This window comes from Tarenaya hassleriana, unplaced genomic scaffold (genome assembly GCF_000463585.1).
Source record: "Tarenaya hassleriana unplaced genomic scaffold, ASM46358v1 Cleome27, whole genome shotgun sequence".
In the NCBI taxonomy this organism is placed as follows: Eukaryota; Viridiplantae; Streptophyta; class Magnoliopsida; order Brassicales; family Cleomaceae; genus Tarenaya; species Tarenaya hassleriana.
This window is the reverse complement of record NW_010965946.1, coordinates 1556871-1619691: the sequence shown is the minus strand read 5'-3', so window position 1 is coordinate 1619691 and position 62821 is coordinate 1556871. Positions and strand designations below refer to the sequence as shown.

Sequence of the window (62821 nt, the reverse complement as noted above, 5' to 3'; positions counted from 1 at the left end):
CCTACACGAGATTCAACTATCTGACAAGAAACAATCAACAGATAGCGAAGTCAGATGCCAAAAACCACTGCTTGCTTCATAACTATATAGTATAACATACATACATACATACATATATATGTGTGGATGTAGCTGTAGCCACGCCAACGGCCCACGCCAGACCAGATTGGAAGTTCAGGGTCCATCGGAGACATGAGGAGGTGGAATCTCATAATTTAAGGCACGAACGAATTGCCCTCTTACACGTGGACGCTGCTCTGCTAATTTCTTCCTGCTCTGATATCGAACCTGTAAAAAAGAAAAACACATCATCATCATCATCATCATCATCATTCCAAAATGTTTTTTTTTCTTCTCATGTAAAGATATGCATTGGGGATCTTTACCCTTTTCTCAAAGCATCGATCTTTCCTCTTCATCCGGAACTTCGAGAGAGCTGCTTCTCTTTGTCTCCATCTTTGCTGTTCCATTGTCCCTCTTAGCCCATCATCCTCTGCAGCACTTTGTTCTTCCTTCGACTTCTCTGTACTGCAACTTTGACAGCCAAGCTCCAGTTCCTGGCCAGCTTTCATTGTTTCCTCGGATCCGACCAATGTTTCTCGAGAAAAGGGGGAATCTTTTTGTGGGTTCGCCTGAAGAACTTGGTTTAGGTAGCTGAAGTCAGACTGTCCGTATTGCCCACTTATGCACGATCCCATATTCTCTTGGTTGTTGCTGCTTGTTGTGACGCTTTGTATATCAGAGCTCACCATTTTGAACTGTTCATGCGATTCAGTCGACGTTTTGGGCTCAGATGAACTACTTGTAGCAGCAGCAACAACGACTGGCTTTCCATTGTCATATCTGAAAATGGGAAAATGAAATTGATATTAGATGATCAAAAGCAAATGCCCATTTGAGAGATATGATATCTGAGATACCAAGCAGCTTACCGTGAGAAGGCAGAGTTGTTGGATTGGCAAAGCATTTGTCTTTCACTTTCATATTGGTCCTTGGAGGTTCTGGGGCTGAATCTTTTCAGAGAAAGTTCGAGTTCCGGACAGACATTCTCGGTATAACAATCGACTCCATTAAGGCAATTGGGCTGCTCGTCAAATGCACCTATCAAATCCATCGTCATACCAGACGATTCAGACATTTTCTCCCTCCAGACAGAGTTAACTACATGTCTGCCAAGATCTGCTGTTCCATCTCTTCCACCCAACAGCATGTTTCCTCCTCCAGTTCCAGCCTTAGCAAGCTTTTCTGAAACTGATAGCTCGTCAAAACGCCTATACATACAATTACATACTTTTTACAATCAAATTAAACAAAAGGCAGCACATCAAATTCTACCTTCTATTTGATTCAAAGGAGTAGCTAATTCTTTCACTGATTTGGCATTCTCCCTAAGCATGGTTGGAATGCCACCATCAGCTTGCTTTGCCCTCGAGATGCCATGAGATGAGCAAGAGCTCTGCAGAACAATGCATTCGCTACGTAAAAAACCTCGTGGAGGTAAAGTGGAAAAGAAAAAGAGGAGATTCCCTCATTGACAGCCATAGACATAGACCAGCCTCTTATCTGGCTGCCCCATCAAATACATCCATGACCATCACACCAAGGCAACATGCTGATGGTAAACTATATAACAAACATATCGACACAATATCCACCATGGCAATTAACTTACCTGAACATCAAATCCTTTTCTGTTCGTATTTTTGCAGGTAGTAGAAGTCAAGTAATCTCTGGATTCTGTGCTGTTTTCAGCTGTAGCTTCGAGCTTAGGCTCTGAAGCCGGTAAGCCATGATGAACAGGCGGAGCGGACAACTGAATCATAGGGACATGGCATTAGTCTTTTGTCAGCAAAATTCATCAGAGGAAGGTATCATAATTCTGAAAGAAACATCAAGAAGAACCATAAGAAAGTGACTCACTGCATGCCTTCTCCAGACATGCTGCCATAGATTCCTCAGCTCATTCTTCCTGACAGGTTTGATAAGATAATCAGCCGCTCCCTTCAACAGGCACTTCAAGACCATACCAAACGAATCTTGCGAGGACATCACTACACATTCCATCAAACAAAACATAACTATCAAGACGACCGTAACAGATCAAATCCATGGAAGAGAGAAAGTTATGCTGAAACATCAAAATAGAACTCCAAGATCATCGGCCTACTTATGACTGGAATGTTCTTGCAAGTTTCATGCTCCATGACCAGCGTAAGAAGCGCAAAACCAGATATCAACGGCAAATCCAGCTCGGTTAGGACAAGGTCTATGCTCTGTGGCCGCCCTTTCAGAGTCTCCCACGCCGTTAAACCATCCGGAACAGCAGAAACTGCAAAATTTCATTGATAAATCAAGTTAAGTTTCCAAGAACAGAACCCGAAAACATTAGGAGACTAGAAAGTTCATTCTACATCATGAAATCCAAACTTGTTGGTACATCACACAAACTCAGATTATGTCCCACGCATATTTTATCAGACCACCATCTGAGATAACAGAAGTATGAACATTGACATACATAAAAAGAGACATATACAAGCACATACGTACAGAGACCAACATGCCAGCAATGGTCAGGTTGGAAAAGGAAATGGAGGGAAACAAATCTTTAAGGTTAATGGAGAGTTCGACCTCTGTAATTGCATTTGCGGAGAAGATCGGAGATGACATGGCGAGTGGAGTCATCGGCTTCGACGAGCAAAACCCTAAGCACTATTTTCGGCATGTATTTTTCCCACAGGACAACTCCCGACGACTGTCCTCCGCCGTCGATCGTCTTCCTCCCCTCCTCCGCCTCCATGCCGTCGTCGCTACTCACAACCACCACCTCAACCATCGGAGACCCACAAAGCAGAATCAGAGAAAATTCCTAATCTTTCGAAAAACCGAGAAAAAAAACAGGACACCAGAACAGGACAAAGCTACGGAATCACTGGGAAAATGATTTCCGATCAAGGAAGAGGAGAAAGAAGAAAATATCTGACAATCTAGCGAGGGAGAGAAGCAACGACTGGCCTTGGAATCTAGCAATCAACTTTCGATCTCAACCACTAATATCAAAGGAAAATATCTTCCCCCAAATACGAGTCCCCGAAAGAAAAATATTACATTTGTAGAAAAACTCTCAGAATCCAGCAACCTCAAAGCTCAACTCTGATGCTAATACATTAATTAATCCAAAATGAAATTTAATCCAGAACTAATCTAATCCTATAAACTATAAAGTATAATTTTAATTTATTTAACAAAGAATTTCCGATTGGAAATTTTTTTTATTTCAAAATTCTGATTCTTGATTTCTTTTAAATCAAATGGCATATCAAAAGGAGGGCCGACATTCAGTTGCGGTGGGGTGGGGCTGACGTGGCGGAACTAGGGCTTCTGTTTTTGATATTTTGGAATGCAATGGTTGATTTTCGGGGCAGATCCGCATGACACGTGTCGAGCTGCTAGTGTTTCGGTAGTGGAGACTTTTGTCGCCAGAGCTGCCACGCAAGCAACGAGGATCTCGTGGTCATATGGACGACACGTGGACTTCTAATTTTTTTGGACATTGATTTAAATTAGTTTTTATATTGTTTCATTCCATACTCATACTGGATGTGTTTTTTTTTTCTTTGGAAAGGATAAACGGGACGTGACGAATATTATTTTCTTTATTCGGAATAAAAAAAAAACGGTCCACTAATTTTATGTTAGCGTAAAGATTTAAATATGCCACTATCAATAAACAAACCGATCATTTCTTTTATCGGACCGGGCAGCCATTCTAACACAGAGGCCCATCTAAATTTTTATGGCCCATATAAAGTGGCTATTGGGCCTCATATGGATTTGGGCCGATGATAATTAGAGAACGTTGGCTCGAGTCTGTCGCATATGAGACGGGCAGAAAGATCCATCTCTGCCAACCCAACGGTCTTTTGACCGAAAACTTTGTACCTTAAAGATCCCATTAGGAATCCAAAGACGATGACTTTAAGGCACGAACCGAGAGACAATGATGCATCGTATTTTTGTTCTTTTGGGTTTCCCCAGAACTGGGTTAAAGACCTTATCTTTATAAAAAAAGTTATAATCATTGAACAAAAAACGATCCAAGAACAGCAGCAGATAACAAACGCAAAGAATTACAAAGTTAACCAAGATATATGAAAGAAAGGGCTAAAGCTTATCCGAAGCAAGCCCCCTTCTTGAATCAGTTCAAAGGTTCAAAAGAATACATAAAACGGATCTTCTGAACCTAAATTTAAGAAAGAAAAAACTTATCGAATTCAGAGTTGTGTAAATGGACGCTTTTTGCATCCAACACCGGAATCATTCGAAATGAAACCGGTTTTTTTTTTCTTGGATGGAGGGAATCCAAGGCCACCTATTCCTCGGATTCTTACCTGATGAGATGAATGTCGGAAAGTAAAGAATGTGATGGCTCCCTAGAGTCCTAGCTAGTTCTAGATTTTCATAAGTAATCAGGAAAAAAAAAATAAAGAAAACCAATGGACTGCCTACTAAGTGATCATGTTGTAGAATGCTGTGGATGGTAAACTTTGCATGGTTCTGTAGCAGGTATCCGCCTGTTTGAGCACTCAATCGTTGGCTTTGATCGTCATGTGCTTCTTGTTTCACTGTTATGATCAAGACCCTTTTTTTTTATGGATGTGATTGATCTCGTTAGTGGCCGGACGACAAGATCATGTCTGTTGTTTCTCTCCAGCTGCAGTTGCAGATGTTGTAGCCGTCGCTGTCGTTGTTCTTGGTGAGGGCCCCGCCGTTGCAGATGGAATTGGCGCTGCTGCTGCTGCGGCTACAGACGTTACCCCAACTCCAACTGACCAATCAAATGCAAGATAATAACATGGATCAAGAACCACGAAATGATACAAGCTTTCACAGAGATGAGACAAGAAATGATATAAGCAAAAGGGTGAAACCTGAAGAAGAAGAAGAAGAAGACAGAGTGAAAGATGTCGGAAGGGAGAGGATGGGAGGCGGAGGAGGCAAGTAAGGGTACTGCAGAAGAGAAGGAGCGTATTGAAGGCCATAACCATGATGACCATGAGCTTGGGCGCTGCTGCCACTCTGCGTGCTGTACTGTGGGTAGAACGGGTGGTAGAAACCATGGAACATGCCACCAGCTGACCCCGATGGCCCGTAATATGGCGAGAACTGCTGTCCTCCATACATATGGTTGTAGTAATTCTGCACATACATGAGTTAGATATTTCACATTGGAGAAAGAAGGGTATACAATACAATATATGGTTCGAGTAACTAACCATGGGGTACATGCCCTCTTGAGAATAACCAGCAAACCTTCAAACCCAAGAAGAAAAGAATGACCAGGATGGTTACAATGAAATTGCTGAGCATATCATATATATGTATATATGCATGTATGCTTACCCGTAACCAGGATATGGAAATGCAAATTGAGCAGCGGGTTGATGATGCTGAACTGAACCTCCCTGTTCCTGCATTTCACAGTTCTCTCAAAGAATCACTGAAACAACCATATCTATGTCTTCTCCTTTTTAGATCTTAATTATACCTTGACGATTTACCAATAAGATAAACTGTATGTTCCATTCCAGTTCCACCAACCAAACACTTTACGTGACTTGCTTCAGAAAGCAGATGCATTCTAGGCTTAAAGAGAGATGGTTAAAAAGGAAAAAGAAGAAGAAGAAGAAGTAGAAAACCATGTCTTGGAGTTTTCTGGGCACCGAGGCAAGCAAGATTACAATTTGCTCTTCTTCCATCGATCACCGGAGATATGTTTTCGCAGGCTCTCATCGCCGCCGCCGGTTCCTTAAACGTCACCTGAAAATGCATACCCAGAAAGTGAATCAAACAAATATGATCCTACAAGATTGTTCGTTTGTGTCGAGAGAAAAGAAAACTGAAGACATTACAAATCCATATCCTTTGGATCTTCCGGTGTTCCTGTCCGTAATGACGACGGCTTCGACAATCTCGCCAAACTGCTCGAAATAACGCTTCATCGTATCTCTCTTCGTCTCCCACGCCAACCCACCAACGAAGATCTTCGTCAACGTCGTATCGTTATGCGACGCCGTGTTGGCCCCACCACCTTCCATCTGAAACTGTCTCTGTTGAGCCATCGCCGAAATGTTCCAGGAGAGAGAAACCAGAAATACCCAGATGCCCAAAATTGAAAACAACGCCCAGACAATCCTCAATTCACATCAAAGGAACCATTTTTCTTTCACTTTTCCATTTCCTGTTCGGGCTCGTCACTGGTTTTCTCAACCAATCCCCAAAACTGCAACCTTTCCCCCTCCCAATACGAAAAAAAAAAATGAAACCCTTTATATGTATTGCAAAAACAGAGGAAGAAGAAGGACGATTACACGGAAGGATGGAGTTTTCTCTTGAGGGTAATTAGGGGGGGGAAAAACAAGGGAGAAGACAAGAAAGCTGCAAGTGGGAACCCACGACAATGGCCGGAGAGAGAGGAGACAGAGAGAGCCAACGAAATATGAGAAAAGCCAGAGACCTGATTTCACCTTTTCTTTTTTCCTCCCTGTTATGTATATACATACATTCGCTTATATAATATAGTGTATATGTGCGTGCATCTGTGTTGGGTCCGATGCATAACATCTGCTTCGCTGTCTTCAACCTCCTCTTGAAATCTCCATCTTTCTGGAAATGTTTTTAAAAAAAAAACACCAAGCTCTGAAAAAGAGCGAGAAAAAAAGTAGTAATCTTCTATTGGCTGATCGATCGTCTCTCTTTAAACACGAGAATCTGATTAATATTTTTCATTTAAATTCCTGAAAAAAATATGTGTGTTCTAATTTTTTTAATATTTTGTTGGATTTGTGTTCGTTGTTATTTTTTTAATAATAAAAAAAAAATCTGGAGAGGCGTATCTGTATAACGGAAAATAGGGATAGTAAGAGAAAATTGGTATTAGGTTTTAGTGGGCCTATCCTTTTTCTGGTGATTTGATTTTTTTGCTAATTCTTAGAAATAATGTATTTAATGATAATTAATAGTAGGGCAACTCCTTAATTTCCCTCTCTAACGTTTGTAAGAGCTAATCAACTTTAAATTTGCTTCTAATAGCAGTTCTTCACGATATCATCAATAACTTAAAGAAGCTAGCTGATTTTTTTGTGAATGCAATGAAATTTTAATTTTAATATCACCTTTCTTTGCCATATTTATAAATTTGGATCAAGTCCTGTACCCATCTGCAGATATACATGACTATATATATGTATATATATATATGGTACACACATGCATGGATATCTATGATAACATTGCATGCATGCAAGCATATGTGTGATAATGGATGGTGTTGCACAGTGATTTATCCACATGAAGGCTGCAAGATACAGGCAGGCATGCACATGCTTCTGCCCAGCGGCTTCCCATTATTATTATTACCACCCAATAGAAATCCGAGTATTGTTTTTTTTTTTCCACTAACTGCAAATGCACCGCTGGATGACGTGCGCCTTTTCATCCAACGGTAAATATTAAACGGTTTTCGTGGTCCAGCGGGCATGGGATCATGAATCTTGATCATGTTTGAATAGATGACACGTGGCATACCTTCGGTTTGACCCTTCAACGCCTAAGTCACGTGGCGGAATATTCCCACGCCGCGTGTGTGCCTTCGAAAAGCACCAATACATACAACGACCAAAAAAAAAAAAAACTGTCCCTCGTTCAATATGTGGGCCTTCGTAAAACTACCAACCGAAAGCCCATTGCATAGTTAATATTGGATCACAAAATATATATATATATATTACACATATATATATATATGTATGCTGATATCTCGTCATGATTTCGATGATATATTTCCAGTATATCAAACAATTTACAATTGTATACTATATGATCTTGAATTTGAATGTACATAAATACATATATGTTGGTTATTCCTCCTTGATGGACACCAATCTCCGGCCTCGACGGATCATGATATCGTCGTGGTCGGATATAACTACAGGCTCTGGTAAACGGCCTTCCATATACTCTTTAACGATCAGAAAACCAAGCTTACCACCACCGTCGGATTCCTTATCGATATCGGCACGTGCCAAAATCTCTTCGAATTGATCTATTCTCATACGTACTTTGATCCTTAGGATCCTCCTGTCCATGGGCGGCGGCTGAATGCGACTCTTCTCTTCCTCCACTGCGTAGATCCTCCTCAGACAGTTTCCCATCTATATCTCTCTCTCTGTGCTCCTGTATATATGAATATGGATATATATTGATGGGTTTGATTTCGTGAATACGTATGTACACACGTATTTATATATCTGATACGGATCACGTGTATAGAAGGAATTGAGTAAGGTGGTGAATATCCGTGCATGGGCCATGCAAGTTAAAATTGAAGTGTCGTCCTGGTTCACGTGTTTTGGTGACGTATAGAGCCTCTCAATTCTCTTGAGTGAGAACACTGAATTCCATTTGCCATCTATCATAAAGTAGTCGTAAGCCAACGCCTTTAAATTTTTCTTTGGTCTAATCTCTTATTCTTTTTCGAAATCACTCAACACGGTTGTTCGCCCATCTCAAAAAAAAAAAAAAAAAAAAAATTAAGGAATCTAAATTTCGGATGTCATGTTGGGCCTGTGGTTGGTTCGTTAAGTAATATTGGGCTTCATATTTTCCGTGAGGGCTTTGAGACATAGGCCTTGTAAGGCCCAATGAAGCGCTTTATTCTATCCTGTCCAGGCCTTGGAATGAATTTTGTCTCGGCCTACGTCATTATCTATTTTCTTTTTTTTTGGTAACGTCATTATCTATTTTTTTTTTGTTAACTGTAAATTTATATTAATCGAAACCTTTTACAACCGGATATTAATCTAGATATGAACATGCATATATACATATATATATATATATATATATATATAATAACTCGTTGAGAGAAATAGTGATAACTCAAAATAATTAAAATAACAAATAGACATTTCACCATATATATTACTCAAAATGTTAACATTAATATAAAAATATTTTTTTTAAAAGCCTCGATCGGATCTATATGAATACATAATAAAACAACGAAGCGATAAATTAAAAATCGTATAACGTCTCCACATGGTAGTAGCATCTATTATATAATAGGAATATGCAATATCCCCGCTTTTAAATTATTTTCTATTCAATTGTGTATATATATAATATGATCTTGCACACCGTACGTATACGTATATATATATATAACAGTACTGTGCAGTTTGACCATGCATGACTAAGGTTAGACATAAATAATTTCATTATTTTGTATTTTAAAATCTACGTAACTTTTTTTGTTGGTGAGAAAAATCTACGTGACTTGGTTTCATGCATACAATACAACGATATAAATTATATAATTAGTTCATCCAAGAGATACTTTGTGCGGAAGAACCCAAATATTAAACGACAAAGATTTTATTAAAAATCCAAATTTGATTTGGAATCAGGTGCCCCGCCGATATCATCGGCAAGCGAGATTGAAAGGTATTATTCATATTTAAAAAATACAATATGCTTTAACAAAAAAAAAAAAGGAACAATACGCTAGAGCAAGGCCAAATGCTTTGAAAAAAAAATCCAAGTATAAGATAACACTAAAACAAAAAAATAATGCTACAGAAAAAAAATTATTATTTTAAATACGATTTTGTCACTAATTAGAAAATAAATTTATAATATAAATTTGATTCGTTTTTCTAATTTATAACATAAATATTTTGAGTAAATATTTAGAAATTATTATTAGAAATCTCGATACTTTGGAGAAGCATCATTTAGTTGCAGTATATATATCGTATTGACAAATAATATATATATATATATTGATGATTGTTCAATATAAAAAGAGATTCGTGGAAAGTCTGCAGAAGAGATTGGTGAATATGAGGAACATAGAAAATAGAATGATAAAAAGAATAAGCAAAGAACAAACAAAACAAATTTGTATGTTTTGTATGCATTACAAGGCCCACGTAAAAAATAATATATAGCACGAGGATCGTTAGGGTTTGGCTATGTATTATTATTTTACAATTCCTACGTGGATTATATAAAATGGCAGACCATACGTCTATTTTGCATATTAATCTTCCCAAGATTTGTTACGATTTGGTCTACATATTGTTTCATCAATTTAATCATACAATTTGGACGGTTCTCTCGTTAATTAATACACCAATAATTATAACATGTACCAAATTATCGATCGATACTCAAGGGCTTACATCACTGTTTTGTTTTATATAGTTATTTTTTTTATGTTATTAACCACGTGACTTTTTCTATTTGTTTTCTGTTTTTATTTATATCCCATGAATGTTTGTTGCTTATTTTGTTTTATATTGACATGTACCAAATTTGCCCAACACTTCTCGGTATTATATATACGATGGGCGTAGCTCTACACTAATCCAAGGATTATCGCAAAGAACATCATGTGAGATAAAAAGAACAATTAAAAACGTTTATTTTGCAAAAATATATAATTTTATTTGCTTTTTAAAACAGTAACATTTTTTACTTCAAATTTGTTAACTAATTTATGAGCTCCGACAATATATATATATATATATATATATATAATTGTGACAACTATTTTTGTAATATTCTCACTGTCTTGGTGGTGGTGTCTAATCTACTGAACCATGTTCTGTTTGATAAATGTACGTGTAATGTCTTATACGTTTCACGTTCCGAATGCTGCCATAAATAAAGCTAACGATTAAATTTGAGTAACATTATTTTGATCAAATGGGATAGATTTCAACATGTATACATGGGTTGGTTCAGAAATTTATTTATTGATTAATTAAACAACTTGTCGATAGTTTATTGATATATTCGGTTGTTTTGTTCTTTTTTAATTTGACCAATCCTTTCCTTTCATGGAAATACTTACGATAATATTTTAAGCCCATGCAAAGGTCAAAATAATTCAGAATCGTTGGAATCATTTAAGCCATATATCTAATCATACCTGTTTATTATATAGAGACGTAGCTATACATGCATGTATCAGATGCAATATTATTTTTCAGGATATATGCATACAACTCAAATTCAGAATTATAATTTATATTAATTAATTTTTAATTCATAGAATCAACATTTATTGACCCCCGTTGATCACTCTATACGTTTTTTTTTTTTTTGCAATTCCTTTGAGATATATATTATTGTTTCGCTTACAATTTATATTCGGATGGTAACTTAGATAAATCATAAAAATCGGCAAACATTTGGAATAACAAATAAAAAAAACTAAATAAAATCTTCTCATATTCGTTGTTTTTAAATTGCCACGTGATTAATACGATGAGCATTCACCACAAAAAAAAAAGGGTCGGTACAAAAATTGCAGTGAAGTTCCAGTTTTGCCCTTTGCCTTACAGAACAGAGTCATGACGTCTCACCATTAAGCCTTAAACAAACTTTGACGATAATACACCAAACTCAGATTGCTTCTCAAGTAATCTTTCTTCGTCTTCTAGAGAAACTGATAATTTAAATCATGTAGAGGCTATTTGGTAATTTACTTCCTATTCTCCCCACCAGAAAATTTCATAATATATATATATATATATATATATGTGTGTGTGTGTGTGTGTGTGTGTGTGTATACATGTACATCAGTATATATGTGCATCATGGGCATATCCATGCCTCCAGACCCTAGTTATTTGTTGAAATTTGTTTATCCTAAAAAATAATACAACACATATATAGAAATGGGGAGTTGTTCTTTTCTGTTTATTTTTATATCAGTTTCTTTAAATGATCGAATTTCTTTTAATAATTAAAGCTAATATATGTAAAGACCTATACATGTGTGGCTTGATATACCACATGTTAGCGAGGATGACAAGATACAAAATTAAAATTCATATAACACAAATTTAAAAAGATAATATATTAATTAGCAGATAGCTATATGTTTGATGATGTTGTATCGAGAAGGGGTGAAGAAGCATAGAAAATCATGTATTATGTTACGGTTCATGGTGGAAGTAACTATATATTAATTAATATTTAATAGCGAATCCCTAAATAAAATCTTGCAAAAGCAACCTATATGCTATACAAATAAAGGAGCTCCACGTTATATAATACGGACCGAAAAGTAAAATATAAAAAAGAAGATAATTAAATAACATAGAAAAAGTTGGGTGCAATGTCATTAGTCACACACACTATAATGATGATTAGAAGCATAGAATTTTGGAGGTCGCAGCAAAATAATTCGTGTTTAGAATTTGCAAAAAGCCCTTCTAACTAAATCCAGTCTCCCACTTATTGTTAATTTTCTGAATTAAATTTTACGGATACGGGCATACATACATATATATATCCATTACGCATACGTACATGAATACGTATGTATCTGTTGTAACCATGAGATTATCAAGGAAGTGAAGTTATGAAGGGCCTTGAAATGCCTCGTACCTGTCCATTTGGTATTTCTAGTAGTTAACCGAAGACCTTTTTTAATCGTGTGAAATGTAAATTAAATAAGTATCTTCTTAAATACGCGATCTTTTAATAAATTAATAGAAATATCAAACAGATATTTGACTATGTTATCTTTAGGGTTTTGACCTCCATGCATGACGTCATAGTCATATTTTTTTCATTTCGCCCGCCACTAATTTTACAGTTTAATGGTTGTGCACATTGGTATTTGGTGGACGTTTCCATACGATAATATATATAAAAAATTCGGTAATATTTTCAAATCGAACCGTTCCAAAAATTTTGAATCGGTATTTTTTTTAGAGAATCGAATCGATCCAAATTATAAAAAAAATAAATCAATAAACTGATTTTTTTTTAAATATATTTTTCTCTTAATACAAAACGAACCAAATATGATATAATAACAGATTGATACGTATTTTTATAGAACCAAAATGTTCAACCCTAATTGTGCATATACATAGAACATGTAATAATTAAAAAAATAAATAAACGACGTAATGAACAATTATTGTCCCGAGCCTTACGTACTCTTACGATATTTTTACTCAGTAATTTTCACTCGAAAACAAGAGATGTAAACTGTGATTTCCTCAAAGCTTATACAAGCAGGACGATAGTCATTTCTTTTAGGAATTTCATTTCTTAAACGATTGAAAACTGAAGTTCATCATCTAAATTATTTTTGGAATAAAGCTATATATATTAAGAAGCATAAAGGATACATACATACATACATACATACATACATACATACATACATACATACATACATACATACATACATACATACATACATACATACATACATGATACATACAGTAACGCCACCGTACATATGCGCGTATGGTGAACCGTCTAAACAAATATATATATATATATATATATATATATATATATATGAAATACACTGAAGTCGAATCGAGGGCACCCAACGTAACCTTTTCTCGGATTGACCATGAACCCACATCGCCCAACGCCATAGTAGTAGTCTCCCTCTCATGATCTCTGCGAAATATATTTACATGTTAAACAGATTTTTTACCATTTTTTTACTATATTGTTCACTTAAATGTAAAAAAAACATTGCGAATAAAAAACATATAGAAACCGTAAGCTATAAAATCACACGTCAGTAAACAGATAAAAGTTTTCCATAATTAACCCTTCATATACGTTTGTTTAATGGTGACCACCTTTTCTATTACAAGGTTATCCATTGCTTCATAAAACTTCATCTTCTAGAGAAACTAAAATCCCCCCTTTTCCTTCACCTAAATTCATGAATCGTATAATATATATATAGAATCCAAATCTTCAAGAAATTCGCCTGGTATGGATATTAAATATTTTATTATTTGTAATATATATTTATGTAAAACATTAATGATAAAATCACAAGTATATATCTCAATACGGTTTTAATTTATTTTATTATCAATTTTATATACACATATCGTATTCATGCATACCTTATTGGTGCATATAATATATGTTAAATTTTCTAGGATTTGTTTGAAGAATGTGTTATTTTATATTAATCAATATATATAAAAAAAAGAATTAACAAGCGTCCTAAAAGGTTCACATAACATACAGTAATCAAGAAAGTAAATCACATGATTCATGTTACACCAAATAAACAAATAGAGGATAACAAAAAATGCATATTTGCATACAAAGGTTTGTGTGTTGTCCAGAAGGCTGGATACATCGAATTACAACGTAACGTGTAATAAATTTTCATGAAAAAATATGGTATATTGGTAATAAATAATTACGATGGTTAAAACATGTCTATTTTTTCCATATATTAAAATGTGTAAGGCTGTATAAATGTAACATATTTGTATGTTGATGTATGCATGTGGAGGCAGAGAGAGAGAGAGAGAGAGAGAGAGAGAGAGATGACGGGAGGGTTGTTAATTTGTTTAAAGGGTGCTTTTCTATAGAGATTTTAAGGTCGAAGGTCATAGTTACGATGTGGGCTTGCTTCCTAAAATCTAGTTGCCCACTGGGCCCCACTTTCGCTTCTTGATGGCTACGTGGAATGGCCCCCACCTTTTCTTTTTTCTTTTTTTCCAAAAAATATTTTTTTTGCCTGATTAGGAAATTTAAAATATAAAAAGAAACGGAAGAAAATCGGATTAGTCGGGATAAATCTCGACGTCCACTTGCGATTATCCCATTTAGAGACATTCATAATTTTCACTTAAAATACTTCAACCCTTATTTATTCGCACCCACCAAAAGTAATTAATGGATCTAAACAACATAATCCACATAACAAAGCGCACCCATACCTAAAATTTTGATTTAGTTTCACACAAATTTATTTGCATATAATGCGATTTTCAGTACACTAAATCTAATTACACGTTTTACCACCAAAATAACCTCCTTCAAATTTATTCTTCGATACCTTATAATCATTTATATTTCCAACTCATTAGTTTTGATGTGTATATATATATATATATACACGAGGTACCTCGATGAATTTATACATGCATCTGAATAGACAAGTGAAAGCCACTCTTAAAGTCTAAGCTCATGATTTGTGTGTGGCGGCAAAAAAAATAATAATAGAGAAATTAGAAATATCAGAAAGTAATGTTAGGAGGCACCAATTAGCAGAGAGAGAGAGAGAGAGAGAGAGAGAGAGAGAGAAAATAAGAAAATAAGAGAGGCAAGCAAAGGAGACACATGCGGTTTCCACATGCATATATGTTTTTGGTCCTATGCGTCTGAAAACACATATATATAAACTCACTCTCTGCTCTCATCTTCTTCGTACAACACAACTCTCAGTTTGGTAGTGTTATCATATATCCTTCTCTCTTCTTCTTCCTCTTCCTCTTTCATCTGTCTATAATCTCTCCTTGAAAATATTTTTGAGAAGGAAAAAAATGTCGGAAGCTATGAACATATCCGTGAACGGACAGTCTCAGGTGCCTCCTGGGTTCAGGTTTCATCCGACCGAAGAAGAGCTCTTGCAGTATTACCTCAGGAAGAAGGTTTCTAACATCAAGATCGATCTCGATGTTATTCGCGACGTCGATCTCAACAAGCTCGAGCCCTGGGATATTCAAGGTCCGTATACACTTTTTCCACTTTATTTTCTTTTGATAAATGTATTTGCACAAACCCATAAACCCAAACTTAGGGTTTGAATAGTTTTTTTTTTACCTCTGGGAAATGAACAAGAACCTAGCTAGACCACTAGATTTATAGTACAAAGCCTCGTTTAGATTCCGGTTTCTTTCATGGACCACTTTCTACTTTGCCTTAATTTCAGGGTTTGGAGATTTGATACGGTTTAAAAAAAAAAACAAAACTAACAATCAAACCCCTCATTTAATCATGATTTTACTTTTTATCTCGTGTTATCTTTTCTTGTTTTTAAGCGTTTCGATCAAGTATGATAGTACTATATATATATATATATATATATATATATATTCATTTTACCAAGTACTAGGCAATTGAATTATGCTCTCAAGAATAAATGACAAGAGGGAGAGAGAGAGGACAGAGAATAAAAACTTAGTTTTTATTATGAGATAGAGTGTGTTGATTATCCCTTTACCTGATTCACATAATTCTCTCTCCTCCTAATAATGAAAATAATTAATGAGGATTAAGGTCTTAAAAATGAAGTTAATCAACTGGGTTATTAATATAGTGTTTGTTAAACAGAGAGGTGTAAAATAGGGACTACGCCCCAGAACGACTGGTACTTTTTCAGCCACAAGGACAAGAAATATCCGACCGGGACGAGGACGAACCGAGCCACAGCCGCCGGCTTCTGGAAGGCAACCGGCCGCGACAAGATCATTCACAGCAACGGCCGGAGGATAGGGATGAGGAAGACTCTTGTTTTCTACAAAGGACGAGCCCCTCACGGCCAGAAATCCGATTGGATCATGCACGAGTACCGTCTCGACGATAATACTCCCACTTGTGACACCACCGTAAGTCATGCTTTCGTCATATATACATATGTATGTTTCTATTTATATTTAATTGGATTATTATCTACCGCGGTTCTAGCTACACAGTATATTTGACGTTATGCTTCATCGCACGAGACAGTGTTTTCGAAAAGACAGGGTTTTGGAATTTATATTGTATTTTTCAAAAGTGACCAGATTATTCGCTGATCCCGCATCTTGGATGATCTATTGACTTCGAGTGATTTCCATGGTGCTATTAATGATGACGTTGTACATGAAAGTGAGTCTTGTCCGTATGTCGTATCGGGTTCAGTGATATAATATATGTTCAAATAATTAATATCCATGACGGCTCTTTTTTTTTTTTAATACAACGAACCACATGCTTCATCTATATGTACATACGTATTTTGCGATTATACATTTATCTTAGCATGCGAATCAACTTAAAATAGATATCCTGATGATTATGGGCGATACGATGTTGTAAACCAGGTTGTGAATATAATAGGGGAAGCATCACAAGAAGAAGGGTGGGTGGTTTGTCGTATTTTCAAGAAGAAGAATCTTCACAAAACCCTTAACAGCCCGGTCGGATCTTCCCTCAGCGACGGAGACGCGGCGGCGAGGGCGACTTCGTCGTCGCAGATGTTCAACGAAGAGACTATCGAGCAATTTCTCGAAATCATGGGGCGATCTTGTAAAGAAGAGCTAAATATAGACCCTTTCATGAAACTCCCCAACCTCGAGAGCCCTCGCAACGCCACCACCAGTTACCAGCGCTCGATGGACGACCACGACGGACCAGTCAACAACTTCCACGTCAGCCCCGTTGACACCAGCTTCGTCACCAGCTGGGCGGCCTTGGACCGGCTCGTGGCCTCGCAGCTCAACGGGCCCTCCTCGTACTCGATCCCGACCGTCGACGAGAGCCCCTCCGAAACCTTACGACCTGCATTCCCCGGTCTGAACCGGTCCGGTTCGTACCAAACCGTTCTGACGCAGGATTTCGCACCGGAGATGGAGCTGTGGAACACGGCCTTCGGGAGAACGACGTCATCGCTGTCGTCATCGTCCGACCCATTGTGCCACGTGTCGAACGGTAGTGGATAACGGGAATGTTGGGGGAGAAAGAGAGAGAGAACACATGGTGTAGAAATATATAATCATACCATATAGTTGTTGAAACACGAAGAAGTCAGATTTGTGATAATTACAGTGGTTATCTTGAAATTATTATAAGGGATGATTAACTAATGAGGTGAATAAAGTTGCAGAGGATGGGATGGAGCCATTATAATGTTGTTAATCAATATGTCTTCCATTTCCCATTTCGCTTTCTAGAAAAAAGATTTGGCGTGTGAAAGAGTTAATATTTGTGATTTGTATTTCCTTTCTCTATATCCCTTTTTTCATCTAATTAGTATGATTGACGACAAAAAGGCGATGACATCTCCAATTACATAATATCATAGTCTGTCACATGGTTTGTCGGCCCTTTCCTTAGCCCTTCACCGATACGTGAGATATGGTCCATATCTGCATTGCTTAATTTCTCTTTGTGGGCATATATATATATATATACACACTCTTCTTTTGTACACACATGCGTACATGCCTTCTTCACGCCCGAGTTACAAGTCTCGTTGTACGTGAATGTATATATACATCGTACATGCACATATTACAGTGTCTAGATGAATATTGCACCATATTAACATTTTTTGTCACCCTTATAATAAAAATATTATTTAGACTGTTTATTCTAGTCTGCCCACCAACATAACTATATTATATATACTTGTTACATGTTTGTTGAGCCTGAAGAAAAAAAAACAAACTGTTTTCTTTATGGAACCGGTTTACTGTTTAATCTAGTTTCGGACTGTATAACAAAATTGACTTTATGTAAATATATATATATATATATCGGAGTTTGTAATTCGTCTAAGACCTGTTTATAGGAGCGAAGGCTATATCTTAGAGTATTTGGTATCGAGGCTGAAACGAGGGATCTTGAATGGAAGTTTCATGTATCCAACAACATTAATAAAAACAAAAACAACTCTGAAATTTATTTAAATAATTTGATGGGATCTACGAAGACAGACATTCCTATTCCCAAAGTTTGTCCATTTTAAGGTGAATAATAATATTATCCCTGAATGTCAATTGTTTATATTTTATGAGACAAGAAATAGAATTCATTGGAAAAGATAAAATATACTGGAAAAATGTTACAAATATTTCGAGGTTTTTAATTTATCCGTAATTTTAGGATACGAGAGGGGAATAAACCAAGTGAAAATCCGATTGAATATTTGAGAAATCTCTCATCAACTAACCAAAGATATTTATTCGATTGAATTTTCGAACAGTGGCCGCACGAACTATTCGTGTCGTGTCTGAATGTCAAGTTGAATTTTGCGGAGACAACGAGAATCAAAGCCAGGTGGGCTTTTCCATCAACTTTGGTGAATTAGTTTTGACTTTCCCTCACTTTTTTGGATGATTTTTTTTTAAAATTTTTTTTATTTATTTTGTCTATGTGAATTTTGATTATGTTTTTTTTTTACATGAAGATGGTCGTCCGTTTCTTCCAAGTACAGTCTTCCTACAGTCGTCCAGATTCTCCATAGCCGTCTTCTCAAATGTCCTTTTTTCCATGATTATCTGTTTTGTTTTTTTAATCATTATATATATACCCAACAATTTTTTTAAAAAAAATGCTAAACAATTTGGTTGGCGGTACATCCTACTAATTTTTCTTTTAAAAAAAACAAATCTCATAAAAATACATAAAATTTATAAAATGTTAGTTTAACGAATAAATATACCAACTATCGAAATCTGATTAAAAAAACTTTTCAAATCAAAAACAATTTTATATACGGTCTTTAATTACATATTTGATTATTTTATTCAAATGGTTTGAAATTGTTTTATAAATAAATTTTAAAGGATTTTAATAATATTTATTCGAAAAATAATTTCATATTCAAATCTTAACATCATCGTCGATGTGTAGTAAAATACTTTCCATTTTGGCATATTTCAATAAATAGTGTATTTATTTATCAAATTAAAAATTGATGCATTTTTTAATTTGATAAATAAACGGAATATTTTATGGAATTTTCCTTAAAAAAAGTCAAATCAATTTTTTTAATGAAGTCGAATCATTCCATCACAAATCTGTCTACATGGTCTAGAACATGTATTTTTTCCAAGATGGAGGTAACAATGACACCATATAACCAGTATAGTTGGTTAATAATTGTGATAAAATAAAATAATGTTATGGAATAATTAATAAATGGATCATAACGTAAACTTTTTTGTAATCCAAACGAACAAACGAACTTAACAGTTTGATTTGTGTATTCAGGTGGCATCTTATGCACATGCAAGATTGGCGTGGCATGGAAAGATATTCATGGAATTAAATTCTATATATTATTGCAATGAATAAATATAGAATCCTCTTGAATAATCATTGATATATATATATACATATATATATATATATATATATTTCAAACATACGATCGTATATCATATGCACATGCATATGGTTGATTCATCCTTCCAATGGTTACTATATTAAGTATAGAGAAAATGAGCATGAAATTCAATCTGGTAGTCGATTAGTCCACCCAGAAAAAATCTTCATTTAAAAATTTTCAACGTGGAAATAAAGATTGTAAGTCGATTATTCCGTATAATCAAAGTAATGAATTGAAATTCTCTATGAGAGCTTTTCTACTTTGCTATAGGTGCCATATTTCAAATTAACTTTAATTACCATAGATGCAACGGTGAAAATACACATTATATATATGAATATTCAGCGTTCCATATGAAAAAAAAAAAGCAAATGAAGGAAAAAGATATAAAGTTGTCTGTTGTTCGAAGATAAGATTAAAAAAACGTGGGTTATACATAAAATTTTAAAAAAAAACAATAAAAAATAAAACGCTGTATTTCCTTCTTACATGACACATGCGAAAACGTACAGACAATCGTACATACACTTTTTGTATTAACGTGAGTATATATGTACAATCACAAAGACAACATGCATGTTGCGCAGATCATTACGCGAACGACATCTTCTTTCGCTTCAACGGGAGACAAAGTTCCGAGGAGACCGGATTCTCCGACAAATTAACCGTTAGCTCTTCACCACATCTTTAATTTTTTTTTCCCGATCATTCCTCTTTTTTTTTGTGCTCTTCTTTTTTCTCTTTCTCTTTGACAACAATGTTGATTTGGGGCGGATTATCTCCAGGCAAAGATCTTTTAATTTTTTTTTTTGGTTTAAAAGACTTTATGTCAATAAGATGTTTCTTTCGCTGTCGCGTTTTGTCTGCATCCCTCACCCCTTTCCTTTATTCTTTTTTCGTAGCAGTTAATCATGTTTTATCACGAACAAATCCCACAAAAAGATGCAATGAAAACCCTCGAAATCATCATTAGAGAGAGATTACCGACTTAATTAGTCACCCCTTTGAAGTTGGATTCTCTTGCACCATATGTGTCTCTAATCAAACTCTCCCACCTATCAAAAACCCACTTTCATTTGCTATTACTTGTAAAATAAACAAAAGGGTATTCGCCCATTAAGTATTAATCGGCTATTTTGACAAAACCGAGGATATATACGTGGGGGGAATAACGAGAGATTAAGAAGATGATTAACGGTAGGTACGGTGGGGTAAAGCTCGTGCGGACGAGGTGTTACATCCATGTCGAAAATATGGAGCACCTACCATATAGCTTTTAACTCTCGTGGTGCAATTCAAAAGGTCATGTTAGCTTTTGGAAAAAATTTATATATATATATATATATAAAATTATTTCACAGTGAAAGCATTGGAATCTTCGGTATTTGATTTTTCATCATTTGATGTGATTCGGATTGGGTCGGCATCTGTTACGTTTTTGCTTTCACATTCCACTTTATACAATCCAATTCCAATATCATTTTTCATACGATCATATGTTACAAAAAAACAGACTAAACAACTTACGATTTTGTCAAGTTTAAACCGAATTCGGACAAATATCAACGCCTCGAAATGTATTTAATTACATCAAACTCTAAATATATATATATTCAAGTTTTTCTGACACCAATGCACACATGTTTTCGCTTATTTTCAAGCGGCTGGTTCACTGAGGTTTCCGAACAATTAAGTACAGCTATATCGGCAAGGGATTCATGCTTGTGACAAAGATAAATACATATGTATATATACATGTGTGTGTGTGTGTGTGTGAATGTATGAGAACATGTCGATGAATGTGTAATGGATGATTGAGATTGGGCAACCCATGCATGTTTATGATACAATGCAAATATGTCATGTTGAGCTCTTAACGTCGCGTCGACGTACATTGACATATGAAAAGTAGGGTTGATTAGGTCAATATTTTACAGCTAGAAGAATTCCGGTCCATATCCCTAATCGAATCCTATAAGGACGAACACCATTTTCCATGAAACACGATGCAATTTTTTTTTTCTTTTTTATGATTGAATGCCGAAAACCAATCAAAACACTTTTTCGGTACACAAATTTATATTCGCTTTTCTTCGTTTATTTTTTTTTGGACGATGTTCAATAGCCACACATACATATATATGTGTGTTGGCATGGCCACCGGGAACATGCGAGATGAGCTTTGATAGGGAACATGCCAATTGATTGCTAGCTGTGATTCTATTTGGCTCTAAAGAACAAAATTTAACTCGATTTTTTCGTCTCAATTTGATTGTTTTTGGAAGATCATGAAACCGACGTTAGAATCGATATCTTGTTTATTCAAATTAAAATTGTGATAATGACGGGGAAACCCGGGAGAGTTGACAAGGATTTCGCTCTTCATCTGAGAGGATGTATGTTCGACTTTTTACTCATTCACATGTCGTCCATCAATTACGGATGATTCACATCCACGTTGGCCGTCTCATAGGGTGTTTTATTTGGTTCATTGATATAGAGTTCCAAAATTAGAAGGGCCCCATATTTTTAATTTATTTTTATAATAAAAATGTTAAATTTTAATTAAATTATATATAACACATAAAAACATTATCAAAACTCTTCACAAATATAAATGATTTAAAATTAATTTATAGTAATAATAAAATAATTTTATACTATATTCGAATTGAAATTGTGATAATGATGTAATACAAGCTCTTATTCTCATCTCAATCAGATGGTTTCATACATCGTATAGTTTGACAATAACATCATATTTTTTTTACGGCAAAAGAAAAAATAATAATCATATTTTTTTGCTGCTGCGTTTTGCATTGCATTCATGCTGACGTGGAAATAACGTCACGGAGTCACGGACAGGCCGACTTAAGTCCTTTTATTGTATAGGCCGATAAAAAGAACATATCGTATAGGCCCATTTAAAGCCTTATCACATAGGCCCATATAAAGCCCATAAAATGTAGGCCTACTTAACCGTACATAAGATTAGTCCAGCCCATATATTGGGGCCCACGTATACGAGGTGGCTGCTCGATTGGTGTCGATGACCAAGTTTATTACCAACATTTTTTACTGAATGATACAAGTTGCTCCTTTATATATATATATATAAATCAAAGAAGCGTGATGGACTGTACATATTGATAATGTATGAACATGACGAATGCTATCATATTATTTTTTTTATGTTTGGTAAATTGGATTTGACTCACATTTTATCTGACCAATTTTGTTATTATTGTTATCATAAAACTTTTAATTTAAAAAAAAAAATAAAAATCCTTGAGGAGGTTTTCAAATCGCAGATTGTTTTTACAGCTAGATAAAATTTAAGTTTTTTTTTAAAAAAATAATAATGAATCTCTCAGCATAATGATGAATGCAAACGCCAAGCGTTACCAACCACCATCATGAAAACACATGATTTAAAGGCTGTTTTTTACTTATAATAATTGTGAGGATTTGAATAATTACATGATTTTGAATTTATACTTGCGAGTACTTGTAAGGATTTTATACTTGTGATCACCACGTTTGTTTTAAAATACATAAATCGAGGATGGTCCATGTTTATCTTAATTACAACTTGGCGTTGCTTACAATATATGAATCATTGCCAAATGTATAAAATCCTATCCAGTTGTTATAAATGGTTTAAATCAAAGACCACCAAATTTGAAATCAAGGGTCCGCCAAAAATCTTAAAATATAGTCTTCCGTGCCAATTTATAACAATTTCAGCATTCTTTTCCCTCAGTTTCTTGATTTCGTGTCATAAGATGGTTGTCCACGGAAATATTGGCCGCCTTGAATACCTTATCTCGGTCATTAATAATTATATTATATAACAACTACAGCATAACGTGATTTCGTAATTAGTATAATCTCGTGTTTGGTCATTAATAATCATATTAATATAACGTGATTTCGTAATTAGTATAATCTCTTTTATTTTCAAAGGTTTTGAATTTCATTACCAAAACTTTACAGTAGTAATTAGTATAATTAATCTCGTATAAAAAAATATAATCTTTGCCCCATTAGACGACTCACCCACGATTTGTAATAAGAATCAATGGCTTTAAATGTGTTCTACTTTTTGATTTATTACAGTTTTGCACGAAGTGACTTGAACATTTTAACTGGTTGATACACATTATTTGACTCTTCCTCCTAGTCAAATTATTTTCCACCCTTTTATTATTCTAATGCAAAATATATCTCACTTAATAAGAACGTGTCATATTTTTTTTACGGTGTCTTTCTAAATTTTAATTTAAATATGAGATACAACCCGAATATTAATTTGTCGATCATTCTTGTTGTTATATAAATATTCACGTATTCGTGCACATCGTGGTGTACCTTGATTTATATGAAATTCATATATATATATAACAATAACGTATTGCTTGTATAAATTAATACATAAAAGGAACTATTGGACAATTCGTCATTTTTCTTCTACTTAGTATAATGGGGGGGGAAAACGCTTTACTTGTTAAACTTAATCCTATGTTTCGATCAAAACAAAGATTTAAAAGGATAAAAGTGAAAAATCATATCGACTTTTGTCAATATTAAAACATTATTACAGATGTTAAGACAAATGTCGATGTTACAACAAGTTATATGTGTGAGGTTATAATGGAATTGTGGATACTTATACATGTACGGAAGAAGAGATGAGACCGCATGCAATGTACGTTACACTATTAGCTTTTAGACTTATATATATATATATATATATATATATATATAATATTTCTTTGGATAGGACATTCTATACATTTCTATCGAACTCTATGTGTGTGTGTATACATTAAATTGGATGTTTTGATGAATGTTACGTACATTTGTTATCAATAACAAGTTATCAGATATAAATTAAGTTCTAATTTATTCTTACTTCACATGGATCACTTAATTACCCGAATGCAAACTAAATAACAATAACTAGATAACCGTTGGATATGTCATTGCCGTATAATAACGTTGTATAAAAATCAAAGTTGTGTACAAAATTCCAATAAATGACAGTAATGGGTCGACTATTTAAATACAGTGGAAAAATTGATAACCACAACGCATACCGGCAGTCCAACGATTAGTTTCAGCACATATATGAATCAAAATGGGACAAAAGTTAATGGAAGCAATAATAATAATAAAGAAAAACAACATGATTTAATCTTATCTTTGAAGCATCTCATCTCAGCCTTTGACACAGTTTTATATCACAAATCCGTCCTTTTACGCGACCACAAAACTCTATATATACACATATATACCTAATTACCAAACTATAGAGGAAACCTTTTATTTATAATTCATTCAATAAAATTAATTCAACCATGGCAGTTGTATCTCCTTCGTGTCATTGCCGAAGCGGTGCCTTTTGGCACAACCTCTTCAGGTTACAATGCATTCTCTCGCTCTTGCTCGTCGCCGTTTCAACTCCTCCGGAGGATCCCGTCAAGTGTGCCTCCGGGAACACCAACTGTACGGTCACGAACTCGTACGGAGCATTCCCCGACCGGTCCACCTGTCGGGCAGCCAACGTGGCATACCCGACAAACGAAGCTGAACTCGTATCCATCGTAGCCGCCGCCACGAGGGCACAACGAAAGATGCGTGTGGTCACGCGCTTCGGACACAGCATCCCGAAACTAGCGTGTACGGACGGCAAAGACGGTCTCCTCATAAGCACCAAGTTCTTGAACCGGACGTTGAAAGCTGACCCGGCGGCCTTAACGCTGACGGTGGAGAGCGGCGTTTCGCTGCGGCAGCTCATAGGCGAGGCTGCCAAGGCGGGGATGGCTTTGCCGTACGCACCGTACTGGTGGGGGCTAACGGTCGGCGGTTTGATGGGGACGGGGGCTCATGGCAGCTCGTTGTGGGGCAAAGGAAGCGCGATTCATGATTACGTGACGGAGATTCAGATGGTGAGCCCTGGCTCTGCCGACGAAGGGTTTGTTAGGGTTAGGGTTCTCAATGAGAGTACCCTCAACGAGTTTAACGCGGCTAAGGTTTCTCTCGGTGTTCTTGGTGTTATCTCTCAGGTAACGTTGGGTTCTATCTATGGTATTCTTCTAAACAACATCGATCTTTTGAAATAATGTATATATAAGGGACGTGATATAGCATCAGATTCATTGTTTTGACATATATATGTGTGTATATGTATGTATGTATATGTGGGTCGAAATTGAATCCAATAGAAATCTCCTTTTTTGAGAAAATATTACCTGTTTGGAAGTTACGTAGGATGATGAACGGACAACGAAAGAGACTGAAGTAATATTGAAGTTTTTTCTCTTCTTTTTGGCTTCATTTATATATATACCACTACACATAGTTGAAAACTAGCATGAATTATTATACTCTCTTGTAATTTTATATCAAGTACTGCATGTCACATAGTGAATTAACTTGTATTAATATGTATATATTATATATTTTGACAGGTCACTTTTAAATTGCAACCGATGTTCAAAAGATCGTTAACGTACGTAATGAAGAACGATTCAGATTTCGGCGACCAGGCCATGACTTTTGGTAAGAAACACGAATTTGCGGATCTATTGTGGTATCCGACCCAAGGGAAAGTTGTCTATCGAATCGACGACCGAGTTCCCTCGAATACGTCCGGCAACGGTCTGTACGATTTCTTGCCGTTCCGTTCGCAGCTTTCGGCGGCCTTAGCCATAATCAGATCCACAGGTACTTATAATGATTCGATCACTTGTTTTTATCTTCGTCTTGCAACGTTCATGGAATCGTTTCTTCATTTAATAACGTTTTGTACGTTGGTGATATTGTTTAGAGGAAACCCAAGAGGCTTTGAGAGATGCGAACGGGAAATGCATCGGTGCCAAGTTGATCACGTCTACCTTATTTGCTTCCGCCTATGGTTTAACGAGCAACGGTAATTATTTACACAACAACGTATGACTTATTCTACCTATATATATATATGGAGGGACCCAAAAATACTATAATTTGGAGGCAATAGGGTTTTTACTATACTTTCTTTAGGATAAACTTTTAATTTTATTATGAGGGCGGTTAGCAATTTTATTTAAAATTTTATAAAATTTATAAAGAAATTTAAAAAATTTAATTAAAGGAACTATGGCACAAAACCCATTATAAATGAATGAGGCCACATGTCTCCATTTTAATTAAAAAATTTATTTCTTTATTAATTTTATAAAATTTTAAATAAAATTGTTAAATGCTCCCTTATAAAATTAAGTTTGCCTCGAATTATATATATTTTGAGTCCGCAACTATTATATATTGTTTAAAAAAAAATATCAACAGATTAAACCAAACCCTAGAATAGAATATAACTCTTGTGCACTTGTCATGATGATTAGCCTCGGTTTAAGTTACCAAACTTCACAAAAAAATATATAATGCATTAGTTATCATTGTGTTTTAAAGTATACATCATTCGAAATTATAAAACCGCAGGAGTCATATTCACGGGGTATCCCGTGGTCGGAAACCAAAGCCGAATGATGTCGTCGGGAACGTGTCTGGACAGCCTTCAGGACGGAATGATCACGGCTTGCGCGTGGGACTCACGCATAAAAGGCGAGTTCTTTCACCAGACAACCTTCAGCATTCCCCTAACGCGCGTCAAAGACTTCATCAACGACGTCAAAGCCCTCCTCAAGATCGAACCCAAATCTTTATGCGGCCTCGAACTCTACTACGGTTTCCTCATGCGCTACGTCACCGCCTCGCCGGCCTATTTGGGCAAAGAGGTCGAAGCCCTGGACTTCGACCTGACTTATTACAGGAGCAAAGACCCTCTAACGCCTCGTCTCTTCGAAGATTACATCGAAGAGATCGAACAGATGGCGTTGTTCAAGTACAATGCCTTGCCGCATTGGGGGAAGAACAGGAACGTTGCGTTCGATGGGGTGATCAAGAAGTATAAGAACGCACCCGATTTCTTGAGGGTTAAGGAGAAATACGATCCCTCGGGGCTATTCTCGAGCGAGTGGACGAATCAAATACTTGGTTTGAAGGGTAATGTAACGATTGTGAAAGAAAGCTGTGCCTTGGAGGGTTTGTGCATTTGCTCGGAGGATATCCACTGTGCTCCAAAAAAAGGATATTTCTGTCAATCCGGAAAAGTTTACAAGGAGGCTAGGGTTTGTGCTCGTGCGAGCGATACAAGAAGGGTCGAGTTATGATTCTAAACCGTTCTTCATAAATATGATTTTGTCGGGAAAATAATAAGCCAAAGTTCGTTCTTGTCGGGTGGATATTTAAGTCATTGGATATGTTGTAATAAATGTCTTGTTACATGTAAAATTAAAACATCATAAACTCCGTGTTGAAAACTTCTTCTAGTAAATTTTTTAAGAAGAAATACGTATCATGATTGACCACGTCAGGAGAAATTTTTTTAAAATAATGGCTAAGTCTATTTCGAGAAAATAATATTTTAGGGAAGGGTGGCTTAAGTGATAGACGATAAATGCAAATTTCGAAAAAGTAATTATGGTTGTCTTGTCATTATCAAAGAAAAGTCAATATATGTTGGGTTCTTATATAATATTATTTTTTTAAACATGAATAAGAAATTTCCATTTGTAAGGAAGCCCAAATTTCATGTTTACCAAAGTTTCATACCAAATATATGTTTCCTCGAATTCCAACGGTTGACGATGGAACGCTGACGTGGTGACAGCATAGACTCAGAGAAATTTGGTAAATATGGGCGTGAAATTAAGCATCAGAAAATTACAGCCGGATTCGGAAATATTGAAAAGTTAGGGGGCAAAATGTCAAAGGGCCGATTCTTGTAGCTCTCCGAGAAGCTTCTCGAGTTCCTCCAATTTGGGCCCCCATTCGCCCTTTATCTGTAACGGCCTCACGTTACTGTAATCCACACCGTCGTCTCCGGTGGACACTCCCGCAGAGGATGATAACTCTCCACCTGTCTTCTTCTTCCTTTTCTCGGCGCTCGATTTCTTCCTCTGAGCCGCCGCTCTCTCCATCGCCCAGAGCACGTCGGATCCGCTCATCTCTTTCTCTTCTTCTTCTTCTTCTTCTTCTTCTTCCTTCTGCTTCTCCTCCGGGATGTTCTGCTTACGGTTCGAATCTGCGGCGGCGATGATCTTTTGGCCTAATCCACCGACGGTTTCCGCCGCGGAGGTTTCAGGTTTCGGCGGAGCATGTTGGCGTCGATGGTAGCTCCGGCGGTGAATACGCGGCGGATGCTGTGTCTTGCTGGCGAATACAGCGCCCGGCCGTCGCCGGAGGAATAGGATCGGTACTGTTACCGGATTCACAGTCCACATCGTCGTCGTCCGATTCTCTGTCTTCCTTTTTCTGGCGATAAATGAAAATTCTCGCAAGCAAAATTATTTTTTAAAAACAATATTACTCTTCAATTTTTTCCAATTTAATATAATATTAGAAATTGAACTACTGCTCCCAACATATTATACTCTTAATATTTATTAAATGATTAAGAAAACAATTGGATTTTATCGTTTGATGGAAAGTCAACTTTTCCCGATCGTAGGGCTAATAATAAGATGGCCATAATTGGGCATTAGACCTACATAATAAGGCCCATTAGCACAATTAGGCCCATATCATTCTCGATGACTGGGCCTGAGCTTTGAAAATGCTCTCCCTCGTATCACAGACGGCCCAAATAATCTCGCTCATTAATTAAGACAAGGCCCATTTTCTATCTTTTGGAAAATCAATCTTAATTTCGCCGTTGTGTTTGAATTTGGAACACTCAACTCAACTTGAAAAAAAAAAAACAGCAATGCGTTGTTTCTAACACCTATAATCTATCACACCGTTCATACAACAATCTTTACACTCAAAAAAAAAAAGACAGGGAAGAAACTTCTTATGAACCCTACATCTATGGCGATCTTCTTCTTCTTCCTCCTCCTCCTCCATCCCGAGTATTTACGGTGGCTTTTTTCAGCGGCTTGCTTATCTGAAACACAGGATGTCTACACAGTCTCTCAACACCTTCCCTCATCAAACGTAACCCCGCAGAAGAATCGTCATCCGACGTTCTTGAATCGAAATCTTTTTCCTTTTCGAGATTCCACATCTCTTCCTCGTTGTCTGCCTCTAGCCTGCAGAGTGTCGCCACCCTCAAGAACCTCGGATTACCCGTCTTCTCGTGGCCTGATCTTGATCTTTCTCTGTTTTGGCTACACGGGCTTTGTTTTGTTTCCTCTGATGGCTTCTCGAGCGATCTCGCCTTTGCCTCGGCCTGCTCCCTTTCCCGGAGGATCTTCTGTATCAGAGTCTTGAGAAAGTTCATCACTTGCACCGCGTGGATCAGTGCAGTCAGTGGGTCCGCCATCTGCAACGTGTTTAAACATCATCAATGTCATCACTTTCGTTATCTCTTTTCCGAGTTTAGCACAATGTTGGAACTCATTTTCGTCGAAGATGAATGACCTGGGTCATGTTGGGAGCGAAGACCATGGCCACATTACGGGCATTCATCTTGTTGAGCTGCTCGTGCTCGACCACGTCAGCCATTAGATTGATGGCCCAATCGAGAAGAGCAGACTCCACCGGAGGAAGCAACGTGACCAGCCGAGTGCAGTCTTCCTCGGTGTTGCACCTCATCACTTGCTCTGGCGTCAACAGATCCAACACTCCAGTCGGAAGCTCCCTGAACCATGCCTGTCATATTACCATCATCCACCATTTTCAGATCTTTTTGCCCTAACACGACAATTCAAGAAATCTTTCAGAGTCTGGAATCTGCTCTGCCCATACCTTTATCAGACCGGCCAGGCAATGGACGTCAATGCCACGAGGCACCACGCCACGGTTGAGCTGGCTCCGGACGTGCTCTTCCTGGCCGTTATCCGGGTTTATTCGGAAAATCCCTTCAGCCTTTTGGCAACAAATGATCAAGGAGAGCAAAGTCAGAATCTTTTGCTGGTCCATAAGCACAGAGAGTGGAATTTTCATTCAACAAGCAAGTTAAGTTTGCGTAATGATGATAAGAAAGAAACGAACTTTAAGGCCTCCTTCTGCATACAGACGTTTCTGCATCCTGAGAAGGATCGTGGGGACACTGTTCCCTCTGCTGTCGTAAGAACACTGCATCGACTTGGCCGAAACTCCGAACACGCTCACACTGCCACGAAATTGTTGCTAATTTAGAACACCGGAAAGGATCAATCTACCGAAATCCAGATGTTCGATCGCCCAAAAGCTTCAATCTTTCCCCAAGATTCTGAGAAATTCTGGTGAATCCGACGCTAAAACACCAACCCTTTTAAGATTTTCAATCGTTCTTTGACTTGAATCTTTGGGGGTTAAATCAGACAAAACAAAAAGAGAGTTGATTGGTGGGGACAAACGCATTAATCTAACAAAAACAACAACAACCATCTTTATGATTTTATCCAAACAGTAACCAGTGTTCATTTCGATCCGTCATGATTGAAGAAATCATCGAACTTTGAACTTCTCTAATTGCACCTCAAGTGTGTCGATTTGTTAATTTGTGTTAGGCTAAACATGCATAATCAAGGATTAGTGATATTAATTGACGGACCTGGCACTGGGGGCACGAGGGGGGACCTCAGGCTCGAGCTCGGAAGGAAGGCCGAGAAAGCCATTGAAGCGGTCGAAGGTCACGTGAGACACGTGCTTCACCTCGGTCGGCCACCCGATCTCCATCGCCGCAACGTCACCTCTCTCCACGCTGCAAGTCACCAGCAGCGACTTCCGCAGAACCGCCGTCACAATGTCCAGAACCGTGAGCTGGCCCTGACCCTGACCTGACCCGTCGTTCCTCGTCGGCGTCGAAACCTGGTTCTGCGACGACTCGTCGCCGTCGTCCGTGCTGCAGCTTCCCCTCTCGTCTTCTTCCTCGTCATCTCCGCTGACCTCGCCGTAGTCCGGTCCGAGTCGCGTCGGGTTTGACTCGGGTAACCCGACGGCTCCGGCTGATTTGGATCGGGAGAAACCGGTCATGATTTTCGTTTACCGGCTCAGACAACGGAGCAATGAATGCGAGAGGAATACAGGAATATAATAATGGCGGAGTTAAGTTGAAGCAGAGGAAGGTATAAAAGGCGATGAGAGAGAGAGACAGAGAAACTGTTTGGTGGGAAGGAAAACAGAAGAAAACGAAGGAAAATTTTCTGGGAAACGAGTAGAAATCAAGCAACAACTCCTTCCTTCTTTTACTTTGGGATTTGGGTTTTCAAAAGTGGATATGAACAAAAACTAAGAAATATCATTTTTTTTTTGTAATGGTAAAAGAAACAAAAAAAATTAAATGTTGTATGATAATAATTTAATGGTCCGACGGCTCGTGACGATGGGGAGATGTCGACAAGTAGGATACATGCGATTCAGAGTTCTTTGGAAGTTCATGCCCACATTATTACCCTCATAATTCCCATTCTTGGAATTCACAAAATTAATTCAATTTTTAAGATACCAAATTATTACATTTACATATATGTGATGGGAAGAATTACACATTAAGCAACATATGGATTTAGAAATCGAAATCAACCAACCAATATAATGTATAGTTTCTTTCATGAGCTTGTTAAATTGATGTTATTATGCTGCAACGTCGTTTTTAATAACTCGACCGCATAAATTAAGATTTGGATGCATTTAAGTGTTTTGGTGTATGCATATGTGTATGTAAAGATATAGTGTTATTTTGTATGCCCACATGCTCACATGTGCATTGCTTCTATCTTGTTGTCAATCTCCATACCAAGTTTTGACACGTACATGGACTAATATATATCTGTATACATATGTTCTTTAGACGGAATAAAATATATTACATCTTATCAAAAAAATAATTATATTATATTAGTTGCTGCTACATACTAGTTTGATTAGGATCTGGTGAGCCGTATATTTAATGGTCATATACATAATTAATAGACGCTCAGAATAAAAAAAATATTAAATATGTTATTTTGGTGGCATCTTAATTTTATTTTGAGGCATTGCTTGAATCGTGCTAGTATTAAAAAAGATTCCACAAATAATAACCCGGTTTAGAAAATATATACACAGAAATTTTATCAGCGTAGACAATTTTTTTTGTTGGAGTTATAAAATAAAATATTATCAAAATATGTAATTTATAACAAAAATTATTACTAAAAAATTATTCTTTAATAATATTAACATCCGTGAAGTCTCCATCGGATGCCATCATTGTCCTCATCTTTTCATAATTAGGCCACATATCATATTATTGATTAAACATTAATTAAGATACTTTTATATATTAGATATGTGAAGATTTAAAACTTGAAAATACAATTTGGAGATCATGAATAAATGCAACATTTGTATATAAATTTTCTTGTAAGAGAGCATATGGTCCTGTTATAATGGACATGGCAATGTGCATCAATGCAACCCGTAGGTGTCAAACATTCAACAAACAAAAGCCGGTCGATGTTGATCTAACGGTCGCATTTAATGCGTAGAATATGGTCCCAATTTCTATCCATTCGGTTCACGTGATATCTACTCTAATGGTTTATTTCGTTGGCCATATATATATATATATACATACACGATCTTGAATTTACGGTCCAAAATTATATTTTAACCGAAACATTCAATTTACACATAAGGTTGAGCCTCCCTAGCTTAGTTATATGATGAAGTGAGTCGTATGTATTCACAACATCGACACAAACTAATTATATTATATAAAAAAAATGCTATTTAGTGTAAGATTCAAAATAGGATTTGAAAGAAATTTTCTTTTCTTTTTTAATTTAAATGTTGAAGAACATATATTTTGTACATTCTTTAAAAAGATAAACCGAACAAAAAAAATAAACCGCTTTATGAATTGGGGGGTCTATATGATTATTGCTCATAATCAATCTTTGGGTTTTAAATCGTGTGTAGCTTATCTTAATAGAAATAAACCTTTTATTGCATAGATTGCAAGGCGATATTTGTATACTCGAAGGCCAACATGATTGACATTTAGTTACGGTCTTAATGGAATCATGTTTGCCACTAAATCGCCTTTTAACATCCATTATTAGCACTGACCATGTTTTTATCCTATATATATATATATATATATATACATGTGTGTGTGTGTGAAGCATGCATGGCAATCGGTTGATCTAATCATTAAACATTTTAAAAACGAGACCAACAAGTGTTTGTCCCACGTCTTTTGTAAAGATTATGCGATTAATAAACTACACACAGACAAAATAGTTTTACAGCCTCGTAACTCGCAAGTGTTTACCTTATCGTAAAAGTTTATAACCAATCGGTAATATTTTTTTTTATTGTATACGAACCAAATGACGTCACATTATTATTAAACAGAAAAAAAAAATTAACGATAACCATTTTTTTCTGTTTGGTGCGCGAAAACAATATTACATGTACGTATATTTGACTTCGTCTCTGTCCTCAATCTGTAACGATGATACCAACATCCCAACGACTCCAAAAACGGCAGTCCAAATTAATGTTCATTCCTTCTTCGCGTGCTTCTCGTAGAAGCAACATCAAAATGTTATATTAACTAAAATATTGGGAGACGCTATGTACATGTGTATATATATATATATATATATATATATATATATAAAATAAATGCATTAATTATATGGATTAAACACATTTGGGTGGGAATTTATTTATTAGCTTAAAAGCTACGTACTCAATTTGTGGTGAGAAGGGGGATTAAGTGTCACGAACTCTTAACCGAACCATCCACCCGGCCACAAGAGAGACACAAGCGACCGTTTCACGTTTGAGCTTCGTTTTAATTAAAAAGAAAAAAAGAAAGAAAAGAAATCCTTTAAGCTTCATACCACTAATTATACCAATTAGAATATCCCTATGTTTGAGTATTTATACCATTAATTAGTACTTAAAATAGTATATTTGTGTGAAACATATATAGATGGCGGGGAAATAATCCTCGATGTTACATTTGTTTTAAAAAAAAAAAAAAATTAAATGGTCACTAAAGACTTTGTAGTATTTAATTTATCGTTTTGAATTAAATAGAAGGGATATTTTGGTTTGATATTGGGTATGGGCTGGGCTGAACTGTAATGGGCCTCTAATGGGCTTTCTTACATAGGTATGGGCCCTTTGGAGGCCTCCGAAAAATGGTACACGAGAACCGACCAAAAATGAGTTCGCAGAAAGGAAGGAAGAAAATTAGGCATCGGATGCTTTTAATTAATAATCATTTTCGAAACGCATCGATATTTGTTTTAATTATATTTCTAATGATAATAGAAAGATGTATTGTTTTAGAATACTTCGTTCTTCGTGTATTTTATAATACAGTTTAGGGTTTTGAAAATATTTGCCTTGTTATTAACAATCGTTTACATGTGTTTATATACAAGCTTGAGATTAAAGAGATAAGGAAAGAATATAATTTGAACAGATTTGGAAAAGATTTCCCGTGATCTTAGTCTATCACTATCATTTTATACAAATAATCGTATAAATTTCAATATAAATACATCAAGTATCCCTTGTTTGGTATCGGTTTGCAATAAGACTGGTGCGAAGTTGGTGGGCTAACTCCAATTCGCTATAGAATTTAAAAGATTTTACTTGGTTTTTAAAAGATGTTATTCTGTGTTATTTATTTTGTTATTATTGATTTTGTATTTGTTATATTGTTATTGGTTTTGTTAGAGAAAATAGTTTGACAAAGAAATAATTTTTTTTAAAACTCGGGCAATATGATAATGCATGTCTTAATGCGAAAATGAAATGACAAATACCAAACAAAAAAGATTGCCGTTCCAAATTAATGGAGACGCGTCATGCCGACAAATCCATCCTCTCCACTCAGAAGCCTTAAGGATGTCTGATTCCGTACCTCCCGCTTCCTACGGATATTACATTTCAAAAGTTGTGTAGAATTATGTATCATGTTATTATTTAATTAGAATATGTAAATTTATCCAATATCTCGGTATTTATTTATTTTTCTTGTAGTTAAATCGGTGATTTTCCTATGGCAAACAATCTACCCCACTAATTTTCATTTGTGGTTCAAATTTATTTACTCAAGATATGTAAGATTCATTCTGAAATACAATGTAATTTTTTATTTTAAAATTAATATAATGCATACATTGAATAATAAAATTGTAGAAAATATAAGCATGTTATCGGCAATGGTTGGAGGTAAACGAATCTTTGTAAATGCCCATGGATGCAAAGACTCTGAGGGAAACAGAGGCATCCACTTGCGGAATCCCCAGTTTTCTTCGCCACTGCCTACAAGTATAACCCAACCCAATTCAATGCGAGCCGTTTTCTGCTTTGTCATTTAATTTGACCTGTTCGATTTAAATACATTGGATACATTTTACAAAAAAAATAAATAATTGTTACACGTCGGAAATATTTATTACTACAATTCTCTTGGCTGCATGATTCTCCATTATCTTCTAGGGCATAGGAAAATTGATTGTAATAAAAGAGACCGACCGTTACAAGGGGAAATTAAGAAAAGGAGATATATATTGAAATCGGAATGTTCATCTTTTCAAAGGCTCTATCAAATGAGGATATAGAAACAACATTTATTTATTAGAAGATATATTTTTCCTCATTTCATGCACATACAGACGAAATCATTCATACGTACGCTAACAAAATAACAAATGCAATTTGCTAAAACCTGCACCAATTATTATTAATTTTTTTTCGTTTTGCACGTCATGGCTCTGATCATCTCCATCGTGACCGTCGACCAAAATCGGCGGAGGAATCAATGGAAAAACAAGATGGACCGATATCCGATGAAACCATGAAAAATATTCACTCTTTTTTTCATTTATTTTTCAAGTTCCATGTACCAAAGTAAACGGAAAATACAGTAACTTACAAAGAGAAAACATAGCACGAGCTATCTACTCCTAATTTTGTGGGTTAGGCCCTGTTTGGCTCCACAACTCCACAATAACAACACAAACAAGAAAGGAACAAAGAAGAACAGAGAGAGAGAGAGAGAGAGAGAGAGAGAGAGAGAGAGAGTATCTCTCTCCTCCCCTTTGCTTTTGTTTACATTCATCGTCATGCACGGATCAAACCCTAAAACATCCAACGAGGTGATACTGGTGGTGGTGGTGGTGGTAGTGGTGGTGATGATGATAAGAAACAGATCTCTCTCGATCGATCATGGATTGAACGTATCGAAACTCCTCGACGTGACAAGGGATTGTGATCGTACCCTTCTGTTCGAAGCCGTACTCTTCCTCGGCTTCTTTGAGGAGCTGCATGAACAAAGGATGGTTGAAGTACACGACAGGAACTATAATCCTTTGCTGTTCCTCCCCTTGTCCCACTTTTATCGCCAAACACCCCTTCGGCACATCTTTGATCGCCTGTTTGCTGCTGCTCTTCAGATGAGGGAGATGTAAATTGAAGCTTTTTAGGGTTTTTTCTCCAGCACCCATTAGTTTTTTTTTTCAATTCCAACAACGTCAGAGAAAGCGAAGAATTAAGCGGAAGAGGAAAGATGACCTAGGGGGGAAAAAAGGAACTTGATTTTCCCGAGAAAATTTTGTTAGAAAGCAGAGAAGAAAGGCCAGGGCTCTTCTAGTGCAAATCATGAGAAACCAAGAGGCTTAATCAATTTGTTCATTTTTTTTCTTTTTTAAAATTGTGGAGATAACAACAAATGGATTTAAAGTTTGTCTCACGCAAACCGCGGAGGGAAAATAACAAAACATAAAGAAAGAGACAGTTTATAAAGACAGTTTCAGAAAAACACATATCGAAGACGCAGCTCCCTTCCTAATTCCACACAAATTAGAGCAGTTCTTGTTTTTTTTTTTTTTATAAATAAAACAGTTTGCAGTTATTTTGTTTTATAAATATCTCCTAATGTATAATACTCTACAGATTTTGTTTTTCTTGTTTTTAATTGTTAATTTAATGCTTGATACTCCTTGAGAACTTTTTTTTTATTATTATGGAAATACAGCTAAGCATACCTTTTTTATCCAAGAATATTTGCAAACTCACAAGTGACATATAAAAAAAATGCTTATAATAAATAATACTCTCTCCTTTTCCACAATAGTACTTTTTTGTTACTAATTAGATGTCGTTTTAGATTTTTTAGGTGATTTTATAAAAAAAAATTTACTCCAATAAAAAAATTTACTTCAATAAAAAAAATTAATGAGAATGTAATTTAATAGGGGCATATATATGGTTTTTTTTAATATATTTTCTTACTAATGGTGAAAAAATCTTAAAGGATGTCTTTTTAGAAACGGAGGGGTTGTGAATTTTTACTAAATTGTTTAATAGACAGTTCTACAATGGAATCGAAAAAAAAAACACTAGAAAAAAGACATGAATTATTTACAAATCATTCTGAAACCGAGCCTATCACGACAAAAAAAAATGTAACTTTTTTTTATTCTTCATTTTAATAATTTTGGAAACGATAATTTTCGAAAGTTTCATGAAAAATTACGTGACGAAATTTCGATGCTTACAAATTATATACTAATACCATAATACGTGCATTGAGTAATTAATATAAATGGTATAATTTATTGTGAGCACGTCATTCGCAGATAAGATAATACCGTCACCCCTTAGTTTGACTTGTTGTGACACAATGAGGCGAGTCATCATGGGCTTTCATATTGGGTTGGTGACTCAATAAAGAAATAAAAATAAATATTGATTATCATCGTAATAATTTTTTAAAATCTGTTAAAAAATTCGGTATGTGGAAATATATTGTTAAATTCCAATAAGGTAGCGAAGAAAGCAAATATACGGAATACTTGTGTAAATGTAATGTATAATTGTTAATATCAAAGTTAAATAAATATATCATAATCCAAAGTCGGGACAATTCGATGAACACGGACCAACAGGTTTAGAACATGCCCACGTATTACACATTTAATATGTCCAACACTCGTACTCCTTTGTCCCTGTCAGGCGCGAGCCGTTGAACTAGTATGTAGTATTTTATTTGGTTATATATATATATATATATTTCAAAAATCGAGTTTAACAAAGTTGACCAACAATTTGTGCAAAAATAAATAAATAGATTTTTATGTTTTTTTATGGCCAATATGGCTATGGAATCGAATTTAGATTATCCTAATATTGAATCGGTAATCATTACAAAATGCTTCCGAGCAATTTCATTTTCCGAGCAACCCATTTACCCAAACGAACAAAAAAATCTGATAAATTTCAATTTGCCAATTTATTTTATCTCAAACGGTAAAATCCATAATGTTTCAATAATTTAACTCGCGCCCGATGTCAATGTTCTAGTATTACCTAAATAAATTCAATAATTTGGTAATATTGATGGCTTTAAACCTCGCTATATTTTTTTTTTCTGTGGTGGTCGTAGACGGTGGGATGAGATTCTCGGGTCCAAATTATGACACCACACATTGGGACTAACAATGGAACTTGATTCGACTGAGTTCAATAAGTGTGAAAATGCCATAAATGATACAATTTCTTTCAGTAAATGCCATTATATATTTACATATCCATTCGTGAAATTGATTAGAATCCTACATGCATGATTTCCGTACATGTTCAAGCAATTCTTTTTTGCGTAAATTTTATTTGATCCTTTTTTTTCACGTCTTAAATCGACTAATAGACAATGTAACGTAGACCACACTTAGACCAAATGATAACAAAAATCGCTTTGTGAATTATTGAGAAAACGATTTACGAAAAGGGCAACTCAGTGGGCGGTGGTGGGACGACGACACATTGGATATTTATCATTTCCCCTGTTTTTTATTTTATTTTATTTTATTATATTATTTTTTCTTAGAAAATGACTCTTCAATTCGCGCATGAAAGAAGCATCTTAATTCCATGTCCATTCATTGCTTTACCGTATTTGTATACATACATACATACATACATACATACATACATACATACATACATACATTATGTTTCTCAGTTTCCGAATTAATTTCATAGTTTGAAATGAAGAGCCCATTTGGTAAGTAAGATTTATAACGAGCTATTTATTATTTTATATCGATTATTTTAATGGACCCAACGTCAGGGGAAAAAAGGCCTTGTTCGATAATCTTATCGACGTAATTGGATCTCTGGGCCTCATCCAGACAAGATAGACCATGTATCTATTTTACTAGTTTATCAACGTTCGAAATTTATTTTACTAATTTTTTTTTCTTAAATTCAGGTGGAAATACTAACGTGGAATAAAAAAAGGATTAAATTCTATTAATTTATCACATCATTCAGAAAGTGTTTTAATGTTCTGCGTACATTGGAATGCAATAAAAAAAATGTCGTATCAACTAGTATTTTATTCAAAGAAAAAAAAAGACAAAGAAAGAAAATAAATGAGCCTTGGATGCGATTAGACACCAAATATTTAATAACAAAATAAATATTATTAGAAACGGAATAATCAATAAAAACTATACATCAAATCCTAGCCGTAGGTCGCAGGGAAGACACTGAATTCGTAGTAGACCAACCAAAAAAAAAAAACACGAAGTCAAAGTCTTCAAAAGTACATGGAAAAAAAAGCAAGTCTACTACAAAAGTGTTTCACATTTACTTTTTTATAATTTCAGTGTATCATTTACTGTATATTTTTATCCGTTTGTTAATGGCTTTTTGCAAATGTCAAAAGACATTCCATTTCCCAAAAGGCGTGCTTCGCCCTTTGTTCAAAGCTCTAATCCCCTTCCCTGCTATACATACATACATACATACATACATATATATATATATATATCATTCCCCTCTTTTATATACAAGTGAATTCTAATTATAGATTCTCCTAAGGTTCAAATGACTATGCTTTCAACTAAACGGCGGCTAGTGATGATGGATAAATATCGCAGTGCATAAGCAATTATAATGTGAACTCTCAGTCGCATGGAATTATTCATATAAACTCCAGTTAAAACCAAGACCAATGCAGAGTGTTTAGACATCATGATAGGTTACTGTTTTTTTTATTTTAATTAAAATATAGGACCAAGATATTGTTGTCTTGTTCCAAGGATCCCAACCCTAAATATGTTCCAAGCTGTAATACTAAAGTTTTGGATAAATGAACATTGTTACACCACATATACCATGTACATTACAAGCTGTAAGCTTAAAATACTTATATAGTTATTATAACATCAGATCACCAAAGTCGATCGATTACCACATATCATGATATGATCTTGAATATTATCTGGTGGGTGAAGGCACATAAGATTGAGTTTCGTTCAACAAGCGGACTGGCGCCCAAGGCAGCAGAAATCATTAACGGATAACAATCGACCAAACGGATAACCATGCGAAGGTTTTAAAAAAATTGAAACGGAAGTTGTCGATCATCCATGCAAGAAAAGAAATCGTAGCGAATTCTCTGTAGAGTAGAAAAAAGGGGTCACAGTCAAATCACAAAGGAACATACAAACAAATATGGGGATTCCTTTGGTTAATTATTATCTGATATAAGAATGGGATGTTACGGTGAAGGGCAAGGCTAACGAAACCCTAGAGAACAGAAAGAGAAACGAAGAGTTCGTTGAGGCTTCAGATCTGGTAGATCTGGATGTTAGATTAGAAAACAGACAGATCTGAAGTGAAATCAGACAAATAGACCATCATCATGACTGCAGATCTACATCTGATGTTAATCATCTCGGTTTTGACAGGGAAAGCAATCATAACCAAATCATAGCAAAGAAAAAACGAAACATGAGAAAAAGGTTGTAATGATGAAAACCTTTTCTGCATTTCAGAGGATGGGGGAAAAAGTCAGATTCCCTCATCATTACCCCAATCTGCAAAGCCATATACCTAAAACAAAACCCACCTGGGTTTTCTTTGTTTGGTCCCAAAATAACGCGAAAACTTTCCAGATGTCGACTTTTTCCTGCAAAACAATCACAACGATATCGGATTCTGATTCACGAAAAGTGATAAAGATCGAGCCTTTACATGGTTTCCCGAATCGAAACCCTAGAACGATAAGGTATAGCGCGTTCTCAAGGAGCAATAATTGGGGGGAATGAAGCCTGGTCCGACGACGCTACACAACCCTAATTAGATCTCGAGACTACGATCAATTATGGTAATCGAAGAACCGATATCATTAAGGAGAAGAGGAGCAGAGTCCTCGAGCCAGACAACATTCCCCTCAAAAGAGAAGCCCCCTTCAATTGGATCTGCAAAATAATCTAGGGTTTTTTTTTTCTTTCCCTTATCTCTTCGTCCCCCACGAGATCCGCCTGAGTTCAAGGGAGAGAGAGAGAGAGAGAGAAAGAGACGGGTATTGTGGTGATAAGAGAAGAAGTGATGATGAAGAAAATGATGAGAGGAAGAAAGGGTTTTTATGAAGAAAGCGAGAAGTGAAGAGGCAAGGCTATAAAAAAGACAAAAACATGGTTGCCAGATCCCTACCCCACAACGATTATGACCACGACCCTCTCTCTCTCTCTCTCCATACATACATACATACATACATACATACATACATACATACACGTCTCTATATCTATGTATACGTATATATGCCTTTTCAAGTTTCAAGATCTCACGGTAACATTGGATTTACTTTTGGAGACATGTCACTGGATTCCCATTTAATTACTGTATTATTACTTGTTCAAGGAAATTATTAAATTCTACTCCACCACCTGCCTTGATTCCCTCTCCTACTTCTTCTATATGAGAGTTTTCTCTACGTTACATTTATACATATATATATACACTAAATATATATATGTTTGACATTATTACAGTCTACGCTGCTGTGTATGCCGAATGAATCAATGTTAAAAATGAAATTCGTTTTTTTTTTCAGTAGATTTGGATCAGAGAATACGTAAGATACAATTTTAATCGTGATATCTATATATATGTAATAATGTAAATATGCATAGACAAAAAAATGAAAAAGGGCAATACAGGGACCGCGTAAGAGCAGTGAAAATAATAATAATAATAATAATAATAATAATAATAATAATAATAATAATAATAATAATAATAATAATAATAGAAAAGGAATCAAAAGTTAAAGGGGCCTGTGTATAAAAGTTAGTCAGAGGAGTGGTTGAGTTATTGATCTGCCCGATATTAGCATTCTCCATTTATTATCTTTTCACCTTTTTTCAATTTAATTTATTTTTTTCATCACCATTATTAAATTCGCCCGTTTCATTCAAATTTCAAACAAACACCAATAAAATATTGTACTAGTACGTTCATAATATTATGCTCGTGATTGCAAAACAACAACAAACGCAAGTGATGGTGATTGCAATTAAAAATAAATAACACATAAAATGTTATCGTGGTTCGTGAATCCATGATAGAGAGAGAGAGTATTGTTTATGATTCCACATAACGAAGATGATGTCATCGAAAACCGATTTATATATAAAATCACCCTTAACCAAAAAAAGGATGCAGTAATTAGCACTGTTCGGGTTCATGATTTTCACGCAAAAACACTTAAATGAACTGCCTGTTATGTTTCTTATTATGCAGTAATTAGGTCAGCAGATTCCGGTTAAAGAAAATGTTAAATTTTCCTTAAACCGGAAAAAATTTCCACACACACAAACATATATATAAATATAGTCAAATGTCAAGGTAATTATTTACACGTCAGACGATTAAAAGTGGGAGAAAAAATTAGCTTTTCCATTAAGGACTTTTGTGTATGTAAAAAGTTTCTTTTCATCCAATATCCACAGCTTTATTATGTCTGTTTATCTCCTTAATAATTTTTAAACGTATATTATATGATTAAATGGCATACGGTCATTTTATAACCAAACGGCAGAAAAATAAATTACAAACCTGATTAGAAATCACGCTTAGTGTTTTTCTTTTCAAGTTGGTGTTTTGTCTGAGCACTTTTAGATTCTGTAGGAGCGTTATGCATATTTATGGAAATATGTATGTGGACCGTTGTGGTGCATTAACAATACGAGACGCATTAATGCGTTGATCTTATACATTTGGTACATCAGTACAGGGGAAATAAATAAATATATATATAGATATATAAAGAAAAGATAACAAAATTATTTATTTTTTAAAAAAAGAGTAGAGTGCCCGCGACATGTGCTGCAACATTAGTTAGCTTGCTAATGTCCAAGCAACTTCATGAGTTCCCTGTGTCAACACACATATCAAAGACGTGCATAGGTGTTTCTGGTATATGTACATAAATATACATAAACCATCATGTATGCATGTGTATATACGTATTACGTACGTAAGGTAAATACGTATATATACTGTGCATGAGAATGACAAATGGAGAAGACGATTCCGGCTACAGATTTCAACGTTTTGACAGTCTTCGAGAGTTGTGTCGCAGAGAGAGAGAGAGAGAGACGGGGAAGGAGAGAGGAACAAGACGTAAATGTCAAATCCCTGCATATCCGAACCCACGTTGTCCACTCGTACATTCCTTTTCTTTTATTCAAAAACTTTATACTTAATTTTTATATTCTACCCAATAAACTATTGTTGTTATTCGAAGTGTAGCACTTACTGCTTTCGAGGCTTTAAACTCGGCAGCTGTTTTCAAATAGATTCACATTTTAAATAACATTGTATCGTACCCATTTCAACGAGAAGAATAAGTAACGCCTCGGCTACTAGAGTGGAACAAATTAAGCACGATACAATTACTTGTTATCATATATCGCATGGCCAATTCAAATAATAACTTAAAATGTAAATCCATGGATCCCCTATACAAAAACTAACGCTTATCTCCTATATTCGCATGGCCGTACGAAAAGACTTTAAAAAAAAAAAAATCGCCGTGTAACAAGTAGAAAGTCCGGGTAGAAATGGTGACACAGAGATTCAATTTCTTTATGATTTTTAATAATAATGTTATTAAATTAGGGTTTTTTAATAAAAATGGCGGAAAATTAGGATCAATGACGGAAAATAGGGGGTAGCATGGTAATTAGCGAAATATGAATGTGGAGTACAAAGGCATTTAATGCCTCTTTGTTCGTATTCTCTGCCTTTGCATTTAATTCTCCCTCTGCTCCTCGATTGAGAGAGATTCCAACTCATTCACTTTTTCCTTTGTTTATTTTTGTTTTGTTTTACCTTTGTTTGGTTGGTCAAAGTGGGGAAAGACCGGAAAATATAATTTTGATATTATTATATTGTATAATTATGGCTATGATCAACTTCTCTCTAAATAAAATATGCTGGAAATTTGACTTCTAAACAATCATCGACGCATGTGAATAAATAGTATTTCGATTTTGGGGAACTTGGTAAATTTTCATGTTTATACATAGTAGATGAAAATATATTTATTATATATATGCATGATGATACAATACTATACAATTAAGTAAAAATAAAAACAAGAACACATAATAAATGTATCAAATATTCTGTTACCGGTGAATTATTCGAAAACAAATGTGACGAGGATAATATAATACTCCATTCATTTTTAAATATATGTCGTTTTAGAATTTTTTTTTTTGTTACTAAATACATGTCGTTTTACATTTTTTATACAATTTTTTAGTGAAGTTTTTAATTTTACCTATATTTAAAAACATTTAGATTGAATAGATAATTAATAAAAATATTATTTAATAAGGGTATATATGATTTTTCTTAAAATTTTATTAAAAAGTGTGATAAAATCTAAAACACAAATCTTTTGAAAGCGGAGTGAATAATTTATAGAATAAATAAAATAAAGCAATGAAATGAGCCAAAAAAAAAAGAGTGTGGATCTCAAGGCAGCGGGGAAGAAGGTTTTTCGCAGCAGCTGGAAGTTATATTAAGAGAGACCCATAGGAAGGTCCATTGATGAGACACCCAACTTGTCAATCTTATGTCACTGTTATTTTTACCATCTCCTCGAAAACTCCATACATATATATACACACATGTGTGTGTATATATATATATATATGTAACCTATCTATTTGTATAGTCGAATTCACAATTTATATTAAAAAATAATAATTCATTTCAAGAAACCTAGCCGTTGGACCTGGGTCTGCAACTTGAAAGAAAGTCAAACGAGCCTAATGGCTTTTCGGTATGTTCATATTTCAATGACAAATGGGCCTAATGACAAAACAAAGATGGCCCATCTAAATGCTGCAAGTAATTCCCAGTTTTACTGCCAGCCCAACAAAAAAAAAGAGGATTTTGGTAATTTACAATAACAATAACAATATATATATATATATATATATATCAAGGTCACAAAATGTATTTATAACCGGTACATGTGAATATATGCATGTGTCAATGTTGTGGTTATGACTTACGTTCATGTAAATTACTATATGTTAGCTCCATCGAATTTTATTATATCGTTAAGATAATGGATATAAAAAAAGAAACAAACAGAAGGGGTGGTGATTCCTGGAGGTAAATTAAGGGAGTGGATCAAAAAGAGGCACGTGACATTAAATTTTTGATCGCATAAAAATGTATCAAAAAAAAAAAACAGCGGGTTGGGTCCGACAGCGTCAACACCATGACCCTCTTCTTTCGTTGTGTCGCCTAAACTCCGGTTTCCATCTCGACGTTGAGATTACGGTCACGTGGCACTACGTGTCCACTATTTACACCGTTAAATAAAAACATGGCGCATCCATTACATGATAAATAATATCCAAAAACATACACACACGTATACCAAGGAAAATGTACGACGTTTAATTAATATATACTATTATTTACCAAGGAAAATGTACCGTTATATTTGCCGAGGAATCCCGTACGTAATGAGTAGGAGATCGAATGTTTTACTTCATATATATATATATATATTGTATGTAATTCAAGACGAGTGGCTAAGAACTGTTCTATTATCACGTTTCTTCATGAACAAACATATATATGCACTGTATACGATGTATATGTATATTATGCACTGTAGATATATGTGTTCCACGTAGAGAGGAAATGATATAAAAATGACCATAAGACCGTATAATACGGATAAAATTAACGTCGTATCATTCACCGTCCATGTCCAGCTACTCCTCTCTATCTTTTGTTTTTTTTATATCCCTTTAACCAAATTATTTGAGTTCCATTAATTTGGGGGGTGTTGGTCGGATTTAATGATTTATACGCGTAATTATATTTAGCAAACTATGTGTTTATTAACTTTATTTCGTTAAAAAAAACGCCGAACTGCTTTTTTTTTTCTTCCTTCCATTGATTGCTTTACGTAGTAGTTAAAGGTGTAGGGTATAATTGTTGGCCATTAGAGTTGCATGTGATAGATAATATAAAATATTATATTCTCTTGATAAATAAATATAATAATTGATTGTCACGGTGCATGATAGCGATGAACATCGACCCTGAGTAGTATGATAATTTTCGTTTTTTTTAGCATTTTATCAATAAATATATACTTTTGGGCGGTGAAAATGTCGACACTTCATTGGCCGACATTCCAAGTAGACCCACTCCGTCGAAATAATAATACGATATGAAAACTATACATAGAATCTCTATGTACGACAAGTTTAATTATATTATTTAAAATTATAATTGGATTGATTAAATTGGTAAACTAAAAAAATCGTGGGTTTTGAAACAAAATTGCGGAAATTTACATGCAAGAATACATATAGATCTCCGAAAAGTTCAAAGCTAAAGCATATGAAATGGGCCGTGGGAAAAATTCCGAAAGAATGGTGGGAAGATAAAGAGTCAACGTCGTCTTCTCACCATGAACACGTTCAAAGTCCTACTTATTATTTTATATAATTATGGGAGTTCGTATACAGTTTCCTAATTCTTATTAAATGACATGATCATGTAACAATTGCATATTTATATATGGTTAAGTAGTTAGTATTCACATACTATGTTCATTTATGATTTGAATTAACAAACGTAACAAGGACACGCGGCAGTGCGAGGGGCTTGGCAAAGAGGAACAAGGCACCTAGTCTTTATCGTTTTTTAAAAATAAATAAATTAATTAAAAATAATTCTTGAGGAAAAGGAAAAAAGAATTGTCATTTCCTACGGATCTTATCAGGAACCGCGATATTTAAGTTAACCACGACACGTGTGGTTTTCTGTCGGGCAAATCTTCAGGCACAACCACAAATCGAATGCCACGTCACCCGTTATCAAGTTGGATTTTCCCGAAGCAAAGATCTCTGACAATTTCCAGATCCAGGTGGCAATTTCCTATTGGTCGATTTGGACAGCTTCTCCTCTAAATTCTTTAGCCCACTAAAAATTTTCGTTTTGTTTGAAAAAAACATTAAATTCTTATAAAATTTGCTTCTCATTTTTTTTTTCACAACTTCTCTCGTCTTAGACCGCTTGCTTGTTATTCGGAAACGAATATATATTGCGGGAAATATAACATATTTTATGGTGTTAGATACATAACTTTATTTACAATTTTTTTAATCGTTGTATATAATCAAGCCATTTGAAGAAAAGCATGAGAATATGGAACTCAAATTTTTTTTCCTAACCTTATAATGGAATGCATTTTGATTATAATCAATCCAATTAATTTTGAAAATTTCAGTAATTTATTAGGGTTTCATAAATTGTTTCAAGGAGGAAAATTGGAAGAAATGACGTTCCATTAATCCATGAAGCCGCCGTAAGATCCTACAGGTGGCCCGATGCAATTTGTTGTCGTGTTAATTAGTCAAAAGAGATCTCCCATCCCACAAGCAAAGCGAATGTAACCTTAGACTAATCAAAAACATAAAAATAAAATTAAAAAAAAGTTACATATTCGGACAAGCGACTGCTTATAAAAGAAAAAAAAGTTGCACATTTACGGTGAAATGAACCCGACGGTCCATGAAAATCATAGGCAAATTTTTTTTATTAATTCAATTATCAAGGTTAATAATACTCGATTAAAAAAATATATAACGACAGGTCATATATATGTTAGAACGTTTTCCACGCAGCCGACCTTGAATAGAGTGAGGACAAAGGAATCGATACAATATATAAGATTATCCTAATGGTTTTCAAATACGTAGCAATTAACAGTCGTCGTACGTTGATAGATGTGAATTATGCGAAATCCGTTGCACCATAATAAAAATTAATACACCACAATTTCCTTATAAATATGTTAAAAATTATGTTAGAAGTCGATTTTCTGTGCATGTCATGTGTACAAGACTACGTATGCATGGAGACGTGTACAAGTGTAAACCTAATAACTTGAACTCTGATATTATTTTATGGGTTTTACCCTTATGAATATAAACTTTGCTTTGAATTGGATAAACAAAACACAAAGTCTGTTTGATTGTACATTAGATCTAAATTATCTACAAAAAAAAATGCTATTTCAATTATTATATGATAATTGATGATAAGTTTGCAATTACATGGATTGAAACGCGACTAAACGAGCGAAAGAGACGGCTCTAGAAGGAGCCAAGTTTCATTGCTACATCTCGAGCCACAAATTTGTGGAAATTAATTGATTAAAAAAAATTGATTGAATGGAAAAAAGAGAGGATAAAAGCGTAAAATAAAAAAGGAAAAGGAAAACACAGTACTTACGGGACCCCAAAGAAATTGAGATATAAACCATAATTTATAAAAATTGTAACGCATTCATTTGTATATAAAGGGGCTAATATCACAAGCATCGAGATTCCAATTAAAAAAAATCCAAATCCTCTTCCTTCCAGAACTTGAAACACCGGAAAGTTCTTCCATCAGACATAAAAAAAAAAAAACAGCTCCGAGATTCGAAGACTTCCATGTCGGAGAGAGGGGAATATTCTCCGGCGACAATTCCGGGGATGACAGCAGACCCTTTCAGCTGTATCAACGAACTCGGCGCCATGGCCATGAAGAAGAAGAAGTGCAAGAACCAGAGGAGGTTCACCGATGAACAGATAAAGTCGCTGGAGCTCATGTTCGAGTCGGAGACAAGGCTCGAACCCAGGAAGAAGGTGCAACTGGCCCGTGAGCTCGGGCTGCAACCAAGACAGGTGGCTATATGGTTCCAGAACAAGAGGGCACGTTGGAAATCGAAGCAGCTCGAGAAGGAGTACAACATTCTCAGAGCTAATTACAACAACTTGGCTTCACAGTGCGATGCCCTGAAGAAAGAAAAGCAGGCTTTGGTCTCTGAGGTATGTGATAGATATTGATATAGAAAAAACAACGATTTCAGACAGAAACTTACAGAGAGAACACCCTTATGTATGTGCAGTTGCAGAGGCTGAACGAGCTGATGCAGAAAACTGAGGAAGGGCAGTGTTATGGGCAAGGGGTGGCACTGAGCAGCACGGACCATGAGTCGGATAACGGCGAGAACACTCGGTATCAAACCGAAGTGAAGCCGGGGAAGTATGAGAACGGACCAGGGGTTTTGTCGGACGACGACAACATCAAGACTGAGTATTTCGGGTTCGAGGAAGATCCAGACCTTATGGGCATGGTGGAACCAGCTGACAGTAGCTTGACATCATCCGACGACTGGGGAGGTTTCAAGTCAGATGCCCTTTTGGACCAATCCAGCAGCAACTACCCATGGTGGGATTTCTGGTCCTGAAACTTCGAAAAAATAAACAATCTTCACAATATGGAACAAGAGGCTTTGAACAGAGTATTGAGGAATGGAGACAACTCCGAGCATTCACCAAAATATCTTCGGCCAATGTTTATCACATGGATCAAGCAAACGATACTGAAGAGTTAGTTCGATCTCAGGACTTTTGCAGGGTTTTGAGCTTGAAACTGCTCCCTACACACCCATCAATCCATAGAGTTTGTGTACAAATTCTGCTAGAGAATAAAGCATCTCTGATAGTCGTAGTTCGTTCTGTTGCTGTTCCTCTTTAGTGTTTTTCATAGCAGTTGTAGCCAAAGTCAGGTCAGTTGTAGCCAAAGTCAGGTCAGAAAGTGGGAAGAATGATAATAAAATCAAGGGGCAGAGTGTCAGAAAGCGTCACATGATCTGAAACTCATTTTAAGACAGCCAGAAAAGGAAACGCAGACAAGCACTTGATCTGAGAGTTAAGACATGTGATAAAATGAGATCAAAACCACTACAACGCACACAAATCCCAAGTGGATCACATTCGAGAGAGAGAAGGATGAGATCGAGAACTTTTAGGAACATTAGCGGCTGCAGTACAGTGAGACGGGCACACCATCAAAGGCACACACTGTAACATTTAACTCAGAGAGACAAAAGGAAAGATTTTTTCTTTGCCCAAATTGAGGAAAGCCCAGAAACAGCAGCATATGATCAAAAGGAGATTCCGTATCAGAGATACGTTTTCTGTTCGAACAGTGCTCCAATCACGAACGCATGAAACAAGTTGGAACCCTAAAATCTGCCATAATCCATCAGAATCAGATCCAGCAACACAATTGGAACGGGGATAGAACTAAAAGCCAAGATTACGGCCGCAGAACAAAGTTTTCTCTGGAAACGAGCATGTTACAGCGGTTTAAAAAGAAAAGAAGAAAACCCAAAGTAACTCCTCACTCTTTGGCCGGATCATGATGTTCAACAATCTTCCACAATGATTCTGCTGAAGAATTTAGATCTCCAAAACCGAAATTTTCTCCAAGGTTTGGGCTTTTCACCATTATCACTCAAATCGAAGATCTTGTGGTCTTCTCAATCTTGTGGGTAAATCTCGTTCTCTCCGGAATCGCCATTGTCCAAACAGTACGACGTCGTTTTATCTGCAAAACTCAAACATAAAACTACTAAAGCCCATACATACTAAAGCCCATCATTTAATGGGCCTTTATATTTAGGCCCATTTAGTAGTCCGGTGTATGGATCCGTGACGGATAAAACACACGTACAAACCAATTGAAGAGTTATTAATTTCATGGAACATATGGTATATGATGTTAAATAGGTAAATATAACATATAAACCACATTTACATTGACTAATCACACATGTAATTTATATCCAATACAGAGTTTTATATTTGTAATCAGGGTACATTCCATCGCCTTCAAAAGTTTTATAAAATTACATATATATAGCTGGTGATTTGTCTTGTTTGATAAATTCAAAATCAAAGATCCTTTCTTTTTTTATTTTTCAAAAATGATAAAGACAGTCAAAAGGTTCTGATTCAGCCCTTTATTGTAATGGAATTTCATGATGTAACTGCGACTTGGTAAATAGAAGTTTTATTGATCACGTCGATCATTATAATATTAACTTGAAGGAATATAGAGCTATGTGCCAACTAGCACGGGCTGTAGCCTGTAGACATGGTCTCGCGACACATATATTCACAACATATTCTTTATATGTAAATATATTTACTCCTAATTCCTTTTTTATATTTTTTTATTCAAGTGTCCAATACCTTCCAAATACCTGTTACTTTTGAAGATTACCAGTTAGACATTCAACCCTATATTACCTGAGGAGCAACATCCAAACATTTATGATATATATATATATATATATATATATATATATATATCATTAATAATACTATTAGGACATAAGACTAATTCCCATTGATATATACTTTCTTTGGTTTAGAAGTTACGAGATTACGGTGTGATTTTTCTTTTTTTGGTAGGAATAAACGTTATGTTATGAATGACGCACATGATTTGAGTTACAATATTTCCTCCTCCTTTTTATGTAGAATGTTGGACTAATATAATATTATAATACGTAAAATAAGATTAGAAGGGGGATGTGACACATTTTGAATTTCTGGGATTTGGGTTTTATTAAAAAAAGGACCAAAGATTTTGTTACATGTTTTTAGAAGGATATCGTGGAAGATGTATTAAACAAAAAAAAACCGAAATTTATAGTAAAAAGGATAAAAATTGAAGAATCTATAATTGTTTCTTATTGACATGTTTTTCAAATTTTATGTCGTATATGTTTAACGGTGACTATATTTTATTCATGTTGTCGCGAATAATAAGTGACTATGATTTGGCCATGCATGCAGAGAGGAAAATATTCTATTTTTCCTTATATAATGATTTTCTCGGAAATAAAAAGATAGCATAATTAAAGTCATAACAAAAAAATTGAACACAATAGATATTCCTGTAATCTCTAAAACAATTGGACTTGGATTCGTTTGATCAAATGAGATTAAAAATTTCAATTAATTAATGACACTGTCACGTATGCATACATGCAAGTGGTACGTGTGACTACAGAAACATTTCTATCAGAATCAAATCTCCATAGCTACACCGAGGGATACGATATCTACGAACTTTAAAGAAAAAGAAATCCTCTGTATTCTTTACAATAGTGAGTACAAATCTTGTTATTTCTCATAATTTTATTTATTTTCATGATTGTATATAGGATTCATGCAACAATATAGGAAAACCATGGATTACTATACTGATTTGCCACTAGCTAGGTCTTGTATACGCACGAGAATATCAATCACACCCTTATATATATGTATATTTTTATATATATATGTATGTATGTATTCCCATATGTACGAAAGATACTTTTTTATTTTAGTGTAATAAGTGGAACAAAGCTGTTAGATTCTTCTTTTTCCGTCGATTTAATAATGCTAAATATGCATATTCGCGTTTCCATGAAAATAACACATTGTGGCATATTATTACATCTTTACTTTGGTAGATCTCGCACATGAAACTAAAAGAAAAAAGTCAACAACCTCGCCACGTTGACCATGCATAAAAGAAAAGAGGGAGAAAGAACAGTCAACGCTTTCAAAGAATTGTTGCACCTTTACGCATTACCTTGTAAAGAATGTAATTAAATTGCATCTATTGTTTCTAACAATTAAGTTTCAAATATCAATCTTGATCTTTAATTTCATTATTCAGTTGTAATTATGTTCATAGAAAATATGATTATGATTGAGTTTGTGTTGCGAGTTCAGTAATCGAATCAAATATATGTAGCTATTCTTTTTTATAGGATTCGAAATTTTTTATACTTTGAATTAGTAAACAATACGAAATATCCTGAATTTAAACTCATCACCTTAGATTAAAATTTGATTATTATTAAATCAAAAGTCATTTACATTAAAACAATAAACAATATTTTAGTTTATGTAGTGGAAGGTACAGATTCTGTAAATCTGGGCGAGGTGCACTAAATATTTTCTAGTATTGTATATAGATTTGTATCAACATTCTTTAAATTTTTCGTGTCAATATGTGTATATACGAACATTTGTAGAGGTAGACTTCAATATATTCTCTCGTTGTACGTATATAAATATTTCGAGAAAGGAGAAGAGAAACAATTTCAAAGCAACATGTTGCAATTATTACAGAATCTTTTGACCTATAAAAGCGATTTCGAACGATCTTGATTTTTCTAAAAATTAGATTTTGGCATCGTATCCATTTTAATTATCAATTAAAGAAATTATATAAAAAAATATCAATTAAAGGTTAGCCCAGTTAATGCCCTGCTCGGGTAAAAACATTAAAAATGACATATATATGATATCTTCATGAGACAAATTATGTGCATGAAAACATATGTAACATGACTATGAATTCTGCGCGGTTATTTGGTTTCCGTTGTCCATGAGAGTTTTAATTATTAACCAAAGGTGACTGTCAAAAACTGTTTTGATGAAAGGTTATTTATATAATATTTTCGTGGACGGTAACAGTGAAAAAAAACTTACGTTGAAAAGAACCAAGATTGATTTTAGCGGCGGATTTTATAAATTAAACAACCGACACATTTTTTTGTCGTTAAGCGGACAAATTATTATTATCATTCTGGTCATCGATTACAATTATAACGAGGAGTAGACCATACATGCATCTACATAAAATGATTTTGACATATATATATATGTCAAGGGTTTGTAGGCAATGCACTGGAACCTAGCTCGCTCGGGTCGGGCGACATTGGCTACCCGACCAACCACGTGCGGCATGGCCTAAAGGTCGCGTGGCCAGTGGGGCACGATCTCCTAATGGGCTTGTTACTCATCGTGCATATAAAATATATATAGCCTTTTAACTTAATTGGAAAATTTCACCTTAGTAAATTAACCAATATGTATCATAAATTTATACAACATATAAAAAACAATATTTAAATATCTGCATAGTATATATATATATATATATATATATATATATCCTAAACCTACATTTTATTTTTTACATTTATCTAGAATCGTAAAAAATAAATCGGTAGAAAACGATCTATATATCCACTATATAAACGATATAATATTTCTACAAAACTAATTTATTAAACCATAAAGATAAACCTTGTATATATGATATGATCTCAAAATATTTGCACACATTTTATATTCTTCGACGAGTATATTTTTATCTCATTTTGTACGTCATTAAAGTAGTCGAATTACACATTTTTTCGAAACATATTTAAGAAAATATATGGTCGCTATGCCATCATCAGTTAATTTTTTTTTTCACAGCTTATAGTTTTTTGTATAAATAACTTACGTGGTAGGTTAAGAAGATCGAGAGAGCAAATCGGCTTTAAAAAAATAAAAAATCGGTTGATACGGTGTATAGCCTTTTAAATAAAACTATAATATATGTATATGGTTGGGTTCTATGATGGTCCTTTTGATCGCATAAAGACCATATCTATCTCATGAACTATTCGATATCTCCAAGGTTATATTCCCTGCAACTTGTAAGAAATCCATTTGCATTCATCTAAACAAATGTATTAATATTAATATTAATTTCGTCAAGTACAAGGATTCTATGTACCTATGACGACAGTCAAATTTTAATTTAGTCTTTATAATTAAATTAGTCTTTTAAGCCATAGTTTAATCACTCTCTAATCATGGTTATGCAATCAGATCATGAAAGGATAGAAGAATCCTAGCAATTTGCATCATTAAAAGTGGATCATTTAATTGTTTTACACAAAATTAAATGATTATATATTTTACCTACCAAGCTATACCCACTCCAATTGTTTTTTTTTTTCATTTTATTTGTGCATTGTTGGGCTCCATGTATGTATCACCCACAACCATTATATATGACATGCTCTCTATGCATATATCAACATCCAATTTCTGTCGTCCACAATTTTAATATGACAATTGAATTAATAATTACTTCTAAAAATAGACCATACACACTTTTTAGGTTTTAATGTTTTTTTAACTAGACATTAATATCGTTGTTGAAAATTTATGGAATAATGATTTAAATGATATAAATTTGCATGACATGTTCAAAATTTGATTTCGAATTTTCATATTAGTCATTAAACTAAAAAACTAATAAAAATGGGGCATGATTCAAGCGTATTGTTATGCGTATAATATTTTATATAATGTTATATATATAGTGATATTGGCCTATATGCACATATATATACACTTACACTTGCATAAAACATTCTTGGCATTAATATAAGGCGAAGTTGCATGGTATCCTCATCAAATGGAAATTAAGAAAATGACAATAACATAATTGACGAATTGGATCGATCGAGTCCATTACTCCACTGCCAACTTTGCCCCTTCCAAAAGGGCAATGCACCAACACATTTATCCCACAACGCTACGCCTCGTAGATGTAGATGCACCCAACAAATTGACATATATATATATATATTATTTCATTTCGTTCAGATTATAAATAAAATTCTAATTGCTCTTACTTGTCACTAATCTCATTACTCATTATATTGATTATGACAAACCTACTCTCTAGCTAGCCCCCTTTTGAGAAGCGTTATTCATCCGAATTTCTTCGATTCTCTTCTAAGATATAGTTGGACTAAATATTCGATGAATTTCCCAATTATCAAAAAATAAAGTTACTAGTTATAACAATAATATTAATTATAATGCATAAAGATTGATACGCTGCATTAGCCATCATTTTTACGGTTCCTCTTAATGCGGGTGGTATTTCATTTATTGAACTGGTCAATAATGATATTTTTTCAATGTGTGACGTCGAACTAGATATTAAAAAGAGAATCGTGTAATAATCACAATTGGATCGATGGTATATAATATTATTCTATTCAATCTATTCCGACGACCAAACGGTGAATAAATATACTTCCTATGTAGGAAATTGCGTCTCCATCTAAATATGAAATTCCTTTCGGATTTAGAATTATATTACCACAACATGCACATATATATGTATAGACATATGGGCATTGAGAGCAATGGCACACACAAAATATTAGTACATAAATTATATATCTCTCAAATTTGAGTGATATGAACATAATTTACGGTGTATGATCGAGTTGGGTCGGGAAAATGACGTTTTTTTCTGGTATTTTCAACGGTAATATGATGTATTCTTTTAATAGGAAGGTGCTAAATATAAATTATTTTTCCCTCTTTTTTTTTTTTGTGGCTGAGAGATCAACGGTCAGGCACTTCTGAACGTGCGACACAAGAGATCCTGACCGTTTGATGAAGGCATCGACAAACACTTCACAGCAGATCGGGGACCAGATAGCTTTGTGTTTACGCAGATCATGTGATCGTCTGATTATCTAAAATGACTATTGTATCCTTCCTTTAATCCTAACCTCGGATTCGACCACGGGCATTTTGGTAATTCGATTTATTCTGTGAACACGCCGCGTGTGCATATCTAAATTACCCACGCCGGGTGGGTTGTCGCGATTAAAGCTGTTGGAAGTTTGCAGGAACAGGACACGTGGCCGGCGTTTTAAATCCGTACGACCGTGAAAAACATCGACGGCTGATAATAACGGATCCATGCGAATCGCGTGCATCCGACCGTATATTAGCCGACAATGAAGATACACACAATACATCTGTGTCCGAGGAGAATGACTTCCCCACGGGGGGTCAATCCCTGGCTGGAGCACTTACCTAAAGGTCGATTTATTTATTTATTTATTTATTTCAAAGTTTAGCTTATAATTATATAATTTAATGGCCATTTGTAGATTATATCTCGTAAATATATGCAACTCAATGCATCACTTGTTTGAAATTCCGTGTTATAATATGTAACAGAGAAGGAAAATTCTTCGAATGTTCTTTCGATTACAAAATTTTATGAGGAATCTTTCTATAGACAAAAAGAACATTCTATTTCGAAACCTACATTACATTATAGTAGCAACTGATTTATTATTACGGGGACGTTGTTATATAATTACTTGTGGATCGAACCAGACCATATTGCATTAAAATTCTCATATATATATATATATGTATAGATTGTTAGAAAAACTGGGATATAAAAAGAAAGAACAATAACAGAAAAGAAAATAGGAACCGGATAACTCTTCAAGGCATGATACACTTTCCTAAAAACGTTATTCCGTCCTATACGAGCAAAGGACTTTCCGGAATACGTCTTTGAGATACAATGAAGAGAGAAGTGATCTTAGTTTGCTCTACTAAGAACACAAACACAAGAAATTGCAAGAAGAAGATGAACAAAAGGCTTTTGTGGGTGTTTTGCAAGAACAACCACAAAAGTGCTCTCAAATCTCTCAAAAAATAACTTAGATCTGTTATCTCTTGTTCTATTTCATGTTAGGATGTCCAGGGGTGTTAATAAACACTTCAAACGTCGAAAGGTGTGAAGAAATCGGAAGTTTTTCCCGAACGGTCGCGATTTTTCGCTAAATCCGAACTGCTCAGAAAAAACGGGCTGCCCGCCCGTTTTGTCGAGCTACCCGCCCGTTTATTTCCGAATTGCTCAGAAAAAACAGGCTGCCCTCCCGGTTTTTCGAGCTACCGCCCATTTATTTATGAGCTTTATTCCTCAGAAAAAACAGGCTGCCAGCTCATATTTTCGAGCTGCCCTCCCATTTTTTCTGAGATTACCTTTCACGTTCAAAACCGAACGTAAACTCTTTCGACGTATCTTTAACACTTAGCCAATTCATACCACGTCTTTTACAAGCATTTAACTCCTCCACCATACTTGTAATACACATGAAACATGAATCCTTTTGAGAGATTCTAAATTCCCATTCATTTACTCTAAAAATCCCAACATAGATGACTAGTTCAGGCAATGTGATGATGGGGACGACGTCGAGATGTAACTTTAGTTTTGTAATCGTTATCTACAAATCACTTTAATTGGCTAAATGTCGTAAAAAGGACTCATTTTACTATAATGCCTTAACTATATTCGGAAAACAAAATAACGTTGCAATCTATTCGGCTGGTTCATTTATACTAAATTCAGGAAAAAAAAATGCCACCTTATAAACTTATAATATAAGATTTTGAAAGAAAAAAAACTTATAATATAAGATGTAATGTTATATTATGACGCCGACAGGTCGATTTTCTCATAGGTTGATTCATTTAATCTTACGGTAAGATACAACGTTTGACAAATAATTATAAAAAGGTGATAAATTACCAAATAAATTTCAACGAAAAATAAATTCGTGAGCCATAAAAAAAGATATATGTGGAAAAGATACGATATTGTTATTGAATAAAAAAAATTTGTATCACATCATACCAGTTGCATATAGGAAGATCAGATTCACGTAATCGAAAATGTAAAATTAACAATATGCTACAAACCAGAGAGTATAATAATGTTACACTGAAATTTATATTATATACCTTTGAATCACAGTAGACAACTATAGTTGTCTGATTAAATTATTTTTAGATTAAAAAAAAATAAAAGAATAGTATAATGCACTTGTAAATTATTATTCAAGGGAAAGTTTTAACAATACCACTTGAGGTATATTTATACACATGGCAAAAAAAAAAAAATTAAGTCGATTCTAAATTCCGAACATTGGGGGTTCTTAGAGTAGTCATGTTGTTTAAAATTAAAGTCTTCGTGTATAATATATTTAAAATAATATGTGAGAAAAAAAATATTTTTTGAAAAAATAAAATGCATAGACAGATGTGAAGATTCCATTGGATGGTTACCTAATTGCTTCCACGTCTGTAATTTTAATAAGGATTCCATTGAAAGTGTCAAATGGGTGATCCAAGCAGAGTAATTAAAACGGTCTTCGAATTAGTCAACTATTAATATAACGAAAATCACGCCATCAAAGACAACTAGTTGTCCCATTTATTGTATTTTACATGAACAACGACCGTTGTTATCCGGTGCATAAATGTTATTATAACTTTAATTTCCGATTAAAATTGATAATTTTTTAAATTAATTTACGATTTCAACAGCATTAGCTAAAAGTACCATTTTATCAATATGTAATAATATACTTAATGATGCTTATATATCAACTTGGGTATTAAACTATACTAAGCAGTTGTAACACGCATTAATCGGAAGAAATAACAAAATTAAATAGATAATTAAAAAATTTGGAAAGCGGAGCCCGGCAAATATGATGTCACGCGAAGAAGCATAGATCCAAGGAGATTGGAGAGTGAAACTCACGCGCCCACGTAACTCATGAGTTCACATCCCTCGCGCATGGCGGCGCTCAACCGTTAAACTCCAATCCCACGGAACGGTTACTAATTTATTTATTTAATTTAAATCTTTAGATTATCATTTATAATATTACAATGCTTTGTGTAAATTTTCTTCAAACTCCAATCAATGCCAACTAATTAATGATCGGTATATATGGAAAACCGTTAACGTTTAATTTATTTTAGTCAAACAATATTAAATACTAAAATATTTTGTGTATATAGCTAAGACAATATATACAATTCATTTTAAGGGAGAATAAAATTGGTCAATAACATGACATAATTGGCATATAAATTAGACTATCTTATATATTTAAGACATCACGAATTTTGATGTTTTACACCTACTAAATACGCATTATCAAGTATAGGAATGTAATTTTTATAAAAAAAAAAGTATAGGAATGTAATATTGCGTGATTTATGAGTATAGATATTCCACAATTAATATATATATCCATGTAGCATTTGTATATTGTTTCACGAAATCCCTTTATTTTTTTACCCGTCACCAATCCATTTTAGGGCAATTAATTTGTGAATTTAACTCAACGATTTTTCATTAATGATTTAATTAAATGATCGGTTATTAGTGGATATATACCAGGAGAACAATCCATTACGTTTTGGAGTCCGAGTAAATCATATCAAACATAGCATCAAATGGAGCTTTGAATGTGAAGCGCGTGCACGTTAAAATTTCATAACCGGTGAAATATTATTTAATCTTTATTTTAGAATCTATCCATATTTCGTTCACACATATATATATATATAGTAACGGCAGATTATTAATTAAGGGGAATGAAATTTTCTATATAAAATTATAATCTATATCTACATTTAACTCATTACATATCTATACAATAGTTTTTTTCGGTGAATTATACATAGAATAGTTTATGATCAATTTTTTTATTATTATTATTATATATATATATATATATATATATATACATATATGGAACTCGTGTTCAATGTGCGTGTACGTGCATATTAGAAAGTAAAAAAAAAAAAGGGTGGAGCCGAAATGATGAGTTACAACTTAACAGTCACAAACTTCATCTTGCTTTGCAAGAGATCCTGAGTGGAGTTTTTATTTTCATATCTTTTTTTATTTATTTAATTTGTAAAAGTTTTTATTCGATCTGTATTTTTCTAATTGGTGAGTAAAACGGTGCAATCATCTTTATTTAGTGGTTTAGCTTTTGTTTTATTTTTGGAAGCTCAAAAACGAAATTATTCATCCATTTTTTTCACCAATTATCCATCAATCAAACAGAAAATAATACATTCTGATAATGCATGAATTTCAGGGTGTATTTTAAAAGTAACTATAATTTACATGGGGTGTTGCTTTTTAAATAACAAAAAACAAATATTGAATCGTGATATTTTTTTTTTTAAAATTCAGCACCATAATCATTTTTTTAAAAAAACATTATGAAAATGAAATTTGCTTTTTTATGTATATTGGAATAAATATTTTAAGCACCGGCACGAGAAGAGTAGTACATTAGCTCACAATGGTTTTATCCAAACAATAACAAACTCAAACTAGCAAAAAAAGATCAAGTACGACTAAATACTGAATAAAATAAATGGAATTTTAAAACGCAAACGAAAAAGACATCCTATTTAAGAATTACTTTATTTATAAAAGAATATAACGATTTATTTAAAATAATTAATTATATAACAAGGGGGGTTCCGAGGGCGAATATCTATATAAATACCCAACCCATCCTGATTCCGTTCATCAATAAGCCCCACAGCCCAAAAGCCACTCTCCTTTTGTCCTCTCCTCCTCTGCTTCTTCTCCTTCATCTCCGCCATGGCCACTGAGCTCGATTACACAACCTTGATCTTCGCTCTGTTGTCTAAATGCAGTGTCCTAAGCCAAACCCACCTCGCTCTCTCCCTCCTCGTCGCTATCTCCTTCTCCTTCGCCTTCTCTCTGTTCTTCTGGGCCCATCCTGGAGGACCTGCATGGGGAAAATACCTCCGTGGCCGAGCCAGGGCCGCCATCCCCGGCCCGCGAGGCCTCCCTCTCGTCGGGAGCATGTCGCTCATGTCGAGCGCCGTCGCTCACCCCCCGCCGTAGCGGAGCGGCTCGGGGCCAAGAGGCTCATGGCCTTCAGCCTAGGCGACACGCGTGTGATCGTCACCTGTGACCCGGACGTGGCTAAGGAGATCTTGAACAGCCCGGTATTCTCGGACCGGCCGGTTAAGGAATCGGCCTACTCTCTGATGTTTAGCCGGGCCATCGGGTTCGCGCCTCACGGTGTGTACTGGAGGACCTTGCGTCGTATCGCGTCGAACCATCTATTCAGCCCGAAACAGATCAGACGAGCCGAGACGCAGCGGCGCGCGG

General features: G+C 34.9%; 10 protein-coding genes and 2 long non-coding RNA genes across 13 annotated transcripts in view; 4 read left to right on the top strand and 8 right to left on the bottom strand.

Moving 5' to 3' along the window:
• Window positions 1-53: 53 nt before the first annotated feature.
• On the bottom strand, window positions 54-3170 carry LOC104817398 (two-component response regulator-like APRR9). Of its 2 annotated transcripts, none has more exons than XM_010546574.2 (8): window positions 2632-3170; window positions 2168-2329; window positions 1921-2051; window positions 1673-1813; window positions 1336-1456; window positions 933-1251; window positions 387-843; window positions 54-288 (listed from the first exon to the last, which is right to left on the bottom strand). In XM_010546574.2, exons 1-8 carry the CDS (start codon window positions 2834-2836, stop codon window positions 175-177), a joined length of 1650 nt encoding a protein of 549 aa, XP_010544876.1. In that variant the 5' UTR covers window positions 2837-3170; the 3' UTR covers window positions 54-174. The 2 variants fall into 2 exon arrangements, with proteins under 2 accessions (XP_010544876.1, XP_010544877.1); XM_010546575.2 differs by having other exon boundaries at window positions 933-1245; window positions 2632-3167.
• Window positions 3171-4094: 924 nt separating this feature from the next.
• Window positions 4095-6793, bottom strand: LOC104817615 (RNA-binding protein 24). Its single transcript, XM_010546866.2, has 6 exons — window positions 5913-6793; window positions 5674-5820; window positions 5404-5471; window positions 5277-5313; window positions 4932-5199; window positions 4095-4828 (listed from the first exon to the last, which is right to left on the bottom strand). The coding sequence occupies exons 1-6, from the start codon at window positions 6120-6122 to the stop codon at window positions 4692-4694; spliced, it is 867 nt and encodes a 288-aa protein (XP_010545168.1). The 5' UTR covers window positions 6123-6793; the 3' UTR covers window positions 4095-4691.
• Window positions 6794-7919: 1126 nt separating this feature from the next.
• Window positions 7920-8213, bottom strand: LOC104817614. Its single transcript, XM_010546864.1, has one exon. The coding sequence runs from the start codon at window positions 8211-8213 to the stop codon at window positions 7920-7922; it is 294 nt and encodes a 97-aa protein (XP_010545166.1).
• Window positions 8214-15262: 7049 nt separating this feature from the next.
• On the top strand, window positions 15263-17729 carry LOC104817397 (NAC domain-containing protein 43). The gene is made up of 3 exons (XM_010546573.2): window positions 15263-15585; window positions 16192-16466; window positions 16944-17729. Exons 1-3 carry the CDS (start codon window positions 15402-15404, stop codon window positions 17559-17561), a joined length of 1077 nt encoding a protein of 358 aa, XP_010544875.1. The 5' UTR covers window positions 15263-15401; the 3' UTR covers window positions 17562-17729.
• Window positions 17730-25255: 7526 nt separating this feature from the next.
• Window positions 25256-28238, top strand: LOC104817396 (probable L-gulonolactone oxidase 6). The gene is made up of 4 exons (XM_010546572.1): window positions 25256-26022; window positions 26428-26683; window positions 26787-26888; window positions 27440-28238. Exons 1-4 carry the CDS (start codon window positions 25315-25317, stop codon window positions 28168-28170), a joined length of 1797 nt encoding a protein of 598 aa, XP_010544874.1. The 5' UTR covers window positions 25256-25314; the 3' UTR covers window positions 28171-28238.
• Window positions 28239-28679: 441 nt separating this feature from the next.
• Window positions 28680-29422, bottom strand: LOC104817395 (ABC transporter F family member 4). Its single transcript, XM_010546571.1, has one exon. It carries the CDS (start codon window positions 29281-29283, stop codon window positions 28768-28770), a length of 516 nt encoding a protein of 171 aa, XP_010544873.1. The 5' UTR covers window positions 29284-29422; the 3' UTR covers window positions 28680-28767.
• Window positions 29423-29745: 323 nt separating this feature from the next.
• On the bottom strand, window positions 29746-32208 carry LOC104817394 (rho GTPase-activating protein 3). Its single transcript, XM_010546570.1, has 5 exons — window positions 31539-32208; window positions 30995-31115; window positions 30749-30868; window positions 30422-30652; window positions 29746-30323 (listed from the first exon to the last, which is right to left on the bottom strand). The coding sequence occupies exons 1-5, from the start codon at window positions 31958-31960 to the stop codon at window positions 29868-29870; spliced, it is 1350 nt and encodes a 449-aa protein (XP_010544872.1). The 5' UTR covers window positions 31961-32208; the 3' UTR covers window positions 29746-29867.
• Window positions 32209-36789: 4581 nt separating this feature from the next.
• Window positions 36790-37778, bottom strand: LOC104817393 (auxin-responsive protein SAUR32-like). Its single transcript, XM_010546569.2, has one exon. It carries the CDS (start codon window positions 37441-37443, stop codon window positions 37072-37074), a length of 372 nt encoding a protein of 123 aa, XP_010544871.1. The 5' UTR covers window positions 37444-37778; the 3' UTR covers window positions 36790-37071.
• A 2624-nt stretch (window positions 37779-40402) lies between these two features.
• LOC104817392 lies at window positions 40403-42345 on the bottom strand. Its single transcript, XR_772521.1, has 2 exons — window positions 41766-42345; window positions 40403-41402 (listed from the first exon to the last, which is right to left on the bottom strand). It is a non-coding gene; the product is annotated as an uncharacterized LOC104817392 (long non-coding RNA).
• A 7346-nt stretch (window positions 42346-49691) lies between these two features.
• LOC104817390 (homeobox-leucine zipper protein ATHB-7-like) lies at window positions 49692-50978 on the top strand. Its single transcript, XM_010546568.2, has 2 exons — window positions 49692-50157; window positions 50238-50978. The coding sequence occupies exons 1-2, from the start codon at window positions 49780-49782 to the stop codon at window positions 50577-50579; spliced, it is 720 nt and encodes a 239-aa protein (XP_010544870.1). The 5' UTR covers window positions 49692-49779; the 3' UTR covers window positions 50580-50978.
• Window positions 50863-51974, bottom strand: LOC104817391. Its single transcript, XR_772520.1, has 2 exons — window positions 51522-51974; window positions 50863-51366 (listed from the first exon to the last, which is right to left on the bottom strand). It is a non-coding gene; the product is annotated as an uncharacterized LOC104817391 (long non-coding RNA).
• A 10219-nt stretch (window positions 51975-62193) lies between these two features.
• Window positions 62194-62821, top strand: part of LOC104817613 (cytochrome P450 78A9) — a 1996-nt gene continuing 1368 nt past the window's right edge. The window contains 2 exon segments of the mRNA XM_010546863.2: window positions 62194-62537; window positions 62540-62815. Coding sequence (XP_010545165.1) covers window positions 62282-62537; window positions 62540-62815 — 532 coding nt within the window. The 5' untranslated portion in view covers window positions 62194-62281.

Bases quoted from the DNA above. Each gene is read 5' to 3' on its own strand.
- LOC104817398 (XM_010546574.2), bottom strand. From the start codon at position 2,836: ATGGTTGAGGTGGTGGTTGTGAGTAGCGACGACGGCATGGAGGCGGAG. The intron at 1,814-1,920 runs GTGAGTCACTTT...CCTATGATTCAG, and splicing joins ATGTCTGGAGAAGGCATGCA to TTGTCCGCTCCGCCTGTTCA. The intron at 844-932 runs GTAAGCTGCTTG...TCCCATTTTCAG, and splicing joins AACAACTCTGCCTTCTCACG to ATATGACAATGGAAAGCCAG.
- LOC104817615 (XM_010546866.2), bottom strand. From the start codon at position 6,122: ATGGCTCAACAGAGACAGTTTCAGATGGAAGGTGGTGGGGCCAACACG. The intron at 5,821-5,912 runs GTAATGTCTTCA...ATGCATTTTCAG, and splicing joins GATCCAAAGGATATGGATTT to GTGACGTTTAAGGAACCGGC. The intron at 5,200-5,276 runs GTTAGTTACTCG...ATGTATGTGCAG, and splicing joins AAGAGGGCATGTACCCCATG to AATTACTACAACCATATGTA.
- LOC104817614 (XM_010546864.1), bottom strand. From the start codon at position 8,213: ATGGGAAACTGTCTGAGGAGGATCTACGCAGTGGAGGAAGAGAAGAGT.
- LOC104817397 (XM_010546573.2), top strand. From the start codon at position 15,402: ATGTCGGAAGCTATGAACATATCCGTGAACGGACAGTCTCAGGTGCCT. The intron at 15,586-16,191 runs GTCCGTATACAC...TTTGTTAAACAG, and splicing joins CGAGCCCTGGGATATTCAAG to AGAGGTGTAAAATAGGGACT. The intron at 16,467-16,943 runs GTAAGTCATGCT...GTTGTAAACCAG, and splicing joins CTCCCACTTGTGACACCACC to GTTGTGAATATAATAGGGGA.
- LOC104817396 (XM_010546572.1), top strand. From the start codon at position 25,315: ATGGCAGTTGTATCTCCTTCGTGTCATTGCCGAAGCGGTGCCTTTTGG. The intron at 26,023-26,427 runs GTAACGTTGGGT...ATATTTTGACAG, and splicing joins TTCTTGGTGTTATCTCTCAG to GTCACTTTTAAATTGCAACC. The intron at 26,889-27,439 runs GTAATTATTTAC...ATAAAACCGCAG, and splicing joins CTATGGTTTAACGAGCAACG to GAGTCATATTCACGGGGTAT.
- LOC104817395 (XM_010546571.1), bottom strand. From the start codon at position 29,283: ATGTGGACTGTGAATCCGGTAACAGTACCGATCCTATTCCTCCGGCGA.
- LOC104817394 (XM_010546570.1), bottom strand. From the start codon at position 31,960: ATGACCGGTTTCTCCCGATCCAAATCAGCCGGAGCCGTCGGGTTACCC. The intron at 30,869-30,994 runs GTTCGTTTCTTT...TGTTGCCAAAAG, and splicing joins ATGCAGAAGGAGGCCTTAAA to GCTGAAGGGATTTTCCGAAT. The intron at 30,653-30,748 runs GTATGGGCAGAG...GTAATATGACAG, and splicing joins GCCTGGCCGGTCTGATAAAG to GCATGGTTCAGGGAGCTTCC.
- LOC104817393 (XM_010546569.2), bottom strand. From the start codon at position 37,443: ATGGGTGCTGGAGAAAAAACCCTAAAAAGCTTCAATTTACATCTCCCT.
- LOC104817390 (XM_010546568.2), top strand. From the start codon at position 49,780: ATGTCGGAGAGAGGGGAATATTCTCCGGCGACAATTCCGGGGATGACA. The intron at 50,158-50,237 runs GTATGTGATAGA...ATGTATGTGCAG, and splicing joins AGCAGGCTTTGGTCTCTGAG to TTGCAGAGGCTGAACGAGCT.